Source organism: Panthera tigris, chromosome C1 (genome assembly GCF_018350195.1).
Source record: "Panthera tigris isolate Pti1 chromosome C1, P.tigris_Pti1_mat1.1, whole genome shotgun sequence".
Taxonomy (NCBI): domain Eukaryota; kingdom Metazoa; phylum Chordata; class Mammalia; order Carnivora; family Felidae; genus Panthera; species Panthera tigris.
The window spans coordinates 47,367,701-47,439,496 of record NC_056667.1 but is presented as its reverse complement, the minus strand read 5'-3'; the positions used below and the strand labels follow the sequence as shown (position 1 = coordinate 47,439,496).

At 45.3% G+C, this 71,796-nt stretch overlaps 1 protein-coding gene, 2 long non-coding RNA genes and 1 pseudogene across 5 annotated transcripts; 2 read left to right on the top strand and 2 right to left on the bottom strand.

The window, feature by feature from the left end:
* Window positions 1–23: 23 nt before the first annotated feature.
* LOC122241712 lies at window positions 24–119 on the bottom strand (annotated as a pseudogene).
* Window positions 120–17,431: 17,312 nt separating this feature from the next.
* Window positions 17,432–20,125, top strand: JUN (Jun proto-oncogene, AP-1 transcription factor subunit). Its single transcript, XM_042997384.1, has one exon. The coding sequence runs from the start codon at window positions 18,415–18,417 to the stop codon at window positions 19,417–19,419; it is 1,005 nt and encodes a 334-aa protein (XP_042853318.1). The 5' UTR covers window positions 17,432–18,414; the 3' UTR covers window positions 19,420–20,125.
* A 4,421-nt stretch (window positions 20,126–24,546) lies between these two features.
* LOC122241131 lies at window positions 24,547–62,436 on the bottom strand. 3 transcript variants are annotated; one of them, XR_006221114.1, is made up of 7 exons: window positions 62,292–62,436; window positions 35,953–36,035; window positions 34,736–34,824; window positions 33,832–33,946; window positions 27,465–27,583; window positions 26,632–26,770; window positions 24,547–24,663 (listed from the first exon to the last, which is right to left on the bottom strand). It is a non-coding gene; the product is annotated as an uncharacterized LOC122241131 (long non-coding RNA). The 3 variants fall into 3 exon arrangements; XR_006221116.1 differs by lacking the exon at window positions 62,292–62,436 and adding an exon at window positions 49,981–50,059; XR_006221115.1 differs by lacking the exon at window positions 26,632–26,770.
* Window positions 48,817–65,293, top strand: LOC107180327. Its single transcript, XR_001511100.2, has 3 exons — window positions 48,817–48,996; window positions 58,968–59,115; window positions 65,143–65,293. It is a non-coding gene; the product is annotated as an uncharacterized LOC107180327 (long non-coding RNA).
* The last annotated feature ends 6,503 nt before the right edge of the window (window positions 65,294–71,796 follow it).

Sequence of the window (71,796 nt, the reverse complement as noted above, 5' to 3'; positions counted from 1 at the left end):
ATCTATCTATTTATCTATCTATTTATAATATGGAACACTTCCCAAATTTGTGTCATCTTGTGCAGGGGGCCATGTTAATCTTCTCCGTATCACCCCAATTTTTGTGCCAAAGTGAGCACTGGAATTTGGAATGTGGCACCTAGAAACACATGTTCATTATGTTTCCTTTCTGTATTTTTGCTCAAGTGTAACCTGAGAACTAAAACAACTGGCCAACAGACAAGGCGGTGTAGAGGGAGCCACAGTCAGAGCCTGAAAAGACATAGAGTTCTAGAATCTTTGGGATATGGATGAGACCAGTGTCCCGGCTCCAGTGATTAAAAGCCACAACTGAGAGCCTCCCCATACAGTAGACACTTTAACTGACCGATGGAGAACAGAAGATCTTTTAACAAAATTGACCTAGTGCAGAGCCCGTAGAAGAAAGTCCTCGATACCTAATCATCGGTGATGGCTCTTCCCTGCCTTTCCTCTGCCCAGAATGCCCTTCCCAAACCCCCTCCTCTCCCAGTGTCAGTTTTTACACCTTTTATATTGTAGCTGCTCTTTAGAGAGGCCCTTTCTGATCATCCACTTTAAGCCCCGTTTTTCTTTTTTTTTTTTAATTATCTTTTAATGTTTATTTATTCCTGAGACAGAGAGAGACAGAGCATGAGTGGGGGAGGGGCAGAGAGAGAGGGAGACACAGAATCCGAAGCAGGCTCCAGGCTCTGAGCTGTCAGCATAGAGTCTGATGCGGGGCTCGAACTCACAAACCGCGAGATCATGACCTGAGCTGAAGTCAGTCGCTCAGCCGACTGAACCACCCAGGCGCCCCATCGTTTTTCTTCTTTAAACCCAGAAATACATAGAGAACTTCTAGGACAGTAGCTCAATTGTCCCCCAACTTCCCTGTTAGGTAACGTTCACATAGTCTACTAGCTACACCCCAGGGAAAACATAGCTCCAGGTGATATGCAATTCCCACCTTGTTTTTTTTTTTTTTTCCACTCATAACACTTCCTGCTTATTGTGATTTCATATTTATTCAGCATCTATACAGAGCAACTCTAATACTGGTATTACAGTTCATGTTTATTGGGCACTTACTGGGGCAGGTACTCATCAATTCCTTTAATATTCATAACAATCCTCTGAAAGAGGTTCTGTTACGAGCTTGTTTTACAGACGAGGAAACTGGGATTCAGAGAGGAATCTGACCGAGTTCATACAGTGCATAAAGGACAGAGCCAGCTATCAGCTACCAGACGATCTGGCTCCAGAGGTTAAGTGCTTCACCTCTAGGCGATATAGACGTACTATGAGGGCGAACTCCATGTCTTTTTTGCCCACCGGTTCATTCCTAGGACTTTGTATACTGTGTGGTGTGGGATAGGGCCTCAATCAATATTTGTGGAAAGAATGAAAAGAAGGGAGGGGTGAGGGAGCAAGGGAAGGAGGGGTGCTGAGGAGGAAGATAAGCCACTCGCCCCTTCACGCTCTTCCATGGGTAAAGTAGGGCCAGGACGCACTGAGGAGTCCCCACCTCCCTTGGAAGCCATAGAGGTGCTGGACGTAGAGCTGAATGAGACACTGTCCCTGTCCTGGCAAAGTGCCTACATCCTCATATCAAAGTGGTCCATTGGTTCCGATGCACTCCGGGGAGCTCAGGAACCCCTTCAGTGGGTCCAGGGCCCTTCCCCGCCCTATGAAAAGGGGTTCAGCTGTAATGCAATCATTCGGCTTCAGGGCCCCTGTGCGGGCCCTCAGGTCACAGCAGTGACAATGACAGAGCCCTCTCTCGAGGAGTCACAGGCTAGTGAGGAAGAGCAAGCCTGGAACCAAGGAGAGGAGGGGAGGCGGACCCGGTCAAACCATGAAGGGAGGGAAGGAGGCACAGGGGGAGAGTGCCTGGATGGATGTATTCTACCTCTGGAAGTCTCTGCTTGTTCAGCTCACGAAGCCTGGGACTGGGGCAGGCTCTTCGTAAAGAACTGTACTCCTCGCCCTCCACAGCAGTGTATGTGGGCAGCCGTGCTCTATTACATGATACTGTGACACATGTGACTTGAAGAGAAGCTAAGACTGACCACCAGAGCAACGAGAGCAGTATAACATACATGCAAGCCACCTTATTTCACGCTGGTCTTTCCCAGGATGTTAGCATTTTGCTCCACTGAGGAACGGCAGCGGAGCAGAAACCGTACCACACGGGGACATACAATTGCCTCAGAGGCATACAGAACCCGGGGTACTGGGTGTAATGCCCTTTCACCCTCCATCCTCCCGCTGGGCTGTTCGCCTACATCCTCTTTCTTAAAAGAGCTAATTGCGGGGCGCCTGGGTGGCTCAGTCGGTTAAGCGTCCGACTTCGGCTCAGGTCACGATCTCGCAGTATGTGAGTTCAAGCCCCGCGTCGGGCTCTGTGCTGACTGCTCAGAGCCTGGAGCCTGTTTCAGATTCTGTGTCTCCCTCTCTCTCTCTGACCCTCCCCCGTTCATGCTCTGTCTCTCTCTGTCTCAAAAATAAATAAATGTTAAAAAAAAATTAAAAAAAAAATAAAAGAGCTAATTGCATGGTGTGCCCCTGTGTTTAAGCATCTGCCCACACCTCCATAATTCAGCAGCCTCCTCTCTCTCCCTTATGCCTTCCATCAAACAACCTTCACCAGGTTTTTTTATGCTTATTTATTTTTGAGAGGGAGAGAGAGAGAGAGGAGAGAGAGAGAGAAACAGAGCGCAAGAGGGGAAGGGGCAGAGAAAGAAGGAGACACAGAATCTGAAGCAGGCTCCAGGCTCTGAGCTGTCAGCATAGAGCCCTATGCGGGGCTCAAACTCACAGACCGCGAGATCATGACCTGAGCTGGAGTCGGACGCTAAACAGACTGAGCCACCCAGGCGCCCCTAGCCTTCACCAGTTTTAAGGTCAAGTCATATTTGCTATAGTGTGTGTGCATGTATAGATTTCTTTAGTCAAAATTTAACAGGTCTTTTTAAAAGCATTATTATTTCTATTAGGATATTTACAGTTTTATCTTAGCATTGTGGCTACAATATAATACAGATTTTCACTGGTCGCCTCAACCTTATTTTTGCAAAAAGTTCTGTTATTTTTAACGTACAACTCTGCAGAACACAAAGCTTTTCAGGAATATACATGTCACATTATAGCAGAAATGCCTGTATCAATGCATCAAAGGCTTTCCCATTTGTTATTATGGCATTCCTTATGTAAGTTCTTTGAAGTAAGATTAAGTGGCAGATGAGGAAACTGAGGCTCAGAGATGTTAAGTGACTCATCCAAAGGCGATGAAACAATACTTGAATCCAAAAGTCTTCAAGTCCACTTACCCAGTTTTCACTGTACCCACACTTAGCACATTTCCTAGCAATATGGTAAGCAATTGATCAGTAAGTTATTCAAGGAAATATTAATACGACCAACAGATCATTCATCTATCCAACAATATAGTCCATGAAAGCCACTTTGAAAAAAAGAAAGAGGGAAAGAAGAAGGTAGCTACATTTTTTGAACTCCTACTGTAAGCCAGGAATGATATTCAATGCTTTTTGAACACACATACACACATCAAATACACATACACACATCAAGCATACACACAGAGACATACATGCTATGAGACAACTGTTTTTGTTCCATTTTATATGTGAAAAATTGATGTTCAAAAATTTAAGGAAATTGCCTGAGATTATACTACTTGGAAAGGAATGTACTGAGATTTGAACCCAAGTCTCCTTGATTCCAAAGCCCATACTTTCCAATAGATTAGTGGAGAATGCCTACCTCCTGTAGAATAAGAGAATACCTTCAGTGGTATAAGGACAAATCTGTTTATTTTAAAGACTATATATTTATTTTTAGATGATTTTACAAAGATCTAAATGCTTATGGCAAGTGATATTTGTTATCAGTTTACAACTGAAATGCATCATCTCCTATAAAAACATCTTTAAGTTTTAAGAAAGTAAATCTCTTTAAGAGAAAAGTATTAAGATCTGTAAATGAATATAGCAAAATGGAAAAAGTGATGGGTAAATCGCTGAAATTTGAGAAACACAGCTCTTAATCCTAACAAGGCCCTTAATAAAACATTTTCCTTGTGCAGTTGATTCCCCTGAGCTAGATCAGCAGACATTTTCTAAATTACCTCGAATAGAAAGGAAATGAAAATAGGCGTGATTCCTGGGCAGTGTTTTCAGGAATTTAACATGGTGCTCTTTATTTCAGTGTCTGTACCAACTGGTGTTTTCTTCGCAGGCCTCAGAGGTAGTTGGTCGAAAAAGTGCTCAAGTTCTCTTAAGACAGAGGGAGCAGTAGAAAAAGAAGACAGTATGTTTTTTAAAGGGAGTAATGGAACTTTCAGGGCCTAGTGAATACTCCCAAAGGATCAAACATACGCTTGATGTTTACGTTACCCAGAGAGAAAAGCAAAAAGCCCTGGGCCTAATCTAGACACCTGTGTTTAAATCTCATCTTAGCCACTAATTTAATGTGTCACTCAGGTAAGTGACAGCTGGGGGGCTCACTGTCCCCACTAGCCAAATGAAGGAATTTTGATTTCCAAAACTACTTTCCAGTAATGTGAGACACACCCGGTCGGGAATAACTATCACCGGCAAGAGCAGCTATCCATGTAAGTTAGAAGGCACCTGCCTGCCATGGGCACCAGAACTCTTCCTGCTCTAAGAATCTGTGATTTCATGATTTAAGTTCCTCAGACTGCAGATGACCATACAATAGCCGGAATGCACACAGAGGGCCATTAAAGTCTCTGAACTATGCTCAGACTGTCACACCACGGGCTGCACACGCCAAGCTGGTGTAAATGCCTCCCTGCCCTTCCAGGCAATGAGTACCCTGGTTAATTAAATGTCCATGTTCATATGGACTATGCCCATTATGATTGTAAATACGAGTTTGTATTTTTAAGAAATGTTTAATGCAATTTTGTAATACATTGAGCACAATTTGAACTTTCCCAGCTAAGTATTCTTTCCCTCACTTTATTGTTATTTTTAATAACTAACAAAGCAATGAATGTTGATTGTAGTAGACGACTATACCGCAAACATTCGTTATCTCCTTCCACAACCTCCATGACCTCCCAGCTCCACTGATACTGGACTTGGCCACGTGACTCGCTTCAGCTAATAGAAAGTGGGCAAAAACGATAATATAGTGGTTCTAAGCCTAGACCTTAAAAAGCTTCCTGTGGTTCTTTTTGCCCCAACCTCTGCCACGAGGAGAACAGTTCCCTGATAGATCCTGCCTCTCCAGGATGGGTTCCAGAATGAGACACATAAAGTGGAACTGCATTTGACCCCAACCCTATTTCTTCAGGGTGCACACGAACACACGCAGCTGGGCACTAAAATCAGCAGTTCCAGAAAAAGCCACCACCGCTACTCAGAAAACTCCAGGGGAGGCACGTGCAACGGAGAGAAGAGGCCACTGAAAGGGACTTTAGGAAGTGTATGCCACCTCAGCTGACCTGCAGACCCATACGCAGGAAAACTATACTTAACCTTGTACAGCACTCGGATTTTGTGGTGGTTTGTTTCATGACAAAAGCTGATTAATCCACCTATTGTGACAAGTAAAAATTTACAGAAATAATATATTTTAAAAATGAAGTGCAATCTCTTTAATCCCACCCTCAAGGAAGGTAGCTGACAATAACCATTTGATAGGTGACTTTCGACTCCTTTTTCTGGATTTTCGAAGGATTAAATGAGCAAATGCATGTAAAGAGCACTGGGCACAGGGATGCGCATATGACGTAGGCACTCATTAAGCATTAGCTGTTCTTACTAATATTTTCACGCAAATAAATATACTCAGATATAGAGTTTTTGTAATTTATGCAAAAACAAGACCATGCTACATACCTTACTCTACAACTTGCTTTCTTCGTGTAATGTGGTTTCATGGATTTTTTTCTTCAGGTCAACTCATCTTTTTAAGGGCAATTAACTCATTTTTTAAATTAGCTACATGATATTCCATGGTTTAAATGTACCATACTATATTTTACCTATTTCCACCTTGTAGATAAAGAAACTGACACAGAGCTGAGGCGTTTGTCAAAATCTTTGCTGCTCCTCCCTGTCAAGCCCTGGGACACCCTCTGGCCAATCAGAGGTGAGTGGAAGTGACAGGTGAGCAAAACTTTTAAGAGCTATCTCCTGGTGTTACCTCGCTCTCTTCCCTGTGGCGCACAGCAGCAATATTTCAGACAGGGAGCTGCTACATCCGCCTGTTTCAAAGAAAGAGCCCAGGCCTAAATCAGGAAGGAAGTGTAACATGTGCATGGAATAAACTCATTTGTTTTAAGACTCTGAGATCTGGGAGGTGATTTGTTACCAATTTAGAGAACGTTAAGACAGTGTTTTAAGACTTTCAAGTGTTTGGGTGTTCATTGTAGATATTCATCACCCACTGGTTTGGCCAAGCAGCATGCCGGTCAATCAAGATGTGGGTTGAAAGAATAATGGGAAACAATCTCTTCCCTAACATCCTTTTAAAAAATTATCAGTAGCCCTCTCCCCTTAATGACAAATCACTAGGCAAAGGACATCTAATGATGTATCGCAAAAAGCAAGTCTAATGATGTAGTCCCATAGGTTGAGGACATCCTTTTTATGTGGGGAGCCTCTTAGGTAGGTCAGGATCATGAGAACGTTGACCCATTTTCTCCACGTTGCCAACTACATACACAGAAACACGCAACAGGACACTAATGTCAGCAGTTCAAAGAAAAGCCATCATCACTACTTAGAAAACTGCAGGGAAGGCAGGTGCAAGGGAGAGAAAGCAGGCTGAATGGGACCTCAGGAAAGCTAATCCCAGCTTCACCGGATATCACCTCCAGGCCTCCATTTGCTCAGAGGAACTACCGTGAGGATCCAATGAGGACAGCAGGTGCAGTCACAACTAATAAGAAAAAAACATTTATTTCTTATTTATTACGTGTAATACATGTTGATTGCAGAAAAGTTTAAAACAAAAATAAAAACATGAGGAAGAAAATGGAAATTACCCAAATATCACAACTGTTGATAATACCTTGATGGTTAATCAGCCATATTTCCTCCTACATAAATGTGTACACATTTACTACAAGGCCTTCTGTATGCATTCATTAAGTGTGTGCCCACAATTACTACAGGTTCCTCCTATCGTGCTCATCCTCTCCATTCTTCCTTTCCAGTTTGCCTTGTGGTCCCTCCAAGTATGCACCATAATCTTGCCCTATAGACAGACATTTGTTCATTCATTCCCTTGTCCTAGAACAACTCTTCTCCACCAACTCTTCTTCTGGCTACTCCTACTCATCCTTCAAGTTTCAATTTATTCATCACCTCCTTAGAGCACAATTCTCTGGCCACTACCCTTGTCAGATGTCCCTTCTCTGTGCATCCAGAACATCCCAGCCTTCTTTCTCATAGCGTCATCATACCCAACTAGTCTTGCCTCCTTATTGTCTATTTTCCTTGCTATACCCCAACTTGTACGCAGCTACTGTAGCTTTTGTTCCCCACTGTTTACCAGTGGCCAACCCATAGTAAATGATCCAAAATAGTTGAATAAATGAGTAACACAGTTAACAAAATGTGCTACCTGTATTTCTTTGGAAAGACACCTGGCACTTCTCAACAAACATCCAGTGAAAGATTAAATATAGAAGAGGATATAACACATGGCCACATGCTTCATGAAGTTTACAAATTATATGGGGGGAAAAAAGCATTACCAATAGGAAGCATCAGTATGGAATTAAGTGTTAGGTCCTTTACTTCGGTCTCCCCCATTAATTCACTTCAAACAAGAAAGGGTAGAACAAAATCCCTAACCTCAGTTCCACATGTATTCCCTGACAGTATTCTGCAGCACCAGTTGGAATAAGAAGACACTAGCCATGTTAACATATATGCTCCCAAGCCTTGGCAGTTCAACACAAAAAGTTGATTTCCGATTCAGGCAAAGTCGGATGCAAATTTTCTGGTCAGTGGACAATCTTCCGTGTGATCATTCAGAGACCCAGGCTCCTTTCATCTGTGGCTCTGTCCTTCCTTATGTCCCTTACACTTCACCAGGAGGTAGGGAGAGATGGTTTTAGGAGACAGGCCTGTAGCTATCACACATTACATTTATCCCCTCTGTATTGGCTAAAACTCGGCCACATGGCCACACCTAATTACAAAGGAGGCCAGGAAATGTAGTTCAGTGGTACACATAGAAGGAAAAGGGGTTTGGTGGACACTTTGCAGTTTTTCTGCCACAAATATTTGTTATACATTAGAGCTCAGAGAGTATCCAGTCTCAAGTGGTCCCAGGTACAGGGAACTTTGGTTTACGAATACTGAAAACGCTTGTTGTCTTATATAAGAACGTCCATCGAATTAACATTGCACATGAGAAAACATGACCTGAGATTTTCAAATTTTGGGAATAAAAAAGGGTCAATTCCAGAATTGATAAACCATGAACGTTGGTCACCATCCCCAGAAAAATTCTAAAAGAGAATAAAGATGGTTTTTAGGAACTTTCAAAATAAAGTGACAATTACCACGAGTTACTACAAGCTCACTAGGAATGATCATAAACTAAGGCAGCATACTGTCTGCCACATAGAAGACAACAAATATGAATTGAATGAATGGCCTTCAATTCTACATTTAAGGCAACTTTCCCATTGGTAAATAACCACGACTTCAGAAATTTCTTCCTTAAATATTGCCGTGCTTTCCTTTCTAACCTCTAAACATTACCCTCGCTGTGACCTCAAAACATACCGAACAGGCCAACTCTCCTGTGGAACACCTGCACAGCTATTTGAAGCCTTCTGTCTATGCTCTCACCATCGCTTCCTTTCCCCCCAAGTTCCTTCTCCGTGGGATGTGGTTGCCAGCTTCTTGCCATTTGACTGACCTCCTCTGAGATCTGGCTGGCCAAAACTGCATTCCACAATTTCATGTCGACAATGTTCCCAATGAGGTCCAGCCAGCAACGTTCAGCAGGATTACCTCTCCCCAGCTCTGAATATCACTGGAAGTACATAAGTAGTGATGATGATGCCAAAGGGATTCCCATACTGGGAAAGGGGGCAGGCCTTGAAGAGGACTTCCACTTTATGATCTCAGAAGTTGTGTGGAAGTTTTGAGTGCCGAAGAGACATCACCATAAGGGTGATGGTGTGCACCCCAATTACCCATGCCTCTTTGACCAAAACTTATTTTTTTCATTTTGTTTATTTTTGAGAGAGAGAGAGAGAGAGAACACAAGTGGGAGAGGGGCAAAGAGTGAGGGGGACAAAGGTTCCAAAGCGGGTTCTGCACTGACAGCAGAGCACCCAGTGTGGGGCTCAAACTCACGAACCATGAGGTCATAACCTGAGCTGAGGTCGGATGCTAAACCGACTAAGCCACCCAGGTGCTCCAAAAACCTATTTTCTTAATGTTTATTTATTTCTGAGAGAGGATGTGCATATACAGGGAAGAGGCAGAGAGAGGAGACACAGAATCTGAAGCAGGCTCCAGGCTCTGAGCTGTCAGCACAGAGCCCAACAAAGAGCTTGAACCCACGGACCAAGAGCCAAAGTCAGAGGCTCAACCAACTGAGCCACCCAGGAGCCATTCCTTGACCAAAACCTAGTCCATGCATACTCTCCAATGACTCAGTAGTTCACTTACTTGTATTTCAGTTTTTATTTTCATTTCTGCCTCTTTACTCCAGTTGTGATATGAATGCACATATCCAAGCTGACAACCTGGGGAAGAAAAAGAAAAAAAGCAGGTGGAGGATGAGGAAGATAATGGAAAATTCCAAGATTGGAAAGTAGTCTCAAGCAAACAGGAATAAATTTTACAGAGAGTTGATCCAAAAGAAGGACTTCCACAGGGGCTCTGATGTGTAACCAAGATTTAATGAGCACCCTCTATGTGCCAGGAACTGTACTAAATCCTGTGGATACAGTGAAGACCAAAGGATGTACTGATCCTGCCTCTGGTGGGCAAAACAGATCTCAAAATAACAATTAATAAGGGAAATATGGAATAATAAGATAAGGTAAATTCGACTGAGAGAAAGAAATTTCCATTTCCTTGGCTTCAGCTTTCCAGGAGGGGACATTTGCTAGAGTAATTTCTCATCCACTTTCTCCATCCCTTATTTCCTCCCGATGGGGAAGGTGCGGGTTATCTGATGGCTGAAGTCTGTAGAAAGATCCAGCATGCCCACCCCAACCATTGCACTCTCTTTTCAGGACCCATTTGTCCATAGGATGTACACACTCACTGTGTGTTCGGAAGTGGCTTGCAAGTTCCCACCTTTGCCAGAGACCAACAGGTAAGTTTAATTCCAGGTAAAGCATGAGGAAACCCATTGTGGCCTTGTGGCTACGTGCCCTACAATCTATCCTATATCACAATGACACTGTGATGTCCATTCATCTGATTCCTATCTCTAACGTCCAGCTGGTTCTGAACTCAAGAGGGAAAGAAAGGGGTGTTATTTATTACACTCCTGAGTTCCCAACCGCTATTTAAAAAACAAAAAACAAAAAAACAAAAAACAAAACAATGCAGAAAACCAAAAATAAAAAAACAGTCTTATGAGGTATAAGAGGGGAATCGAATTTAGATGGGGGAAGGGTGCAGTAGGAAAGGAAGCCTTTTCAAGTGTTATTTAAGCGAACATCTAGAGGAAATAGAAATTGACCAAGGAATAGCGAAGAAGGGGGAAGGCTGATATAAAGGTTCTGAGGCAAGAAACAGTTTATCTTGCTTGAGGAACTAGAGAAGTCCAGTGTGGGAGCCATCAGGGCTGGTCACCAAATGCCTACAGCTCTCTGCCTTCCAGGCAAACAGGATTGCACTTCCTGGTCTCCTGGTGGCTGAGTGGGGCCATGAGACTAGTTCTAACCAATGAATTGTGAGAAGTGACTTGTTACATTCTCTGGCAAAGGTGCTTAACTGCCTGGCCAAGACCCTTCAAAGTTTGCTTTCCCTCTACCATGAGATCTGTAATGTTCCTGAAAGTAGGTGCTACATTAGGCTGGGTCCCAGAGAAGGCAATGTGATCAGAGAGTCCCTGCCAACCCTTGACAGATATGGAGCAGGAATAAGAAATAATTTTTTTTGGCTTAAGTCACCAAGATTTGGAATTTTATAATTGTAGTTTAACCTAGGCTACCCTGACAGATATGGTGAAACCCAGCATGGCTATAATATAGTTGGTGAGGTAACATAGGCCAGATCAGGTGAGATGTTATAGGCAAGGTAAGTAATGCTGGGTTTTCTCCCAAATGCAATAAGATACACTCAAGGAGGCTTCAGCAAGGGAGTTCCAACTTTTATGCGTTAAAACAAAGTACTGCTGTATTGACTATTAAAATGCCCCCTTAATTCCACTATAGAAAAGGCTATTTAAAAAAAAATCCATCAACAAGCATTTATTGAGCACCTTCTAACCTTCCATGTGCCAGGCACGGCACTAAGCATTGGAGATAAAAAAAATGAATTAGAAAAAATAATAATAATAAACATTAAAAAAAATAAATTCGACACAGTTCCTGGATTTGGAGTCAGGGATACAAGCAGACATCTACGAGAACACGTCATAAACATCCTCCGCTTCAGGTGTGTGCCAAGTATGGTGAGAGCTAAAGAAAATAATAACTGGCGTGCCTGGGTGGTTCAGTCGGTTAAGCATCCGACTTTGGCTCAGGTCATGATCTCACGGTTCGTGAGTTCGAGCCCTGCTTTGGGCTCTGTGCTGACAGCTCGGAGCCTAGAGCCTGCTTCAGATTCTGTCTCCCTCTCTCTCTGCCCCTCCTCTGCTCACACTCTGTCTCTATACCTCTAAAACAAATAAACATTAAAAATTAAAAAGAAAAGAAAATAATAACTATTTGAGGATAGGGTGGGAGATAGGGTAGCAGAAAGCTTCAGAGAGAGCAATAATTTGAGCGGGGTCTTGAAGGGTAAGTAGGAGTTTGCCAGGTGGCATTTTGATTAAGGATAAAATTAAATGGAAAGAAAAAAAACACCAGAGGAATTGACAATGTTTAGGGCAGCTGAGACCCTGTGTAGTTCAGGGCACGGTGGACTGTACTACTATTTGCAAACACTTGCTGCCTGGTCCCACTGACATCAGGCTTGACAATGAGAACCGCTCTCAGCAGAAGCTTTAAGTACCACGCTCTTTTCTCTTTGCCATGACAATCAGCAATGTTTCAGAAAGGGTCCTAGAGGAATGATGATATTGTGTGAGGCAGAGACACAGCCAACCCATAACCGGCATGCAGTATGAATGAAAAATATGTTTTGGTTGTCATCCAGTAAGATTTTTGTATTACTACCACAGCATAACCCATCCTGTGCAGAGGTGTGCATTTCCAGCTCTTGACTTCCAACACATAGTGGGATCGCATTTTCTTGCACCCTTTAAGCAATACATGATCGTGTGACTTGTTCTTGACCAATAATATGTACATACAAGTAATGCGTGTCATTTCTGGGAGGAAACTTCACTGCCAATGTGAATTCATCATGTTTCCTTTCCCTGTTGAGGTGATTGGGATGATTATGTAAAGCATTTATCAAGATGAAACCTTCTTCAGACTCAGTCTCTGAATGAGTACATTGAGCAGAGCCCCTCTGACCTTGAACATGTAGTATGAGCAAGAAATAAAGTGTTTTTGTTAAGCCACTGAGACTTTAGAATTGTTTGTTATGGTCACAAACATGGCCTATCCTTAATGATATAAAAATTAGCATATAGGGGCGACTGGGTGGCTCTGTATGTTAAGTGTCCGACTCTTGATCTCGGCTCAGGTCGTGATCTCCCAGTTCACAGGTTCCAGCCCTGCATTGGGCTGTGCACTGACAGCAGGGAGCCTGCTTGGGATTCTGTCTCCCCATCTCTCTCTGCCCCTCCCCCCCCTTTCTCTCTCTCAAATTAAAAAAAATAAACTTAAAAAAAATTAGCACTGAGACATACGGTAATGTAACAACAACAAAAGTAAACATTCATTTAGAAGGCAATAACCAAGAACACTGTTATCAGAAGCTTCCAGGATGGTGATCCATTTGGTGGACATATCACCTGTAATAATGGAGAAGGCATATCATGAACCTAATAAATTAAGCAAGAGATTGTAAAATTGTAAAACAAAATGTTAGCAGCCTGTGTTGGTGGCTGTTGGATACATTTGTAAACTTACTAAAAAAAAGAAATGAGCGAGCTCACCGAAGATTTGCCCAGCTTGTAAGCAGAAATGAAAGAAAGCCTGGACAATCTGTAAATTCAGAGGTATTTATAGGATTAGAAGAGGCTATTGTTTTTCAGTCTCAAGCAGTAAAATATAAAATTAAGACATGTTTTCAGCCAAAATAAATAAATAAATAAAGACCAGTTAAAATGAGCCTTGAGGTATGGATCAAGTCAAGGGTATGGCCTCAAACCTATTGTTTATAACCTCTGGATAAATTAAGATGTTACCCAGCACACGCTTTCAATTGGATGAACTGGCTCTGGAAAAGGGAGGGAAAGTATCACTCTCCCACCAAAGCCCAGTAAACCCAAAGCACACAAAACCAAGTCAGGAGAGAGTGGAGGAGAAGTGGGGGGAAGTGAATGAGAGAGAGAGCGAGAGAGAGAGAGCGAGCAGGCATGAGAGCAAGAAAGCAAAGAAATACGGCAAAACGTGGAAGCGTGTCTAGGAAAGAACTGGCTGTGGCTGTTAGCTCATGGAACGCCTGGAATCACACAGATAAGGCTGCATTTTTGTGAGAGTTGTACTGCCAAAAGTGCATCCGCCTGCATTAAAGGAGACCGGATTCGAGACTTAATATCACTCTGTACCTCCCCTAATGTTTAAAAGCGAATTTTAAAGCTTTTAGGGCTACTTTAGTTGTAGAAAAGGAAGACTTCCTCAGAGAGCAAAGCCCGGGGTCATGGAGAGCCATGGGTAGGTCAGCTACACGCAGCAGGCAGAATCAGGGTCTAATCGGGGTGCTGGTCTAATCGGGGTGCTGAACATGTCTGCTCAGAGGACTGCCTGGCGTCTACCGTGGCTTCCCATCCCTTCGCTTTCCAAACCGTGTGCCGGTTGCAGCTCTCCTAGCTCTGTCCTACTGTTACGTACTGAGGGTGCGCGGGGTAGATGCCTCGCGTTTAGAAAAAAAGAGTCACATCTGGAGCTGATACAGAGTCGACTACGAATCACCCAGAACCTGGAAAGTGAGCTTGACATACTGCGACTAGATGAGTCTTTAGGATTGTCCCCCCTTAAGGGGAAAAATGAGGAAATTCTGCCTGGGGTGGGCAGGGTAGGGGGAGACAGTAAGCCAAACATTTGGTGAACAGAAAGGAGCCTGCTAGAGTCATTGGTGTTTGTTCCGCAAATATTCCCGGCTCTCTCCCTTCCAGACACTCGGCTGGAGTCAAGTCGGACCTCACCACGTGACTTGCTCCGGCCAACGACAGCCGAGCAGAAGCGCAGTAGGTCACTTCCAGGTGGACGATTCGAGAGCCAGTGAATGGTTGGTTTGCTGCCTTCTCTCCCCCAGCCAAGATAGCAATGAGAAGCACGGGTCAAGAAGAAGCCTTCCTCAGCCCAAGTCCTCAAGTGTCCACCATGAGCAGAACTCCCCTGCAGACCCAGAGTGGGGCATGTAGCATGAGCAAGAAATAAACTTCCCTGGGGTAAGTCACTGAGATGTCAGGCTTGTTTGTTAGGGGAGCAGAGCCCAGCCTTTCCTGACTGATACTGGCAGTGACAGATGAGGCAGGAGAGCAGGATGGGACTGTGAAAGACCCCTTCTCTCAGGCAAACGCCTCTCTGAACTCTTTCCTGATCATAAAGGGGAGCCATGAAAGCTTTCAAGCAGGGGCGTTAACATGAACAAATCTGTTACTTTTTGGATGAAATAGGCTACTTCTCAACATAAGGAGAAAAGAAGCCTGCTAAACCACATAAGGCAGAGAGAAACACACAGAACCCTTAGGCAAAAGATATATAGAGAGAGACAGAGACAGAGACAGAGAGACAGAGTCAGGCGTGGTCATTTCTTCTTCCACACCATCCAAGTGCCATTTCCCCCACAGCTAGTACAAGAAAGTCTCCCAGAGCGGAGCAGATACAAGGGAATGTAACACAGACCTGAGCTCGATTTCCTGTTGTCTGTGTGACCTGAGCCAGATACTCAACCTCTCTGGGCCTAGTTCCTCACATGTTAAATCCAAATAATAATATATGCAGCTGGACACAGTTGTAAGAAGAAACAGCATATTTCAATTCCTCAGGTGAATGCCTGGCTGGTGGTAGGTGTTTAACACGTGAAATTTATTTTTGCTCCCGTTGACATACAAAATCATTGAGAACACCAGCTCCCTGATTACAAAAGAAAATGACTCAGGGCCACAGAATAGAGAACGTCTCCTCCTTGAGAAAAGTAACTGGAATTGTCATCACTGTATCCCTAACACACACACCCCCCCCCCCACCTCCATGCCCAGTGCTCACAGGAGCCGCTGGGTTTTCCTCTGCTGCCTGAGAAAATGAGAGGAGTGAAGAAAAGACTTCCCTGACATTAGTTGCTGTTGGGCCATTGAATCTGAACTCTCAGAGCCACAAATACCCTAAAGCTCTGGGCTATAAACCCAAGGCTGAATTCCCCTAAGTGCAGAAGCTGAAAAGCCAGAATTAGAAGCTACGTATGTAAATTGCTGCAGTTCCAACTTCTTGCCCCAGTCCTCAACAGGAGGCACGGGAAAGTGCTGACTTCTGCTCCTTTCGTCCCGGCTTCCTCCCCTCACTGCTCCTCACAGGAGCACACCTGCTCCTGCCAACTCACACTCCTATCCTGGCATTCCATCGAGGCTCTGGGAAACCCTGAGGCGGGGCAGGGAAGGGGGCTGTTAGGCGACCGCCTCCCGGCCTGGAGGCGATGATGCTGCACTATCTCAGCCCTGTGAGGTGGGTCTCACCGGCCCCACTTGCAGCTCTGAAGGATCCCCAGAGAAGTTCGGCGATTTGTTCACGTCACACCCTGGCAGCTCTGGCCACGAGAGAACCCACGATTCCCGAGTTCAGTATTCTTTCCGCCATACACTTTTGTCCCGAAGGGGTGCGGGGTAGGGGGAGAATAGAATAACAACCGCGGAAAAGGAACCACTTATATGTGTCTAGCGCTTCCTAGAGGCTACCCAGGATATGGGCCCACCACCCGGCCGGAGCGGCGAGATTTTAAATCCTGGTCCTATCCCTGACTCGCTCACTCGTTGCGTGACTTTTGCTGAGTGTCTCACGTTCTCGTTTTCCTGTAAGCAAATCAGGACCGGAGGGTGTGTGCGTGTGTCTGTGTGTGTGTGCGTGCGTGTGTGCGTGTGTGTAAAGTGTGTCTAAAGTGTGCTGGCATGTTGTGCGGGGGCGGGTAGTAGACGATCACCGGGGTTCCCCAAGTTTCAGATTCCCTATACGCTCGTTCACAACTGGAAGCTGAATTGCCCCCCAATTCCACCCCCTATAAAAAAAACTTCGCCATCGAAGCAAAACTGTGAACCCTCGCACCCCTTTTCCCTTGGTTTGGAGAGGGCATTAAGGGGTGCAACGCGGACTTAGCTGAGCGCCCAGTTTGGAGCAATACAAATAACTTGGTTTCTAGGCGCAGCCAGACAGCAGCGCTGTCCGTCGCTCATGAACTTGACCGGGAGACAAACTTCGGAGCGTCCTCAACGTGGGGGGCCCACTGTCTCGAGACCGCCCCTCAACTTAAGCCCACTTTCGCTCGCCCCCACAGGGGACTTAACAGAGCCACCTTAAGGGCGGTGCTCCCGCCCCCCGGAAGTGCGGGGGGGCACAGAGCCTGGCGCTCGGCCTCCAGCCCTGCACCGAGGCGAAGTGCCCGTGGAGGACAACGAGCCCCCCAAGTGGGGAAACACCTCCCTCCACCCCGCGCCCTTGGCCGCAGACACCTGGCCGGGTTCCCGAGCCTTCCGGGTGCCTGCATCTCCTGCCTTCCCGCCCGAGCCCTGAACTTGAGCCCGCTTCGGTCAGAGGCGGCGAGAGCCCGCGTCCGCCCGGCTCGCGGCAGCCACAGTCACTAGACAGTCAAACCCCAAGACGTCAGCCCACAATGCACCGGGCGGGCCGGGAAAGACGCGCCGGGGAGGGGAGAGGGAAGAGCCGGGCGCGAGTCGCGCTGGAGGGGGAGGGGGAGAGGAGGAGAAAGAAGGGCCCAACTGTAGGAGGGCAGCGGTGCATTACCTCATCCCGTGAGCCTCCGCGGGTCCAGAGAAGAATCTTCTAGGGTGGGGTCTCCATGGCGACGGGCGGGCCCGCCCCCTTGAGAGCGACGCGAGCCAATGGGAAGGCCTTGGGGTGACATCATGGGCTATTTTTAGGGGTTGACTGGTAGCAGATAAGTGTTGAGCTCGGGCTGGATAAGGGCTCAGAGTTGCACTGAGTGTGGCTGAAGCAGCGAGGCGGGAGTGGAGGTGCGCGGACTCAGGGAGACGGACAGATACAGGCAGGCAGGCAAGACGGCAGCAGAGTCCGAGCTGCAAATCTTATTTTCTTTTCCATTTTCTCACCAACTGCCCAGAGCTAGCGCCTGTGGCTCCCGGGCTGGTGTTTTGGGGAGCGTCCGGAGAGCCCCTTCTCCAGCCGCCCCCAGGAGGAGAGCCCCGCTTCCCCGGAGCTGGTGACAGCGCAGAGAGCGGCGACAGTCTGTCCGGGGAAGTCCAGAGAGCCGCTGCAGCGGCAAAGAACTTTCCTGACCAGGCGGACAGGGGACAAGTGGCCCGAGTCCCGGAGCGAACTTTTGCAAAGCTTTCCTGCGCCTGAAGCTGCCGCGGCGGCGAAGACAGGAAGGCGGCGGAGAGAGGAGACCAAGGAGGGACGTGCGCTCAGTTTCACTCGCACCGGTTGCTGAACTTGGGCGAGCGCGAGCCGCGGCTGCCCGGCGCCCCCTCCCCCTCGCAGCGGAGGAGGGGACAGTCGTCGGAGTCCGGGCGGCAGACACCCGCTGCCGGCCGGCCACCGCGGGATCGACGCTGACTGCCGCCGCCGGCAGGGCCGCTGTCGCCGGGAAGCGTGTTCGTCTGCGGGCTCCCAGGGACGGCTGCGCCAAGAGCGCTCCGTGAGCGACCGCGACTTTTCAAAGCTGAGCAGCGCGCGCGAGCTGACAAGTTAAGAGTGCTGGCGGCATCTGAACCCTGAGCGCCTGGGAGCGAGCCGGTGAGCAGGGCGCAGGGGGGAGGACAGCCGGCGGGTGCGCGCGCCCCTCGAGAAACTTTCCCTGCCCAGGGCCCCGGGAGGGGTGTCCTCCGCTCGCCAGCGCGCTGTTGCGGCCCCGAAACTTCTGCGCGCAGCCCAAACTAACCCCACGTGAAGTGACGGACTGTTCTATGACTGCAAAGATGGAAACGACCTTCTACGACGATGCCCTCAACGCCTCGTTCCTCCAGTCCGAGAGCGGTGCCTACGGCTACAGTAACCCCAAGATCCTGAAGCAGAGCATGACCCTGAACCTGGCCGACCCGGTGGGCAGCCTGAAGCCGCACCTCCGGGCCAAGAACTCGGACCTCCTCACCTCGCCCGACGTGGGGCTGCTCAAGCTGGCCTCGCCCGAGCTGGAGCGCCTGATAATCCAGTCCAGCAACGGGCACATCACCACCACGCCGACCCCCACGCAGTTCCTGTGCCCCAAGAACGTGACAGACGAGCAGGAGGGCTTCGCCGAGGGTTTCGTGCGCGCCCTGGCCGAACTGCACAGCCAGAACACGCTGCCCAGCGTCACGTCGGCGGCGCAGCCGGTCAGCGGGGCGGGCATGGTGGCTCCGGCGGTGGCTTCCGCGGCGGGCGGCAGCGGCAGCGGTGGCTTCAGCGCCAGCCTGCACAGCGAGCCGCCGGTCTACGCCAACCTCAGCAACTTCAACCCGGGCGCTCTGAGCAGCGGCGGTGGGGCGCCCTCCTACGGCGCGGCCGGCCTGGCCTTTCCCGCGCAGCCCCAGCAGCAGCAGCAGCCCCCGCAGCCGCCGCACCACCTGCCCCAGCAGATCCCCGTGCAGCACCCGCGGCTGCAGGCCCTGAAGGAGGAGCCGCAGACGGTGCCCGAGATGCCCGGGGAAACGCCGCCCCTGTCCCCCATCGACATGGAGTCGCAGGAGAGGATCAAGGCGGAGAGGAAGCGCATGAGGAACCGCATCGCTGCCTCCAAGTGCCGGAAAAGGAAGCTGGAGAGGATCGCCCGGCTGGAGGAAAAAGTGAAAACCTTGAAAGCGCAGAACTCGGAGCTGGCGTCCACGGCCAATATGCTCAGGGAACAGGTGGCACAGCTTAAACAGAAAGTCATGAACCACGTTAACAGTGGGTGCCAACTCATGCTAACGCAGCAGTTGCAAACGTTTTGAGGAGAGGCTGTTGGGGGCTGAGGGGCAACAGAGAAAAAAAAATTCACCCAGAGAGACAGACTTGAGAACTTGACAAGTTGAGAGAGAAAGAGAGAGAGAAAAGTGTCCAAGGACTAAAGCCAAGGGTATCCAAGTTGGACTGGGCGGCGTCCTGACGGCGCCCCCAGTGTGCACGAGTGGGAAGGACTTGGCGCGCCCTCCCTTGGCGTGGGGCCAGGGAGCGGCTGCCTGCGGGCTGCCCCGCTTTGCGGATGGGCTGTCCCCGCGCGAACAGAACGTTAGACTTTTCTTTAACATTGACCAAGAACTGCATGGACCTAACATTCGATCTCATTCAGTATTAAAGGGGGGAGGGGGAGGGGTTACAAACTGCAATAGAGACTGTAGATTGCTTCTGTAGTACTCCTTAAGAACACAAAGTAGGGGGGGAGGGGGTTGGGGGAGGGGAGGCGGGAGGGAGTTTGTGAGCGCGAGGCTGAGCCTGCAGATGAACTCTTTCTGGCCTGCCTTCCTTAACTGTGTATGTACATATATATATTTTTTAATTTGATGAAAGCTGATTACTGTCAATAAACAGCTTCATGCCTTTGTAAGTTATTTCATGTTTGTTTGTTTGGGTGTCCTGCCCAGTGTTGTTTGTAAATAAGAGATTTGGAGCACTCTGAGTTTACCATTTGTAATAAAGTATATAATTTTTTTATGTTTTGTTCCTGAAAATTCCAGAAAGGATATTTAAGAAAATACAATAAAATATTGAAAAAGTACCCCTCCCACAACCTCTTTTCTGCATTACCTACGGATTACCTATCTAGATGGAGTCGAAAGAGTTCAAAGAGTCAACTAAAATCACTCTCAGTGCTTCGTACTATCAGGCAGTGAAAACTGTTCTCTGCTGGACTTGAGAATAACTGTAGCTGAAGCTCTCATCAACTTATACTCTTCCCTCCCCCAACAATCCATATAGAGTTGCTTACAAAGGATAGTGTGGCCCTTCAGAAGGCTGAGGAAAGGGAGGTTGTGGTGGAGGGGAACAGACAGCCCACTGGGAAGTCAAAGAACTTAAAAGTCTGGTTCATACCGAGTGGCATGTGCTGTGACCATTTATGATGTTAGCAGAAATTTCAGAGTAGCTGCGAATTCTCAAATGAGGAACAGTGGCAGATTTTTACAAAAGATGTATCCTTCCAATTTGGAATCTTTAACAATCCCTAGATAAAAAAGATGGTCTTTGCTTATGAATATTTATAACAGCATTCTTGTCACAATAAACGTATTCAAATACCAATAACAGATCTTGAATTCCTTTCCCTTTACTACTTTTTTCTTCCCAAGCTCTACACTGAAGCTTTTCTTTTCAGTTGCTGGGGTTAACATTACTGCCAGCTAAAGTTACTGGGTAATTAAGAAGCAAAGAATTTAGGAAGAGTCAACACAGAATTTGCAATCTGGATGAAACATTCTCCCAGTTTCATTAATATTCCCCCCCCCTCCTCCTCCCCACTCCCCTACTCTCTCTGTCTCTCTGAAGTAAACACCTATACTTAGACAAATTACCACTATAGCCATTTGCCATTTGGGATTCTTCTGCAGTTTATTTCTTAATTTGTTTCTAAAATAACCAGCCTTGTTTAAGTTATTACTACAGAATCAGCCTTAAAAGATGGTAATCTATACAACATGGAAAAGATTCATACAAGAAAACATGAACACGAACACAACGATGACATGTGTAAATCAAACCTTAGCTCTGGGGAAATGGCAAGCTTAAATTCTGTCTACAGGTATAACTTAGGAGATCAACAAGGCAGTATGCAACAAGGGAACAATTTTTGCTTGGTTGCTCTTCATCCCAAGAGCTAGTATGACTATCAAGCAGCAAAAGCAATTTGATATCCAGGAATATTTCACAAACCACTAATTGAGGCAGGGCTGTCTGCTCATTAGCAGTGCTCCAGTACCCAACAGGTCTGAGAGTGCTAATATCCTGCCTGTGGCTGTAAATCCAAAGACAAAGAGTTTCTCCTTAGGAGTGTATCTAGGAGTGGAAGAGATTGGACAGATTTGTAAGCTATCAGATCCACTCCGTTGTAATAACACTTCTTTAACAAAGGGTTACTGGGAGCAGAGCCGAGTTTGCCAAAGAGTGAATTTGCCTATGTCAGCAACCCGGAAGGTGAGTTGATTTTGACCATATGTAGGAATAGTCAGCAGAGGGACAATAAAGCACTTTGGGGTGGGGCTCTATGGAAGCTAAACAAGAGCCAACTAGAAAAAATAAGCAGGCTGGGGAATTAATTACCTGCAAAGGTAGACTAAGCCCAGACAACAGAGCAGCACAGAAAAGCCACACCACTCCCCAGCTTTATTTAGATTCCAAGTGTTTAAAAAAAAAAAAAAAAAAAAGGCAGCCTGAAATTCAGGCCTCTCCCCACACTTGTTTGTTTCAACTAACATTCTAAATGTGTGTACATATATATATATGTGTGTGTGTGTGTGTGTGTATGTATATATGCGTGTGTGTGTGTGTGTGTGTGTGTGTGTATATATATATCCCTGAAATTCTAACCATTCTAACAAAAGGGGTAACAAAAAAAAAAAAAACAAAAAAAAACATTGTGGTTGAGGAAATTAACCAATGACCTTTGGAGACAGAAAAATCAGCTAATTACTTGTAGACACACAAAAGTTAATTTTATTTTGGCACTCAGTGAGTTATTATTAATGGAGATGAAGCTAGTGGCACCTAAAACCATTAATTCACTTCTGATCTGTTTTATATATGTGTATTTCCATCAGAGATTCTTAACGCTTTGTGTCCATTGGGGCAGAGGGTTCATGAACTCAATGAAAATGCCTACAAAATCGTATATATGTGTACGTGCATACACACGCTCCCTTGGGGGAAGAAATCATTAGCTTTTATTTGGTTTTCATAGAGTCCCATGACTCAAAAATGTTTAGTAATTCCTAAACTTAAGGCCTACACACTCACTATGAGAAACTTACCTTTGTGTGAGTCTGAATCCCATATGCCTTTTCACCCTTCCATGCTTCTGCTTGTGCTCATCCATCTACCCAGAATACCTTTCCATCTGGTTCAGCTGATGAATCCTACTCATTCCTCATGGCTTGGCACACAGCACCTTCTCTATGAAGCACTCCTTGCTAACTCTTATCTTCAGGTGGAACGAATATTCCCACTGAGCATTCATAACATTTTATCAAAACTTCTATGATAGACTTATCAAAGTATTATTGTGAAACTCTGTGTCTCTTGGCTAGAGCCATATCCCACTCATCTGTGGACCCCAGACTACTAGTACAGTGCCTGGTACTAGGAGATGTTTATAAAACAACAAATGTGTGATGAGTGAACAAGCAATTGAACTTAAAACCTCCTCCAAAATAATTCCAGATCTCAATTTCTTCTAGTGAAATATACCTCATCCATTTCCAGGTATGCAACTCCAGATGGATTGAAGACCCCCAGAAAATTCAAGCCCAGCCAATTTTCAGTGAACGTTCTAAAGTCCAGTTTTCAATGAGTGTTCTTAAAATCATTACACTGTTAGCATATTCTTACAGCCACACAAGGTCCATTCTCCCCTCTGCTAATGCAAGTGGGCATCTTACATAAAATGAGTCAGCCTGAAACATTAGGCGTGGAGGTGGGAATGGGCAAGGATACTATGTAACCATTAAGCAGGCACAAAAAAATAGTTCCAGATATGGCTTTATCAAAGCAACCACTTCATTGGCAATGGCAGAGAGGACTTTCTGTTTGTAACGTTAATGTATCTCAGGGGTCTCGGAGTTAGCACTTGGTATTTGCTGGATAGAGATAAGGATCATGCTAAAGTGTCTATTCCCCATGTCTTTTTATTGTCAGAGAAGATATGCATTGGTGGAACTAAGAGAAAAAGACAATGTCCTTTACTCTGTCCTACCCTTGCTTCCATGGGTCTTCTATATGGGTCAAGTGGAGTGTTGTGGAAGATGGGAACATGTTAGAATATGGGCTAGCCACAGAATGTGAAATTATTTCCTCCTAACTCTGGACTCTGGTCCCAGTTGTTTGCTTGTGGACTTCTGACATCCCAAAGAAGGGCATTCCCCCAGGCCTGGGTCTCATTGAGGCCCTATGCTGAGCATGGGGGTTCAACGATGAGCAAGACACAATCCCTGTTCTCCAGGAACTCCCAGTCTGGTGGGGAGAAGTGTAGAGATGAAGCACAAAGAGGTGCCAGATCTGGAAAGGAGGAACCGTTATCAGGATAGACTTCAGAGGAGAAGTGACATCTGAGCTGAGCCAGTGGAACTCACCAGGAAAGGAAGGTTGGAGGAGGAACTTGTGTGCAAGGGCACAGGGGCATTGGAAAACATGGCGTGTTCGGGAAGCTGTAAGCTGGAAATGAATGTATGAGAAGAAAAATGAAGGGAGATTTGAAGCAGGAAAGTTGAGGTGTCAGGTTGTGAAGTAATATCCATTCCATGCTGAGTTTGGCTGTCACCCTCTAGATGACAGAGAAATGTAGAAGAAAGCAGAGCAGGGTAATGGACTGTCAGCTTGAGAAAGATTCTTGCTGGTAACAGTTTGGATGATGCACTGGGGGAGAGGAGAGGCTGGGTAAGGAGGATAATACCAAGGACAGGATTCAGTTTAATTTAGAAGGTCCGTGGTCTTTAACGCCGCCCTGGGGTTGGGGGAGAGATGGGGAGGAGATAACGGGGGCCCAGCTCCGTTATGCCACATTTCTTCCTACACAACCTCCTGGCAAGCTAGGCCTGCGGAGGGATATCAGGAAGTTCACGCGACACCTTTGCTATTTGTCCTGAACTTAAGCTTTTCTCTTCACTGGGTCGACTTGACATCTAAAAGAAAATCCTCTTATAAAATGGTCCAGAGGCCACCTGCTTAGTGTCAGGATGCTCAAATAAACAGATGTAAAAGACAAAGACTTGTGACCTCACCACTGCAGGCAGGACCCAAGCCTGATTTTATCTTGTCCCCCATAATTGACTAAGCTCCGTGGGACTAACTGACCCAAACTATACAAACATTTCGACGCAAATGAAGAGACCAGTGTTTTTACTTACATTGGGGAATTGCATGATTAACACCTTACATTCATGCGACACTCATTTTATTCATCAAGCAGCACTAAATTTCTATTTTGTGCCAGGCACCAGGAATACGATGGAGAGTGAGATCCACAGGATGCCTCCCCTTTTGGAGTTTTTATTCTGTAAGAGACACAGGAAATCGAAATCACCACTAAATGTATGATTCTACACTTTGACAAGCACAGTGAAGAATTACTGAGCACCGTGAAAGAGAAAAACTATCCAAACTGGACCGGAGGGGTGGGGGGGGGGGGGGAAGGCCTTTCTACAGAAATACGGGAATTGACACTTCCTAGATGATGAGTTCATCAGGTGAAGAGCAGAAGAGAAGGGGCAGCAGGTGGAGGTGCAGCATGAGGGAAAGCTTGGGAATGATTTCTGGGCACCCTAGGGGTCAAGAGATGGTCGGCTTTCCTGGAGCAGAGTGAGCAAAGGAAGCTTGATGCGCAATGCGATTTGTACCAGTTCACACTCCTATCATTTCCAAAGTACTTTTGTCCCTTCCGTCTCATTTCATTTTCACCACTGCTCTGGCTACGTCGTTGTTAGAGGCCGTGTCTCGCGGACACAGTGACTGAGGCTCTCAGTGAGTCTTAAGAGCTTTTGTCAATGTCCCTCAACCACTGGCTGGTTTCAATTAGGCTTCAAGAACCCTACTCTTCTCCTATATTGTTCCAGGAACCAGATGCCCTGGTGATCCTGGGTTCCTTACCCAGAGCACGTCCCTGCTTCCACATCAAGGACCCCGAGGAACTGAATTAGTCATCAGAAGGTTCTTTGATGTGCACACCATCTGAGCAAAGGTAATCAGATAGTCCCCTGGGATATTTCATCCATGCCACAACAACGGGTAGTGAACTCTCCTTGCCCTGCTGTGAACCCCTCCTCTCTGGAGGGGCCAGAACACTTACAGTCCTGAGAAGCCCTGACAGTTTCTTGCCATGCAAACTTCTTCCATGTACATCCACTGAAGAACAGTGCCTGATGGTTGCCTCGTTATTGGATTACCAGATCATTAATTTACAGCCTTCTTAGGTTATTGCTACTCACTGGCTACCTGGACAGAATGTGTGTATTTCCTAGACCTCAGGACTGTCAGTCCATCAGCAGAAGCTGATGCCTAATCTCTTCCAGAGAGTTGATTCATCCAGGTTCATGCTCAGAGGAAGGGATTTTCCCTGACCTTATTGTAAGTCCTGGAAAAAGGTGGGCAGGAGCCTGGGCTGTTATATAATTGACCACACTAACAGTTAGGATGTTTACAGGGAACAGTAACAGAAGACACAATTTAAACAAGAGGTCCAGACATGAACCAATCCAGGACTCAATGACCTCGTTCACTGACATCATCATGGGCCTGGGGGCTATCTTTTCATGTCACCATTCGTGGTGTGTCAAAGAAGTTCCTTGTGTGGCCTCAGAATGGCTCTGGCAGTTCCTGGCATCATAGGTAAACACAATAATCACTAGCAATGCAAGGATGTTTACTTTAATCTTTCCCTTGGGGCACCTGGGTGGCTCAGTTGGTTAAGCGTCCAACTTCGGCTCAGGTCATGATCTCACGGTTTGTGGGTTCAAGCCCCACATCAGGTTCCGTGCTGACAGCTCAGAACCTGGAATCTGCTTCAGATTCTGTGTCTCTCTCTCTCTGCCCCTCCGCAGCTCAAAATCTTTCTTTCTCTGTGTCTCAAAAATGAGTAAATATTTTTAAAAATTTCTTTTTAATCTTTCTTTTTATTAGCAAGAGAAGCCTTTCCTAGAAGCTGCCCACCTCCACCCCAGTAGACTTCCCCTCACATCCTGTTGGTCAGGAGCAGGTCACATGCATATATCCTGCAAGGGAATGTGACTACCATAATTGGCCTACAGTCATGATTCACCCCTTGGGATCACCTTTTTCTAAGCACATGGGAGAGTGAACACAGAAAGTTATTTTTAAAATAAATAAAAAATCAAGGCTCTGATAGCAAGAAAGAAGTGAGAAGGAGGATGGCTTTTGGGTTGGTGGATGGTCATTAACACCCTACACAAAATATTTCCAGCTCTCCTCTTGGGTACGATGTAGGGTAGTACTTCCCCATCTCCTACCTCCTTGAAGGTGGGTGAGAGGCCATGCAACTTGTGTCAGCCAATGAAATGTGAGCAGGGGTGCCATCTGTCATACCCAGGCAGAAGCCTTAAGGGCAAGTGAGAGATTCAACATGCTTCCTTTTCCCAGCCTTGCCAACTATGGAAGCACAGAGACGGAGTGTCCATTAACCTGGGTCTTTAAATAATGACAATGTAGATCAGCGTCCCTCCCCCTGCCCAGCACATCTACAATAGACATTTAACAGGAGCAAGAACGAAGCCTTTGTTGTTTTAGGACACAGGGATTTGAGAGTTGCTTGTTTCTGTAGCATCGTTTAGCTCTTCCCAACTCCAATAGGAACCAACAGTATCTTCCACAAGTATAATAAAAACACCTGTATAATATTCATAGTAGATACCATTTACCACATTTCTACTATGTAGTAGGCACTGTGCTGGGTCTCACAAGGCAAATGAAAGGGCTGGATTTTGTAGATGGGAAAATGAAGCTTCAGGCCTTGTTCGTGTTCGTGGAGTAAGTGACTGGTGGACGCCCAAGCTGAGTTCAGGTCTTCCTGACCCTAAAGAGCTTATACCGTACACACATGTCCCTACTCCTGAGTAGTAATGCCACATGAATTTATATCCCAATTGAGCCTCACAACCTTCCTGCCACAGACACTGTTATTCTACACTTCACAGGGCTGGGAAGACACTAGAGTCTCTCCCTTTCCGCTCTTCCTCACTACCCTTCCAAATATGTGAAGAATCAAAGTATTTTACGAGTTAGAGGGGACCATGAATTTTGGAGTCAAGTATCTAGGGGTTAAATCCGGGCTCTGCAGTTATACCTGGAGGAGCATGGAGCAAGTGCCTTAACAGTGCCAAGCTTCAATCCCTTCGTTTATGAAAATGAGGCCGGCTGTGGCTACCTCAGAAGGTTACCAGGAGGATCATTTAATGTAGAGCCCTTGTATAGAGTAGGAAAGCAAGAATTAGTCATTTTTCACTGTAGACTTGTTCATTTAAGAAGAAATAATCAGGAACCCCCCACCCCGTACCCCCAGCCAGTGTGCATGCACACACACACACACACACACACACACGCCACCCTAACTGAAATGCAAACATTTCCCACTAAGATTCAACAAGGTCTCAGAGGGCTTGCTTCTTGGTCATATAAGGGCTGGCAGGTCCTCTCTACGGGCTAGAGAAAAGTTTTGTTTCCCCAGCTGCACTCACAGGGGAATGCTCTGCAGGCACGGTATTGGGAACCTGTTTGGCTTGGCTCAGAGGCCTGTCAGCACATTCAGGAAGTGAAGTCAGAGAGAGGCAGGATTTCAAACAGAGCCAGCTGCACACAAATGCCCAGGCAGTGAAATGCCTTATCTAGGCAGGGTGCCTATCAGCCCAGGTTGCCCTGGGTGCTGTCAAAGAAGCCTCTGAGAATGGCTCTGGGCCAGAAAAGGAAGGAGCAATCTCTGGCACCCAGGGGAGGGCTGTGACTTTCATAGCAAAGAAGCCAGAAAGCCTACACTGGGGTCATCTCAGCAATCCCCATGTCTTGGGCAGGGGAATGACTAAGCCCAGGCTCCCAGCGCTTGCTGGTTGGAGGGGCTCGTGTTTATCTCCCTGGAGACTTGAACTCAAGTTTCAGGAGGGGAAAAAAGGAGAGGGGGGGGAATAGCAAAAGGAGGGACTAGGTTAGAAGTGCTCGGGAGGGGAGGGAGAGAAATGGATGATGCCTGACAGCATGTGGGACCTTGAGAAGGAGCATGCTACCATTCTCCAGCTGTGCCCAGGAAACAGTGCAGCGACTAAGACCTGAACCCTAATCCCAACTTGAACATTTCTAGCTGTGAATGGGAAGATAGTTAATTTCCCTAAGCCTCGATTTCATTATCTATGAAGTAGAGATGGTAATATCTACCCACATTGGGTTGTTGCAATGATTAAAGAAGCTGATATATGTAAAAGAGCTTAGCTTAGTGCTGGCAAATCAGACGTGCATCAGTTAGAATTTTATGGTTGCAAGTAACAAAAAAATTCAGTTTAAGTAAAAAGCAATTTTATTGGAATAAATCAATGAAAAGCCATCAGCAGAAGTAGCTCTAAACCTGGCTATATACAGGGCTCACATGGTATCAGCAGGCTTTGATTTCCCTCCCTCACTCAGCTTGCTATGGGAAGTGTTAGCTTCCTGTTCAGGCTCCGTGTGATATTGTCCAGCAGACCCCACTCTCTGTCCATAAGGAAAAATAAGATGGAGATGGCACTTACTTGCCTCCTCCCCGGATGGTGTCTCATTGGTCTGATTGGGTCTCATATCCCTCCCTGAACCAATCACCATGGCTGAGGGATGGGAAGGGACATACTGAGTGGCTTAGGTGTAGGTCAACCTTCAATACTAGGGTTTTGGAGTCCCATCAAACCACAGAGTCGGAGAAGAAAGAGAGGGAGGAAGAGATCATCAAAGCAATGTCAGGACTTACAAAACAGTAGATGCTAGAGGTCAAACAGAGTCCTGATGGACTCTGGTCCATCTATTTTGTGATTACTCTTGTTACTCTCAACACATTTTACAGGCCAGGGTAGAGGGGCATCTAGTCCCCTTCAAAAGCTGGGTCAAGATTCATGATCCATTCTTGAATCTCTTACAACAAGTTGGGGGCTCCAGGTACAAGTTATCAAAGCATACTTCTCTGGATGGAAAATGTTCAGGAGGACTATATTAAACAATATAATATGTAAAAATACTCTGTAAAAAATAGCTACTTATTAATACTGGTTGCTGTTGTAATATTAACTCATCTAGGCCAATTAGAATAGAGTCAAAGATACTCGGGGCAAGACTATGAAATGTCGGGAAGCCCATCTATTCAGGTCTGTGTTTTTCTCTACTCTCCTACTCATTGAACTGTATCAGTATCGGTATCTACAATAGTATTTCCACAATTCAATTGTTGAAATAGTAAAAGTAAGAAAAAAAATCAATAGACTGTCTCCATGACTGAATTCTGAGAAGAATCCAACGTGCCATGAAATATTTTTTCTCTCCTCACAACAAATCAAAGATCTTTACATGAAAGATCTCTGAAAATTTCTAGAACTGGTTATAAGCATAAGAAGTGAATGATATATCCAGTGTTGCAAGTGTGAGATACCAAGAAAGGTTGATGAGTCTACTGTGTGGCTTAACACATTTCTAGGAGGTAATACCTGACCAATTCTTGGTGTATATGGCCAAAATCTTTCTGCCTTAAGATACTAACATGGCACTGAATGATCATCACTCTCTCAGAAGGTAATGTTACTGTATTCATCCTCACTCAATGTTTATCGAATGCCTCCCCGGTGCCAGGCACCCACTAAACACTGGAAGTGAGAAGCTATGTAAGGCATCAATCCTACTATCAAAAGCTAATGGCATTCAATATATTAATTGCTGTGACAGACATAAAAACAATGTACCTTGGGAACAAGTACCCCACCTAAGGGAGTTGAGCAATGGCTTCACTGAGAAGCCGACTTGGAATTGTATCTTAAAAGAGATGAGTGGGGGGTTGACAGAAAAATGGGGGGATAGTGTTTCAGAGAGAGGGGACATCAAGGACTAAGGCAAGCAGGACTCCAGGGCCCATTAGCCACGCATCAACTGTTCATGGACAAAATGGACAGAGTTCCTGCCTACTTATTGTCAGGTAAGGAAAAGACATATAACAGATCATTAAAAAGATGATCACAATTGCTTATGAAGCCCAGCACTTTGCAAAGTGCTGAAAGATGTGCAAGCAATATTACTGTAGATACTATGAAGGCACTTCCAGAGCATTCAGTGGAAGGGTGGGGAGATGCTTGACTCAGTCTGGTCATTAGGGAAGGCATCCCCAAGGAAGTGACCTTTAGACTGAGACCTGAAGGAAATTAGTCAGGCATATGGGAGTGGGTGGGGAGAGCATTCCTCTCTTGGGCAAAAGCATGTGTTAGAAGTAGCCAGAAGACCAGTGTGGTTAGAACGTAAGGTTCCCTCCAGGGGAATCAGAGGAGGGGATGGGAAAAGAAGGAGCCCATGGGGCAGGTGGATCCAGATGGTGTGCAGTTTAATACCACATGTCCAAATACAGTATCTTAACCCTCAGGTCTCAAACAACCAGAGAGGTTGGATGACAGTGAGCAGAGAACCCAGGCGTTTTCTAAAAGTCACACATTTCATGCTTCAGGCAGAAGATCTAATTCCTGGCTATAAGAGGCTGATCTTGACCTTAAGCTGTTTATGAAGCTCTTAAAATTGCGCCCAGGGGCACCTGGGTGGCTGAGTCGGTTAAGTGTCTGACTTTGTCTCAGGTCATAATCTCACGGTTCGAGGGTTCAAGCCCCGTGTTGGGCTCTGTGCTGTCAGCATGGAGCCTGGAGCCTGTTTCAGATTCTTTGTCTCCCTCTCTCTCTGCCCCTGCCCCCACTCTCAAAAATAAATACACTTAAAAAAAAGAGTCACATGTTTTTCAAAGAAAAAAAAAAAGAAAGATGTGCCAGGAGGAGTGGTAAATGCCTCCTGTGCTACGTTCTTTCAACCTTAACAACAGTCCTACTAGCTAGCTATCACAAGCTTGCTCCCAGGAAGTCGGACTCAGACAGGTCCCAAAAAATGGCTACGTCCTCATGACTGTAAGAATCAGGAGCAGGGTTTTGCTCTAGAATTGAGCTCTTGATCATTCTGCCTCTGAAGAAATCAAAATCTTTAGATATCTTGACAACTTCAACGGCTCAGCAATATCACCCTCCCTCCCTGAGTGGTGCTTCAACAGACAGTCCGTTTACCAGAAACCCTAATTCCTTTTCCTTCAATGTGAAAGGTGAGTGGGGGACTCCAGGGACCTTTTAATTTTCTCTTCCATCCATAGCTAGGCTTTATGCCCCTGCTGTTTTGAATTCCATTTCAAACAAAAAAATAACTAAAAACCATTCTCCGCCAAGCCATTTGGATTTAAAACAGACTGGCAGAAACCTGGAAAGAGTCAAGATTCTCCTTAATATATCAAATAGAGCAGCCAGCGCCAATCTGAGAGGCTTTGCTCCATTTTGTAGAGAACAGGCCGTATTTTGAAAATGGATGAGTAAGGTTCACTGTTGCGACTTGTTTCAAGGTCTGGAGGCCAGGCCTGGTTTTGATCTGACAGGCCTGGGTCTCCAAACGTGGGTTATTCCTTTGCAAATGCTCAGAGGGGCGGCTGGCTCCCCAGGCACAGACCTGGAGCAGTGTCCCTTTGAAGACTTCCTCCGTGGGTCTTAAGTGGGATTTGGTGCCCATTGTGGAATCAGAGTAATGAGCTCAAAACTAATGTTTTTCATTACACCAGCAAATCAGTCAGCCCCTGTGTTTGCTCAGGTGTGCAGCTGTGTGCCCCATGCCCTGATCTCTATATAAGAACAAAATAAATATTTTCAAAAGGAAGAAAGAATTGAAGATGAAGGAATGTCACAACGGGTGAGGTAGGAAACGCGAGAGAAAGGAGACTCTGGCCTCTTTAAGGTGAGCTATATTTGCTATCTACTCTCTTTACTAATTGGTCGCCCTCTAGTCTGTGAAGAAAAAAACCAATGGGCTAATGAAGCGACAAGATTCATCCAATTAATTGGGGCTCATTCGGAGACTCGAGCAGTGCCGGTAGATGGCGCCAGAGGGCAGACACAGCGCTCTCCCTTTCTGGGGTGTAAAGGACTGGAAAAAGCCCAGCCAACAAATTTGGCTGAGACCTGGGACAAATCATGGGCGTCGTCCGGCTTCAGAGGGGACCGAGTATAAACACATTTTTTTTTTTTTTTTTTTTTTTTTACAGAATAAGGAAGCATATGCACTGGAAATGTTCTTGCTCCACCAGCCGGAGGCCTGGAAGTGAGCACCAGATACTGTTTACAGGGCAGCTCCTATTTCAGAATGAAGAATGAGACTCAGCAGGTAGGGAGGCCTTGAGAAGGAGAACCGAATTTCCAAGAAGCCCACGCTGCGACAGAACTGTGGAGAGCCCGTCTCAGGAAACTCGCTGGATAAGACGATGGAGGCTTATGTTGTCAGAATAAACCCACCTGCCTCCACAGAGGGACGAGCTTGGTACTCTGGGGGAAATATGAAATGCTAGAATTGGCCAGAACTGGGTTAAGATGCTGCATGTGTGACCTTGACCAATTCTCTTTCCTTCTGAGCAACAGTTGACTCATCCTTGGAAAAGATGCAATACTTGTAAATGGGAGACGAAATTTGATTTATGGAAAATGCTTAGCACAACACTCGGTACTCAGAAGTCTCTGAAAAACTCTTCCAGCTGTGGCATAAAACCTCTTCCTATGGGAATTAGAACAGTCAGAAAGGACAATCTTCCCATTAGTGTCACCACTGCATCTGATACACGCTGATTCTCTTTGGGCTTATCACGCTATTTTGCATTCTATTTATTTACACAGGTCCTTAGACTGGGCGCTCCTTTAAAGTAAGGACTGTGTGGTAAAATTCTCCCAGCATTCCCAGAATCTATCACGCCCCTGGAACATAACATCTGTTGAATACATGAGCTTTTCTTGTGAGCAACTTGTTCCAATCCACCAAGCTAGATAATTCAGATACAGAATAATGGCCACATCTCACTTTCTTTTTCTTCACTGTGTTCGGGAAAGAAAACAGAAAATACTACAAACCTGGTGATGAAAATCAACTGTGAATGTTTTGTTTTAGCCAAGGACCAAATAGAAGCCAGATGCTAAGCAACCATTTTTAGTATTGGCCAACTCAACCAGCCAAGATTCAAAATAAATTCCAAGAAGAATTACAATACGAGATGTAATTCTATAAACTGAGTGTCACAGGTTAAGCTTTGGGCATGTGGCATTCTAGTCTATGCAGGTCAGAGAGACAGATGCTAAAGGAAAAAAACCGACCTGAATGGAAGCAAATGACAGGAAGCCAACAGAATCAGGAATGCCAGCGTGGCCAATACTGGCCAAGGAGGGAATGGGAAACCACAGAGGTTGGCTCTTGTGGTCAGATAGACTTGGTTCCTAAGTAGCCCCTTTGATTGGGGCAAGTTACTTAACTGCTGAAAGACTCAATCTCTTGGTTTATAAAATGAGGCATATTTAGTCAGGATCGGTTAACCTATGCTGCAGTAACAAATAAACTCTGAACTCTCAGTGACTTAGCAAAACAGAAGTTAATTTCTCACTCACCCATAGTCTCACCCAAAGGCGGGTTCATGGGAGCTCTTCTACATCCAGTGACTCAAGGATCCCATTTCTTTGTATCCTGTGATACCTCCATCTTATCAAGTGGCGTCCAGGGTTACTACAGCATGGAAGAGAGAATTGGAGAAGGCACACTGGCTCCAAAATGCATTAGTATAGAAGCGACATGTCATTTCTGCTCTGAGCCCATTGTTCAAAATTAGACATCGTCCCAACCTAACTGCAGGGGAAACTGAGAAATATGGAGGGGCATGGAGATATTTGGGGAGCACCATATATGTCTGCCCCACTATATATATTAAATATTTAATTGAAATAAGTTCATCAAATGGATGAAGAAATTGTGGTTTATATACACAATGGAGTACTACATGGCAATGAGAAAGAATGAAATATGGCCCTTTGTAGCAACGTGGATGGAACTGGAGAGTATGATGCTAAGTGAAATAAGCCATACAGAGAAAGACAGATACCATATGGTTTCACTCTTATGTGGATCCTGAGAAACTTAACAGAAACCCATGGAGGAGGGGAAGGAAAAAAAAAAAAAAAGAGGTTAGAGTGGGAGAGATCCAAAGCATAAGAGACTCTTAAAAACTGAGAACACACTGAGGGTTGATGGGGGGTGGGAGGGAGGGGAGGGTGGGTAATGGGTATTGAGGAGGGCACCTTTTGGGATGAGCACTGGGTGTTGTATGGAAACCAATTTGACAATAAATTTCATATATTGAAAAAAAAAAAAAGAAAGAAGTTCATCAATCAGGAGTAGACTGTGTCACATACAATAGAACAACCAAATAAAAAGTTAGAGATTTATTTCCTTTGCTATAAAAGAAGCCTAAAGAGGTGGGGCAGCTCTCCAGTCATCAGGAGCATAGGCCCCTTCTACCTTTCTGCTCCACCACTGTGTGTGGCTTCTGTCCTAAAGTCACTTCATGGTTACGAGGTGCCCTCCAGGTGCCATGGCTACATTCCAGCCTAGAGGAAGGAGAAAAAGATCAGAGCTTTAAAAAGACACGCTACCTGCTTTAAAAAGTTTTCTCTGAAGCTCACCCAGCAACTTCCATGCAGACTTCGTTGGCCACTCCTAGTCACAAGGCAGTGTGTGATGTGTAGTCTTTAACACTTGTGACTGGGAGCGTAAAGGCTGGGAAGGCAACGAACAGCCTGTGCCATAACAATAACACTCAGTTCATGGGGTTACGGTGAGCACTTCATAAAAGTGAAAAAGCTTTGAATGGGAGCTGACCATTATATGTGTCCAATAAATGTCAGATATTGTCATTACTGATTTTAGTAACCACGTCATCATTTAGGAAGCATGATCTCGGTGGCCACACCTTAAGGACCTGTCAAAAAAAAAAAAATGGAGCGAGTCTTTGGTCTTAGGAGGACTTGGAAGAGCAAGGCAGGGCATGAGAGCCCCAGACCCCGCGTTAGGGATTAGGACAGGGGAAAGCATTAGCACTCAAGAGAAGGGACCAAGGTGGAATGTCATTCTGATGGGCTGGGCCAAACCATGGGGGAGCTGCAGGTACAGGAGGGAAGAAGCCGAAGGTGGTAGCAATAGGTTTTTTCTGGGGCTGACTCTGGTTACAAGAGGTAAATAGCAGAGAGAGGAACACAGGAACTATGGTGGAAAAACAGCAAATATCACAGTGACTGCCTTGGTTGGCACCTTTAGAATCCAACGCCTCCGTACCCTCAACTCTACGTATGTACTCCCTTGCTTGCTGACCTCTCTCCACCTCTGTGAGATGATCTCACCCTTTCACTTGGTTTCTGCCACCACAAATCTCAGCCCTTCTTAATGCTACTGCTTTCTCTCAGCACCTATTTCCTGAGTGCTTATCATGGCCAAACTTGGCTTTTAGTACGAGGGATAGAGTGGGGAATAAGACAGGCAACACTCCTTGTTTTGTGAAGTCTACATAGCATGTTGGCCTTTTCCTTCCTTGGACTGGTGCCTTCTAGGTAATTCCTCAGCCTGGCCCCTGGGACTTCCTCTCTGGTATCCTGCTTACCACCTTATTGGTCTTAGTCTTAACAGCCTTATTAATCACTAAATCCCAGATATAAGAGGGACAGTTTAAATCTACATCCTACCTTCATTTCCCACTTCATTTGGCTCAGAAGCACGGCAGGGCTAAGTGTGTGGCCGGAGGCATTTGTGGCCTCATCAGGAGATTCTGGAAAAGAAAAAGCCAGAGTGACAATAGTCAGACCAGCCTATACAATTCCAAATCTTTAGGTAGAACAAATGAATAACTACTTGTGTCATTTAAGGTTCTTGGGTTGCAAGCAACAAAAACATAATCTAATTAACGGAAATAAAGATTTACTGGAAGGATATGGGGCATCATGAACAAGATTTGAAGGACTAACTGAACAGTCAGACTTCAGAAGAGACAGCTTCCAGGGCAGCTCAAGAACTTTGATATCCATGCCTCTGCTAGAAAAAATGGTCCCTGATCATATTACTGTGCTTTTTCTGTCTCTACTCAAGAGACAAATTCCTGAGAAAGAGGGAGGCTATTGTTCTGGCTTGCGTTACATTTCTACCCCTTCCCACCTGAAGCCCAATTAATAGTTTCTACCAAATCTACAAGGAATAGGAACCAGCAGTATCCCAAAGAGAAACTGGGGTGTCACTACCAAAATGGGGAATGAATGCTGGGTAGGCAAATACAAGGATGTCTACTTTCACACTCTGGGTAATTCTCCTATTCCCAAAGCTATGGCTTTAGGGACATTTCATGAAGATGCATAAGAAGGGGTCCACCTGGAAACATTTTCAGTTGCAGGGAGCAAGACTGTGGCCCGGTTATAATAAACTGGATGCTAATGTTGAGAATTTGGAGTGACATCGATAGAAGTAACAATTACTGATCATTTAATAATCCAAAAAATAAAAGATTTTATTTTTTGTATTATATGGGTTTTTAAAAGTCTGATCTATGTTTTTGTCATTGTCATATTATTGATTTTTTTTCAAGTGAGTAATGTGTCCACATGGTTCATGCACCTTCCTCCATCCTGCCTCCTGGAACACGGATGTCTCCATCTTGAACCTTCAGGCCTGCCCTTTCGGATCATGAGGACTAAAACACAGGAATGGCAGGACAATGTGCTAGAAGGAAGGTAGGTTCTGGTGACCTTATGTAACAGAGACATTATGTTAGCCCTCCTCTGTATTGTTCTCTCTCTACTTTTTTTTTTTTATTTGAGAGAGAGAAAGAGAGAGTATGAGCAGGGGAAAGGGGCAGAGAGAGAGAGAGAGAGAGAGAGAGAGAGAATCCCAAGCAGTCTCCATACATGCAGGGCCCAATACCAGGACCCTGGGATATGACCTTAGCCGAAATCAAGAGTCAGACGCTCAACTGACTGAGCCACCCAGGTGCCCCTGTATTGCTCTATATTTTTATGTAATAGAGAAATAAGCTTTTACCCGTTAAAGCCACCCCCTGTTTTGGGTTTTTCTGTTATAGCCAAGCCTAATTACAATTGCTTCTCTGAGGTTATACCTCCAATAAGTGATGGAGCCCTGATTCTAACTCAGTTCCAGAGCCTGGACTCGATGAGGCCAGAGAAGCACCCTAGGTGCAAATTGAAGGAGGCTCTCACTCTGAGAGTCATGCAAATGCTGACCGTACAGTTGTATGATGCTGAGAATAGGTGCCTCCTAACATTTTGCAGCCTGGGTGCTTCTCAGCCTCACCCTGCTCTGCTTCATCAGCTTTCAGAGCCCATGCTTTTTCACATCACACTCACAGGACAGGGCTGAAGATTGAATCAACCTAGCAATACACCATGACTGTGAGAAAGCACCTGGTCTTAGTCTGAGATTTAAGAAGTGCTTTTTCTGATATTAACTATGAGATGCAAGGTTGTAAAACTTTCTGACACCTCCATTCCACAGCACCCCTGCTATTTCAAGAGCTAGCTTTTATCATTCGCTGGCATGGGAGTAAAAAGCCCCTTCTGAAATACCTCACCCTCCCGCCCTCCCATCCGCTTTCCAGGCAGGCAGTCTTGTTTATATATCGTTTCTCCTGGATGAATCATCTGCAGCGAGGGTACAGCTTCCACTTGTCCATGAGAAACTGTTCAAAACAATCCTTTCTATTCTGCATAAAATCTCAGGAGTAACAATAGATATTCAAAATAAGACTGCTACTTCTCAGCCTCTCAAAGTCAGGGAACAAATAAAAGTAACTATGTGCCATCAAAAATCATTTTGAAAGAAAAAAACAAAACCTCCCTGTGATTGCTTCTTTTTTTTTTTTTTTTTTTTTTTTGAGCTCCCAGCCTCCACCTTCTTTATATTATGCTTCCTGCAAAAGCCTTCCAGTTCCTTTTGCTTCTGGTTTGAAGGTGTTATTTTCACATGACACTTCCTGAAATCCATGCAGAGTCATCATGGGGGGAAAGGAGAGGGCTGCTTTAGGGGCCAGAGGTCAATTGCCATTTGCATCTTAGGGCTCAGCTGGGCTTAGGTTAGGGGGAAACATAGAGTCATTTCTCAATAGTGTGATATGCAGAATTTAGGTAGTGGTGCACAAAGACCTTCCAAAGAAATACGTTTTCTGTAGATCCCTGCCAAACTCTCAGGAACAGAGACACTGTAGGTGAAGAAACAGGGGCTGGAGAAGGTCACAGAAGTGGAGAATGGAATCTGGATCATGGCTTGCGAAGAGACACTGCCCTAGAGTCTTCACATTAATTCTCACAGCCCCCCCTTCAAGGAAAGCGTTTTCATCTCCACCTTACAGGTAGAAAACACAAAGTTCAGAGAGCTTAAATAACTTGCCCAAGATCACACAGCAAAGACATAGCAAGTGGGGATCCAAATCCAGGTTGACCCGACTCAATACCTCTGCTCTCTCAGGTGCGGTTTGCTGCCTGCAAAAGCTCAATCTATTTCTTATTAGAGGGAAGATCAGCAAGGTGTGGTTAAGTCAGGAAACCGAGGATCTAGTCCCAGCCTGGGGACATGGGAAAGAGGATTCCTTTCCCTCTGGGCCGCCGTGTTCTTACTTCTAGGACAAGAAAGTAGAACTGGATGGTCTTCGGCTGCTTCTCCTCCCTGACAATCTAGGTTTCCATATCTACTCCCATCAAAGGCATCTAACAAAAGCATAAAAATAACAGGAAGGGTGAGCCACAGGCAGGATCCCTCCCTGTGGGTCAGGAGTCCAGGAAAGGCCAGAGACAGACACTGCAGGATAAATAAACTGAACTTGGTGTTCTTTGCACTCTCCCATTTTTTCATCAACCTTTCCAGCCCCTGCCTCCACCATCCGGGTACTCTGCTCCTGGCCTTACCACCTCCAGCCCGCCCCCACTTCTGGCACCCCATGTGGGCTTGCCTGGATTCCTGGGGTCCTGAGTTAAAAGGCCTAATTCCTTTTTTATCTAGCCAACTGGATGGTTCCTTTTTGCAAATTATCAGAAGGTGCTTCTCCAACTCGGGTGGGCATAGCCCTGAATCAGGATGTATGACTTGACAAGCAGTGCACAGATTGCCTTTTAGCTCCTGCCTTCCCCACTCAGCCAGATGCCCTGTGCAGTGCACAACTTACACAACTGTATGTGGCAGCCCTGGGATGAGGCCAAATATAGTACTCCATTCATCCAATTACACATGGCAGAGAGGAACCTAGGCAGTATCTTCACCATTTTCTCACCTTCCCCTCCCACGTTCTACTCACCATACTACTGATTTAGTCCCCTCCCTGTGCTTCCAGATTCATCTCACACTGTCTTCCTTTTAGCTCTTTCCCCCTCCCCAGCTCCTCAGGAAAAGTAGCACAGGCACACACTCTTCTCTCTACCTGGAGCACTGGTCCCTCCCTCTTTGCCTATTAACTCCTAGTCACACTTCAAGTGCGTCCAAGGTCAAGCACTGCACCTCAGCAAGGCCTTCCCCGATCCCCCTGAGTGGCCAGCTGCCCGTATAAGTCCCTCAAGACAAGGAAGGGCCTTCTTTCCTGTGTGGCACTCATCAGAGTTACCGTTCTGTACGTATCTGTGAGATCGTGTGACACTGTTTCTCTCCCTCCATCCGGCTAAGTGGGGAAGGCAGGAGCTAAAAGTCAATCTGTGCTCTGCTTGTCAAGCCATATATCCTGATTCAGGGCTGTGCCCACCCAAGTTGGAAAAGCACCAGGCATCACATGGTCCCTGAGCTCATTGCCATATTCCTGGCCCCTCAGCATGGTGTTAGGCACAGAGTATCTACCAGATAAGTATGTGTCCAATGAATGCAGGTTTGTCTGACTTGGGGAAGCCACCATTTAGCAATGATCACTTTTGAAAGCCCCCCAAGTGACCTACTAGTTTAACATCCCCAAACTGGGGGCATAAAAGAAAGAAGAACAAATCATAGAAAATAACAATTGGCAAACCACTCCTCCGTAACTGGCCAACTCCGAAGGCATCTTCTATGAGGCATTGTGCTTAACGGGTTCCTGGCAAATGTTTGTTGAACCAGTGAATAAAATCCCATCATTCAAGGTGCAGATTAGATGCTACACCTGCTAGAAAGACTCAGAAGTAATCTCTCTGTCCTGTACAGATTCAAAGCATTTCGTCATTCCTTCTTTGGTGATAGTTTTGATCTTGTGTTGAGTTATTTGGGGATCTGGGTGCCCCCTCCAAAAAAATCCGGGTATATGTCTCATCTCATAGAGCACTTTGTAATTGCCCAATTGAATCCTACTCTGATCTTCCATTCCTCAACACCTAGCACAGTGTCTATCGTGTTCAAATAAGGTTTGGCAAAGGAGCAAATGCAGAAATGGATGATAAATCATGCCTGCTTAGCCCTCTCTCTCTCTCTCTCTCTCTCTCTCTCTCTCTCTTAGGGATACAGACTGTTAGTTTGAGTGTATTTCTGACTTTCCTGATACTATATTCTCTTCAAAAAAAGCTGAGGGAGATGATTACTTAGGATTCTTTCAAGTACTTTAAATTAATTAATTCTTTATCATTTATTAAGGCTCCATTGTGGGGAGCCAGGTTTTTGTATCCCTCTGCCCAGTTAAGCATTTTCAGTCTGGATGATATCAACAGCTTTCTAGTTCAAATCAGAGAACTTCCAGTACCAGATACGTGCCCCACGCATGCCAGAGGTTCAAAATCCAGCTTGGGGGATCTCAGTACCCACCTTAAAATCATCTAGGTATATGCCCTCTAGGTATATGCTATTTAATAACTATTCCATAATCTATGCCATCTAGGTATATGCTATTTAATAACTACCAACACTTTCCTTGAGTTTCTTGTTTGTATCAATTGAAAACATGCGTTAATACATATAAAATCTACCCCTCTCATTAGGTCTCTGGTTGAAAGACAATTTAGGTAATGTGTCAGGACGGTGGGAGTCTCAACTCTTCTCTAACCATGAGCTACCCTTAGGATTCAAATATGTGTACTGAACTATCCCTAAGAGTTGCTGAGTTTTAGGGCGGAGGAGACCTTAGAGGTTATTTGACCTAAATGCCCATTTTACAAATGGCAAAACTTAAGTCCTAGGAGAGGAAGGGAGCAGCCAGGTGGGTCATGGAGTTGAAATGCACACTAAGCTTTGGAAGTCTTCAGAGTTGAAATACTTATTGGATCTCCTGGGATGTGAAAGGCTTTTTAAATACTTTATCACTGGTTATCTCAATAACACCTCAGGAAAGATGCATTGCCCACATTTCATAGGTGAGGAAACTGAGCTCAGAAAGCTGAAATAATTTGTTTCAGTGTCTACTGTCTGCTAGATCTTCCAGATAACAAAGCCGGGGTCGAAACCCCTGTCTGTCTGAATCTGAAGATGGAGATTCTCCCACCACACCAGAGTGGTAAAGGTCACTGGAGATTTGTGAAGAGCACACTGCTACCGAGCGATGGGTCTGAGGCCAAGAGAGTGCAAATTCCAGACTAGAGAATTCCAGAGCAGAGATGTCACGTGTTCCTGTGCCCCCAGGCCTCCCATACAACCCCACTAGCATCCTGAATAAGAGACCAATACCTCTGCAAAGGTATTTACTGTGCATACAGATCACCTGGAAATCTTTTAAAAGTGCAGATTCTGATTGAATAGGTCTTGGGAGGGCCTGAAATTCTGCAGATTCTCAGGTGATGCAAATACTCCTAGTTTTGGACCACACTCTGCGTAGCAAGGCTGCTGAAGATAACTCAGTCTTCAGCAGCTCCATCCAGCTGTCACGCAGCACAATTCATAAGGATGACGGAGGGTAGCCGTGGGTGAGTAGTTGGAGGAGGTAGAAGGCTGTGTAGATAGCATTCATTGAACGTCTTATTATGTGCTGGCATAACACTAAGCACTGTATTGGACAATCATATTTAATCCCCACTATAACGCTCCTCGTAGCTCTCTGTGTTCACATTCTACGGATGAGGAAACAGACGCAGAATTTAGGCAACTTCTCCAAATCACATGGTTCCGTCTGATTCCAAAACTCATGCTCTTAACCACAATGCCAACTTCCTCCACAATGAGTGTCTGCCTCCTTTGCGCTCAGTGATTCGGAATGGCGTTTTCAAGGGGGAAGAAGTCTCTGGGCAGATATTGATTAGCTGATAAGCACATCCCGAACTTAACATCAAGATGCTAGTGAAGATCTTAGACCAGATGTTGGTCAACTTGCCAGAGGAACGTGCAAAGGATTCATTCACACCAAGACAGAAATAAGTATAAATCGCTTGAGTGAAAAATTAGAAATAATTTGCACGCTCCACATGAGGAAAGGTTAAATAAAACATGGCATATTAGGCAACAGGCATACTAATTAAGCGATGGGTATACTTATTTTAGTAATAAATCTCCTAGAATAGCATGACCTGAATTGTGTTAGAAAAGACCTGTGTGTGTGTGTTCACACATACGAAGAGATTGGAATGAGGTATTCCAAGAAATTAATATAAGTAACCTTTGGATGGTATTATTGTTCATTTTTTCTTTTCTTTTCTTTTTATATTTATCTGTACTTCTCATTTTTCTATAACAGGGGTGAGTCATTTGTACAACTTTTCAAAGAAAAAATAAATATGCAAGAGAAGCTGGGAAAAGCTTTTTGAAAAGGGGCAATGAAGGTAGACATGAATTACCAGATATTAAAACACATTATAAATCTGTAAATATTATAACAATTTAAAATTGAGAAATAATAGACTGACAAATCAGTGGAAGAGAATAAAGTAAACTGCTCATAAGATTTGGATACATAAATAATTTACTTTTTCTCTTTACGTGAGAAAGCTTTTCGAAAAATAATACAAAACTATTGCCTGGCTCCCCAAACACTATATATGCAGCCAATGGACCATTGACTAAGTGGGGGGAAAATATTTCCAATATGTATACAAATAAACAGGACTAGTTTTCTTAAAATATAAAGGGTTCTTATAACTCAGTAGAAAAACTGGCAAAGAACATAAACAGCTATTCAAAAAAGGCGAGGGTGTGATGAGCAAGAGAATGGATCCTGGCTACAGTAGCTTTTAGAAAGGGGGAACTGTTTTTTTTTTGTTTTTTTTTTTTACCATGGTCCACACTGGTCATTAGAGTCTTTATGTAACTATAGAGGTAGACATTCCAATCAAACTAGAACAGGAACAATTTCATGAGTCACACCTGACCACTGAGAGGTTCATCAGTAGCTTAGTGAGAGAGGGATCAGAAATTAATACCAGTATCCTATTGTGCACAATTCACAGTTGTTGTTGTGCATGTAATTTTTTTTTTTTTTTGCACATAATTAGGCTTAAGCTAACTGCAGAATAAAGCAAAGAAGAAAGGGAAGTGACATGGCATAAAGAATGAAAAGATGTAGCTAAAGGGGCTTCAATCCCAGCTCTTCCTCTGGCTGTGCGTGTCCTTGGACACCTCACTAAACCTTCCTTTCCTCATCTGTAAAATAGACTCAAGAAATCCTATTCACAGCGTTTCTCTGTGGGAAAAAGAAGATCGCCTATGTAAAGCACTTCGCACCCTTAGCGGGTGCTCAATAAATAGTAGCTATTATTACCTACCAGAATTATTATTACCACCCATGCAAGGGCAGGAACAGGGCCGGGTGCTGTGCCTCCCCCCTCTTCAGCCCAGCACTGAGCCTATAGAGCAGAAGCCTGTGATTAGTGGGTAGGGGAGGGCAGCACGGCATTGTGGCTGCATGGATACAGCGTGACATTATCTGCACCAGCACTGACTCCCATGCGGGGAACCTCTCAGGACCTCTGATTCCTCCTGCAGGATGCATGCAGTAGGGATCAAACTAAAGGAGAAGTTGTTTGGGGAAACACTCTCTGAGCTGTAAAGCTGTGAGCCTCAGCCCTGCCCTCCCTAGTTCACAGATCTCAGTACTTTAAACAAGCTTAGCCGGCAAAGTTTACCTCCAAGTCACCTCATTTACCCATCCAGCAGGGCTTAGAAGAGGTTGCCGGATGAGGAATCTGCTAACTTAGCCAGGACCAAGCAGCTCCCAGCCTAGTGCAGGACACCAAGATCCAGTTGACTGGAAAACTATGGGAAACCGTAGAGTGCCCCCTTAAACTGCCATCATTGCCCAGACACATGCCACATAACCTACACCTTCACTGCCAGACAGACCGGGACCCGACATCCATAATAGCTGACATTTACGGAGGGCTGTCTGTGTTTGAGCCTAATGCTAAGTATTTCTTTGACCTGCATTATCTCAACGAATCCTCGCAGATCTATGAGGTAAGTACTCTCACATCTTACGTACAGATGGGGAAATAGAGGTTTAGGGACGATTCAAGTACAGAAGTTAAGTAATTTATGGTTATAGGCCAGAGCCTTGCACCCAAGTCTGCCTGACTATGATCTTGGTCATTATGCCCCTTCTCTAAGAATAATTTCGCAGATGCCCCCAAGAAGTGAAGTGACCTACCCAAGATCACACAGCTAGTAGGTACCAAAACTGGGATTCAGATCTACAGCTCTCCAAGTCCGAAGTCAGGCACTCCCCATGATGCCATGCCGTGTTTCCCAGGCACATAAGCCTAGTTTCTAAGTGTCCCTTCCCCAAGTCTAGAGCCTCCTGTTGTCCCAGCCTATTGGTTGATAGCCTGGAAGCATGCCTGACTTTTCTGAGCTCCCTCCCCTGGTGGCTGGTTCTGGAGTCTGTTCCCGCTGGTGAGACAGATCTCCCCCAAAGAGGACAAATCCCAGCTTGGTTCCAGAGAATACAAACAGGAGTTCCCACTCCAGGCACGTCTACCTTTGAGAATGAGAAGCAAACTAACCCAGCCTCTCGGTTGCTGCCCTGGGTCTCTGGAGTCGACCTGCTCCGAAGCTGACTTGGAAGGGGTCAAGAGGTCAGTCCTCCATCCCGCCTTCTCCCACTCTTGTCCTACCGCTCAGGCAGGTATGTGAGGGACCCACCATGCCTTGTGCTCAAACCTGACCCATGACAACTGTGCACTGTTATTATTATTTTTTTTTTTACGACGTTTGTTCATTTCCAAGTGTAAGAGCAACACGCTCATTGTGGTATCCCCCACTGCTCTGACAAGCCTGCCCTCCCCACACCAATGCCGCAGAAGCATTGCGGGGGGCCGGAACTGCAGGTGAAGTATAGGAACGGGCGGGAAGCACAAATTGAAATTCCCTCCAAGGTGTTCAAAGGCCGCCACAACTGGGGCAGTTTGCACATAAAGGCTCCCATTCAAACCTAGGGCTTCAGTCGAGGAAAAGCAGACTAAGAAATAGACTGTTTAAACACTTCAAACCATTTCCTCAGAAAGGCTTTCCGCCTCTCGTCGGAGGAGCGAATCATCTTCCTGTGTGAAGTGTTCAAACTCGCTTCCGGTGAGTAATGAGGGGGGCATTCAGGCCTGGAGGCAGCCAGCGTGCACGTGGCGGAGCGCACAGCACTACACAGCTTCCTCTTCGGAAAACAGAGGTGCTGCCTCTCAGGCCCCATCGCCCCTGGCTTTTCTCCAGGCCGCCAAACAGCCGGAGGCTCGGAGGGGCATCTTCTGACGGCATCCGCTGGCTCTCTCTCTCCAGCGTATCCGTGATGTCTGTGACTCACAGCAGGCTCACACCGGAAGCCACTTCCCCGTGCCGGCTCTGTTGGCTGAGATCCTTGCCAGCCCCGAGAAAGGTCCGTGGCGCTGGAAGGCAGCAATCGTGCACCTGGAAAGCAGTAAGGACCCAGCCTTCCCTCGGGCTGCGGCAGCGCAAAGAGCAGAATCACTAGCCAGCACAAAGTGCCCGCTCTGGTCAACGGGCTTGTTGTCTATTTGGTGGGCTGGAAAGCACATGCCATGGCTATGGCGGAGACTGAGAACACAAGCCATGCTACGTGTTAGCTAGGCCAAAGTGGCGCTTCAAAAGGGGAAAGGAAGCAAGGAAAGGAACCCATTGCTCCGAAAGCAGATCAGGCAGGACAATGAGAGACTCAGTGTGTCAGAAACTCCCATCCCACCTCCAGTTGGGGTTAATCATGATGCCTTCCAGGGAACCCCATAGAAATAGCCAGCAAGGGGGACGTGGGAGGTGTTGCCCTTTACACAGACTGAACTTCAGAGGGGTTAAGTTGCCACAGATCATGGCAGTAGTCAGTGGTCCAGCGGCATTTTAACCCACATCTGTCAGACTTCCACACTCTTAGCTACTTAACGATTCACTTCCTTGGGGCACCTGGGTGGCTTAGCTGGTTAAGCGTCCGACTTCGGCTCAGGTCATGATCTCACAGTTCGTGAGTTCGAGCCCTGCTTCGAGCTCTGTGCTGACAGCTCAGAGCCTGGAGCCTGCTTCGGGTTCTGTGCCTCCCTCTCTCTCTGCCCCTCCCACACACGCATGCTCTCTCTCGCTCTCTCTCAAAATAATAAACATTAATTTTTTTTATTTTTTAAATCCATTTCTTTCTGACAGATTTTTATTGAAAACCACATGGCTTAGAGCCAGAGACCCTTATGAGGTGTTGAATGGAGGAACAAAAGAGAAAGAGGGTAGGAGTCCTAGATGTGATGCTTTCTAACTATGTGACCTTGAGCAAGTCCCCGATAACCTCCATCCCCATAATGTTCAACTCTGTGATTGTTCTAAGAAGTTGTTCAGGGGAGGCTCTTTGGTGCCCATTTCCCTTATTGACCCTAAGAAATATAGTTTCCTCATTCATTCATTTGTTATTTATTTATACCTTCACTCTGTAAACATGTATTGACTACTCAGTAACAAGCATGGGGGCAGAGGGATAAGTAAGACCCAGTCCCTGCCATCAAAGTAGTCATGATCTGGTGGAGAAGAAAGGCCTCCAAAGGTAGTCACACTGTAGTGAGATTGATGGGCGTCACAGGGAGAAAAAGGTACAGCGGTAGGAACACAGAAACAAGAACAACTAATTCTGCCCAGACGGCTGGGGAAAATTATAGGGAAGGTGACAGCTGAGCCAGACTCCGAAGAAGGGTTGACTAAAATGAGTGTGCTTCATGCCCTCTCTTGTCTAGGCACAGTCTTTACCTTAACCTCAAGAAATGCTGATGCCGCCATCTTGAATAAATGGGCAAATGGGTGGAAGGCTGATGAGGGGGCTAACAACACAGGCTTGGGATCCAGGCAGTCCTGGGCTTTAACTGGAGCTCTGCCACATACTAGCTATGCTGTAAGCCCAAGTCTCTATCATGGCAACTTTTTGAACCACTCCTTTTTGGCAGCTTTCTTTGACATACCTTTCTGAACCTGCCTTTTCTCAGTTAAAGGCCCTTCTGTAGATATATGAAATGCCTACCACTGCCAGGTAGTTGCTAGGTACTGGCGGGAGATGCAGAGGTGAGAGGGACACAATCCTTGCTCCCCAGAAGCACAAACATTTTGGGAGGTATGGACACTGATGACCATCTGTTGGGCATAGGGGAACACACACCATGATGGTACCCTCCTGCAGGACTATGGCAGCCCAGGGATGTTTAACGCTCAAGGCTCCATCCTTAAACCATGGCTTCTTTCTGAAGTTACATTTAGGGTCCCCCAGGCCTACACGGCACTATTGGGTGATTGATTATAAAAGTTAGAGCTGAAGTGGAATTTCAAGATCATTTTACAGGTGGGAAAACTGAGGCCCAGAGAAGTGAAAGGCCTGGGTCAGAAGGGACAGAAACTGGTTCTGGACCCAGACCTCTGGTCTTCTGTGTCTTGCTAATTTTCGGCAGTGATGAGATACCCAAATCATCCCCCTCGTTTTATCCTGCCACCTGCAGTCACTCTGTAGTCTCATTCAGCTAGGTATAATACTACAGGACAGGGACTCAGTAAATATAAAATTTCTCAGTGAAACGTTTGAAATTAGAGAAATCATTTTTTTTTTTTTTTTTTGCACTGCTTTCCATAAATTTCTCTGGTTAAGGACCTTTATTTATCTCGCCGAAGTACCAAGTCTCAGCTTAAAATCTGCTACAGATGAATCTCTTTTGTGAAACATGGTGGTTGGAAAACGTCCTGGTATGGGACTTAGGAGGCCCAGATTCTAGGATCAGCTTTGCCAATTGGTTGCCTTGGGGCCTCAGACAGATCACTGCCCTCTCAGGACCTCCAGCGTCCCCTCAGCTGTAAAGACGGCTGACCCCACTAGAAATTCCATGAGATCTGAGACTTTGTCTCCTGTGGTCTCTCTGGGGCCTGCAGCTACATATGGTACACAGTAGGAACTCAACACATGCTTCTTTTACAAGCTAAATATCTTCAAAGTCACCAGCAGTCAGTGACTAGGAGTCCATACAATCATTTCCAAAATCTGAAGTTCGTCTCCGTTCATTTTTTCCCCTCTCTCTCATTAGGAGGCCTGATTACCTCCCCACCTCCCCGTCTCTTAGCAACAACATGGAAGGGTTGACTGTTCTGAAGCACTTCTCAAGTTGCGTGACCTGGCAGCTGTGAATTATTCTGTGTACTCTAATATTATCGTTTCGGCACTGCTCCCCCTCTGCTGTCACTCCCCGGGCCTCCTGCTCAAAACCGCCCGCTCAGCGCCTCGCCTCACTTATTGCTGAAAACACACCCTGATTCCGCCTACCTTCACCAAGCTTATGTGTGCAATTGTTCAGGACACTGGAAAACTGGACCGAGCGGCGTATTTTAACAGGAGCACAAGAGCGCAGTGAGCTAAGGTAAATACTTTGCAGTTCTCACAAATCCCATATCTGAAGCCCGTAAACATTTCTAGGGTCTTCCGTTTGTCACTTTATTGTGCAACGGATTGGGAAAAAAAAAATCAGCAAATAATAATCACTGCCATTTATTGAACACCTGCTATGTGTCAAGTAACTTCACACGCTCTACCCTGCTTTACCTTCCCGACAATCCGGGGAGCACCCACTTTTACGGATGAGGGAACTGAGGCTCAGAAAGGTCCGTGAACTTCTCAGGGCCACACAGCTCATAAATGCTGCTGCCGACACTGGATCTGGGTCTGCTATCTGATCATAACTTGTTTTCTGTTGCTCTCTTATAGAGAGCTGACTAAAGGTTGGGCCTGCTGAGGAGATGCCTGGCAATTATGAGGCCAAAGAAAGTTCAATTTGGAACGCTCCTTCCAGCCCGTTCAATCTAGCCCTGACATTTTATAGATAATAAACTGAAGCCCAGAGAGTTTAAGAGGGTCACCCAAGTTCACCCGTCTTAGAAGTAGCATGAGCCAGCCTTATCTCTACCAAATTCTAGGCTTTTCCTCTGTGAGCGGCGGCATAACACCTGTGTAAGAGGCTGTGTCTCTGACAACTAAATGAGATAATATCCTCAAAATGCTCAGCCAGGCCGGGCCCTGCAAATGGTAGCTGCTGCCGCTCACTCTGATCCTCTGTGAACCTCAGTCTCCCTGTCTGTAAATAGGGCTGGCAAGGGCCCTGAACTCCTATCTTTGCTAAGAAATTCCACTGAGCTTTGGCATGTGGGAGAGCCTTGTGTCTGCTTCACAAACACCAGCCGGACGATTCCGCATGTTCTTGTATGATTTCCCTGGGCGGGGGGCGGGGTGGGGGGCACATTAGAATAAGGTCGGTGGCGCCTGCCCCTGGCCTCTTATGATTATGGATGATTACGAAACAGCAGAAAGAAAACACACAGGAAAAATATTAGAACTTGCTTCCACTTACACGTTTTTACTTTCTCAGCCTCCTTCTCTTCTCGGCACTGCTTAGACTTCACTGAGCCATGGGCAAGGAAGGCTGTCAGCTGGAAGGTGACAGAGAAACTAGTCCTGGGTGGGCCAGGCTTGATTAGAAGTCAGGCCCACCAGGTAGAGGGCACATAACGTGTGAGAGGCAGCTGAACCCTACGTGTCATGAGCCTGGATTGCCGTGGGCTCCCCCAACATGCATGAGCCTGGATTGCACGCGAGGTGGTGAGGGCCAGCAGGGGCCAGGGCAATTCCATTCTTGGTTGACCAGAGCTTCTATCACATCCTCTTCCCTCTCTACCCTCTCTCTAGGTCCCCTTTTCAGGATGGAAACAACTCCCTTGTGTCTTTGACCTTGCTTCCTCTAGACTCCAGCTTGTCACCCTGCTTGTTAAAGGCTGCACCAACGGGAGGAGTGAGTGGGGGTTGAGGAAGTAGAGACAGGTTGTGCAGACAAATACTGCAAGGAGTTTGCCTAGGGGAAGATGGAAAGAGAAGAAAAGCACTGGGGGGAGAGCTGGGATTTAAGCTGTGTGTGTGTGTGTGTGTGTGTGTGTGTGTGTGTGTGTGTGTAGTCAAGCTTGCTCTAAGGAAGTGATTGAAGCCCATTTAAATGCTTCTGGGGAGAAGCCAGTGGAAAGAAAAGGCTAAAAGGAGAGGGGCTGGTGGCACCTGGGTGGCTCAGTTGGTTAAGCAACCAACTCTTGCTTTTGGCTCAGGTCATGATCTCAAGGTTCATGAGTTCGAGCCGCACTGCCAGCTGTGGAGCCTGCTTGAGATTCCTTCTCTCTCCCTCTCTCTCTACCCCTGCCCCCCTCACACTGTCTCTGTCTCTTTCAAAATAAATACATAAACTAAAAAAAAAAAAAAAAAAAAAAAAAAAAAGGGAACAGGGGCCAGATCAATAGCAGAATAGCAGAAGGTCTCTGAGAAAGTGAGAGGGGAGGGGGCCTGGAGTTCAGGGACAGCAGTTAGCCTCACTCGGGAGGAGGGACCTCTCTGTCTTTTGTGGCAGGAAGGGAGGAGGGTGATGAGGAGCAAAGGTAAGAATGCCAGTGTGCTCAGACACTCGCAGACAGGCCGGCTCCCAGAGTTCAGGGCTGTCTTTTTTCCCTCCTGGCGCAGCTGTGGCCTCGTGCCAGGTGCTGCCCCCCGTGCTCCACACACCTGAACTGCCATCCTCACCACAACCTGCAAGGCAGACACTTCCCAAACCCCCATTTTATAGATGAGCACACCAAATCTCAGAAAGCGTGTGAAATTGCCTAAGGCTGCACAACCAGTATTATTAATAAAAAGAAATAGTGCTGACACCAATACAGTCCTAAGTCTGTGTCAGTCTTTATTCTAAGTACTTTCTATTCATTAACCTATTGAACCCCATGAGGTAGGTGCTGTTACTCTCCTGACCTCACAGATGAAGAAACTGGATAATTAGATTATTTGCCCAAGGACAAACACCTTTGAAAAGCACTGGAGGGGCGCCTGGGTGGCTCAGTCGGTTAAGCGTCCGACTTCGGCTCAGGTCATGATCTCGCGGTCCGTGAGTTCGAGCCCCCCATCGGGCTCTGTGCTGACAGCTCAGAGCCTGGAGCCTGTTTCGGATTCTGTGTCTCCCTCTCTCTCTGACCCTCCCCTGTTCATGCTCTGTCTCTCTCTGTCTCAAAAATAAATAAACATTAAAAAAAATTTTTTTTTGGAAAGCACTGGAACCCAGGCTGTCTGCCTCCCTCCCAGGCGAGTATTCAGAACCATCATGTCAGGTTGCTTGTGGGAAACAGAGTAATGGAGATCCAACTCATTTGTCTGATTCCAAAGGCCATTCTTTGCTCATCATCTCAAGGGATGAGGCCACGGAATGGCAAATCAGCTTTTAGAGTTGAATAAGCTATACCAAGATCTAGGTAGGGCATCTAAGAACAAAAACAAGTATCCCCCCAAAGACTTCTTCCATTTTCTCTTTGGCTGAAACTGGGCGACAGGGCTCTCCTAAATTCCCTAACGGCTGGGGTGTTTCTATGGTGGAAGCAGGCAAGTGGGGAAGGTTAAACATGCTATAAACGTAACCACTCAACAGAGCCGGCCACATCCATGCAAGGCGGTAAGTGCTGTACTGACGCCTTCATGTGTTCAGTAAATCACTTAGGGACCACCAGTTCTGGTGGGCGCTGTGCCAGCACGGGCATCCCGGAGGGAAAGCCCGTGGGTCTTGCTCTTTAAGGAGCTCACAGACTGGTACTTGCAACAAACACGTAAGCAGACGAGTCCGTCGCCGTGGGTGACAGCGGGGTGCCTACAAAGGGTGATGGGAACAGAGTGGGGTGCTGTGTCCGTCTAGGGGAGGAACTGAGGCACAAGCTTCACAGAGGAACCGTCACTTTTAAGGAAAGAACTTGGCCGGATGAACAAGCAAAGTGAGGGCATGTGACCCAGGCAGGCAGGACACATGTGCAAAGTCAGAGAAAGCATGGACAAACACGGCAGGTTCTGGGGACCTATTAATAGTTCGGTATGGCTGCAGCAGAGATGGCAGCTTTGGGGGGCGGGAGACACAGCTGGAGAGGTAAGCAGGGGCCAGATCGTGTCGTGATGGGAGCTGTGCTCCGTGTGCATGAATTTAACCTCCAATCCTCACTACCACCCTGGGAGGATGCCCAGTTACTGCAGTTTCCCCAGTTCACAGTGCTCACAGGCACCGTTCACAGCTCGGGCGGCTTGCCGCTGAGGTGCCTGGGAAGGTGCCTGGCGGTGCCACGGGCCGTGCCAGGTGCACGCTGCAAAACAAACGCTGATTGCTTTTTTTTTTTTTGCTTTTTTGCTTTTATTCCCAGAAGCGACAAACTCCCCTTCCGGTTTTTTTCGGTTAGCAAAAAACGAGTACTCATGTAAGGTCTTTCACGAAAGCAAAGTGGCACAACACGAACTTTGGGAAAGCAAGGGATACCCGTATTTCCAATTTACAGATAAGAAAATGGAGGCTTGGAAGAATTAACACGCCCTCTATCCGGAGCTGATAAGAAGCAGATCTGAGGTTTGAACCCAGGCTGGCCCAAGGCCAAAGTCTACACTCTTTCCACTCTGCCATAATGACTGCCTCAGCCGGGCCTCTAAAGCTATCGCTCCCTATTATGTAACCAAAAAAATAAAAAGCCTTTCTTTCTATGGTGGCAGTGGCGATGTCATTCCAGAAACTAAGATTTGTTCCCTTTATAAATGAGGGGTCAGTGCATTTTTTCCCCCTGCTCATTATAAAGGCCTGCTTCCTACCAGAATGAATAATGAGGTTGTAGCCGTCTGCATTCAGCCATAGGAAGACGCATAATTGTATTTCTTCCATGATGGAAGAACCAGCTGTGGCACTAATAAAAATGACTGCTTTTCAATTCTTTCAACAGAGTAAATAAAACTCCCTTGTGATTAACAGCAAATTGGTTTCCTACAGAGTTGTCAAATCCGAAGGGGTGCAGGGACGGGGGTGGGAGAGAAGATGGGGGTGAGAGCCTGGTTAGTGGTTCTACTCCAGCAGCGTGCTTTCTCAGAGGATGCGTTCCTAAGGTGCTCTGGGTAGGAGAGATATTTTTAACTCCTTTCAGGAAATTCCCAAGTCTGGCAAAATAACATTCCAGTATCCTGGCGTGGGGACAAAAGAGAAAAGGGGTCTCACTTATTAACAACTGCAGTCCCTGAGGCTTTCAAATTTGGGGCTCAAATTCTTTCCCAATTCATGTCCTCTACGAATATTTATTAAGTGCTTACTAGTGGTTTATTCATTAATGGACTATTTAGTGAGTTTCTACTCTATTCTGACACAGAGCTGTGCCTTGAGGAAGGAGCTCATAGTCTAACAGGAAGAGAGAGAGAGAGAGAGAGAGAGAGAGAGAGAGAGAGAGAGAGAGATGGTTTGGTGCAATTTCTGTGATAAGATCTGTATACTGGAAATAAAAGTTGTGAATTTTTAGAGCTTTTTTGCTCTCTCAACAAATAGGATAGAAAAGCTGTTTTGCCCCCAGCTTTAAGCCAAAAGAGTTACAAACCAAGGTCAATAAAAGATCAATCACAAATGAAGATAATGTAGTTTGAAATGATAACAGGGGGAAATGTGATTCTGAAATTTGCAAAATACTGGTGGATCAGACAGGGTCCCCGTAGGAAACAGGTGGGATGCCCAAATTAGGATAATTCAAGGAGAGTTTACTTACAAAGGAATCCTTTGTGTACAAGCATGTGGGCAGGATGTAGGGGACTCACAGGGGCAATGAAGGGACCCAGAACTAGCAGCAGTGGTCCTGTGACCACCCCAGGTCCAAAAGAATAGGGGAGAGTATCTTTCCAGGCTAAAGAAACCTGGAAGAGAAGAGTTACATGGGGAAGATCACTTTGAAAGGTGTAGTGGCGGACAGCTGAAGTTCATAGCCAGGGTGACCATACAGGGAAAGTGTCAGAGAAATAAATGCCTAATCTCACTCCCCTCCGGCCCAAGACTTTTTCCATCTTGGGGGTCAGGGAAGGCTTCCTGTAGTGGAGATGGTATCCTAGCTAGATCTTGACAGATGAATGGGAGTTAGGTGGTGAAGGGAGGGGGAAAGTCTTCAGGCAGAAAAAATAGAGCATTAGAAAGAAGGTGGGAGGTGGACTGAAAACAGATCCTGGGGGACCTTTATGATATAGATAGAAGTTTGGCTTTTGTAGCCCGGGAATTGGGGAGCCACTGAATGATTTTTAGGCAAGCGAGTAGCATGACTATAAGTGCACTGATGAAAATCCCATTGTGAAGCATAGGAGATGGGTCAGAGAGGGGTGTGGCTTGGGGAAGAAGAGATGAGCCGGCACAGTAAGTAGCAGATAAAGGGGGGAAGCCTGGACAGTAGTCGTGGAGATGGAGAGAAGAGACAGTTTTGAAATAGTTGAAAGAAGTCGAAATGATGGCTGATGGAACGGGGGAAGGGTGTGCAGGAGAGAGAGGCATCAAGGCTGATTCTCAGCATTCCCACTAGGGTGTCAGTGGACCACACCATCTGCTGGGACTTAGAAGGGAAAGAGGCAAAATGGGCTTGGGGGATGAAACAAGAAGGGTCTGCTCTGAGGCATACTGAGTTCGACGTGCATGCAAGACATCTAGGTGGAGATGCCCGCTGCGACCCGGGTACGACTCTCAAGCTCAGGAGGGGGAGACACAGCCGGCCGGAGAAAGGGGCACAGGACACCTGAGCATGCCCGAGCTTAGGCCATGCTAGCGCACAGGAAGAGCGTGGACAGAGGGAGAGGGCTTCCCGGCTGGGGGACCTGCACACCCTCATCTGCAGGCCGGAGATGTGGGGGCCTCCTTCCCTGGGGTGTTGTGAGTGTTAAGAGAAGAGATCTATGTGAAAGTGCCTGGTACATAGCAGATACTAAAAATACTTGCAGAAGCAGAGAAAAGGCACAAATGCTAAGAAAGTTGACTTTACACTGCATTCAGAAAAGAAAACAGCAGCTGCTTTCCACTTAATGAACACCGCAGTATTATCTCTGCGGCTGTTTCCTTACACATCTGTTTCTTGCTACTTGGGCTGAAAGGAGATGGGAACTACAGCCCACAGTTGTTTGTGCTTCCCATTCCCCTATGTACTCGTAAGACAGTTAGGGCATAATAGGTATCCACTAAATATATAAATATGACTGATTGATTGTCTGGGGGAGGGAAAAAATGAGAAGGACTCGTAGCTGGAGATAGTCCCAATTACCCTAGCACTTCTCTAAAACTGACAAACTACTCGCTCTCTGGGTCCCGTCCCTCCCCCACCCCCCATGGGAGAGACGTGATTAATGTCCTTTCTCTCTTGGAGAGTGGTGGTCCAAAGATTAATGAAGTCAGAATCCCTTGGAGATACTTGAGTAAGAAATGGGCCGTATTGTTGTCTCATTTTAATTAATTTGAAAATTATCCTATATTGTTCAAATGGCAACTGACTCATCAAAAGTGGGTGTTTGGAAGTGATAAATGGAAAGTCTGAGGATTTTCTCATTAATTAATTTGGCTGTGAAAATAAGCACTGGCCCACATTCCCAGTGAAATAAAAACAGACCAAAAGGTAACCAAGAAGCCAGGCTAATGTAGAATGGCATAAATTCTGCCCTCAGGCATAGACTCACACTTTGGGCAGCCAAGTAATAATTTTATATAGGTAATATGTAATATGTGATTTTCTGTATTTTCCCAATTTTCTACAATGGGCACATGTTACCTCACAATAAAAACTTAATTTTAAAAAAATTAAAAGAGGTGCCTGGGTCAGTTAAGCATCCAACTCTTGATTTCGGCTCAGGTCATGATCTCACTGTTCATGAGTTCAAGCCCCACATTGGGCTCAGTGTTGGCAGCGTGGAACCTGCTTGGGCTTCTTTCTCTCTCTCCCTCTGTCTCTGCACCCCCCCATCTTGTGCTCTCTTTCTCTCTCTCAAAATAAATAAACATAAAAAAGATTAAAAAAATTAAAAGAATACATATTTATCATACATATATATTATACGCAATAAATATAGCATATAAAAAATATAATAATATAGAGTAAATACTATTTTTATTTTTATCTATATTTTGAGACTTTTTAACTAATATTCCATAAGATTATTTGTCCCCTTATTTCATTACCATGTAAAGCAGGAGTCTTTACTTGTAAGCAACAGAAACTGCATCTGGTTAACACATACCAGAGAGGAGTTTTTTTGGCAAATACAAGGGAATTCAAAATTTCAAAAGCAAAGTGGGGAAACAGGGTTAGAAAGACAGGAAGAGGAAGTAAGCTGCTCCAGGGATTTTGCAGGAACTACACAGCGGCTTGTCCAAGAGCCCCTGTGGCAACCAGGGGCTCATACCACTCACATGCTCAATCAGGAAGGGAAGTTCTGGTCAACCCAACAAGGGCCATGTTTCCACTATGGCTAGAGAGGAGTAGGGCGCCTTGCCAACTGTCCAATAGCCAGACTGTATCCAAAGGACTTTCACCATTCACTTAACTGAATTTTATTTTTTTAATGTTTATTTATTTATTTTGGGGAAGGAGAGGCAGAGAGGGAGACGGAGAATCCCAAGCGGGCTCCATGCTTGGTGGGGAGACCAATGCAGAGCTCTATCCCATAACCCGTGAGATCATGCTCTGAGCCGAAATCAAGGGTCCCATGCTCAACCAACTGAGCCACCTATGTGCCCCTTCACCCAAGTGAATTTTAATCCTAGTCCCATAGGAGATAGTATGGACGTTGAACAAACAAAAATAGATGCCCACCACATGAGGTAATTGTTTCCCCCTCACCCAATGTTTTTCTAGGTGTAATTTACATATGAGCATTAATATTGCAAATCAACCTCTGATCCATTGCTGAACAGCTCTGAGTGTTTGAAAATTATTCCCTGAGTATTGATTCCACTTCTGTTTCCTTATATCAAAAGAGGGGTCCGGATGGTGGTGGGACTGGAAACAACTGGAACTGTTAGAGGATCAGTTGAGAAAGCTGGGGGAGGGGGCAGCTTGGAGGTTAGAAGGAGACTCAGGTGAATGAGCTGTCATCACCATGTTTCCAAAGGGCTATTTACCATGTAGCAAAAGAATGAGAATTTTAAAACAATGGATGGAAGTTCAAGGGAGGCAAATGTTGTCTCAACAAATGGTAGAACTTTTTAAGAATTAAAACTGCCCTGCTCTGGAAAGTAGGAAGCCCCCATTTCAAGGGGTGATCAACTAGGAATTCTAACATGGAATGGGGTTGGGTTATTTGATCTCTAAGGGATTCTTTGAACCCTGATAGTCTATGGTCCTATGATCCTTTGTTATTTGCAAACCGAGTAAGTGTCCTGCTGAAGGGCTCCTTGCCTTTCACAGCTATTCAGTCATATCCATGCCTTAGGCTCAGCTTCTCTGTTTCACCTGGTTTGCTTGCAAACCTGTGTTTGTGGAAGAATTCCCCAGGCACCACTCTCTGCTGGAGAATGTTGGAATTTCTTCAACCAGCTTGGTAGGCAGAGAAGAGAGGAAGGGCACCAGCAACAGATCAGGAGTAAGAATTCTTAGGTTTAAACCTCAGCTTTGCCACTTACATACTGTGGATTCTTAGGCAAGTCAATGGGCTTTGTGGTTCTCATTTTATTCATATGTAAGGAGTGGATGGAGGGAACAGTAATAATAGTAATAACCTTCTTTACAGAGTTTTTTTTTTAACGTAACACCTGGATTTTGTAGTCTTAATGGTGCGCTAGATTATTTACATGCATTATTTTGTTTACCTAATTCATTTATTTAATCCTTCCAATGATCCCATGCTGTATAGATTCCATAATTCCCATTTCACTGATAAGAAAACTGAGGTTTAGGGGGTTTAAGCCATTTTCCTAAAAGATGGAGCTAAAATTAAAATCAACTGATCTAACTCCATAGGCTGAGTACTTTATCATGCCAGACCACAGTTGTAAGAATTACATGAGCAAGCACATATCATACTGAATGTAATAGACAATCTGGAACATGATAGGGACTCAGTAAATACTAGTTTTCAACTCACCATCCTTGTAACTTAATCTTCTAAAAACTCCAGCTAAAATTCATCTTTTTCTTAAAAATTTTTAATGTTTATTTATTTTTGAGGGGGGTGGGGGAGGGGCAGAGAGAGAGGGAGACACCGAATCTGAAGCAGGCTCCAGGCTCTGAGCTGTCAGCACAGAGCCTGATGTGAGGCTCGAACTCATGAACCATAAGATATGACCTGAGCCAAAGTCGGACGCTTAATCGACTGAGCCACCCAGGTGCCCCTCGAGCTAAAATTCAGCTTTAAATGTTGTGCCTCTGTGCTGCCTTAGCACTCTGGCTGGTCACAAGATGATGGCAGCAGCTTCAAGTGTCAAATCAAGATAACACAAGGTGCCTTTCTTGTTCTTTTTCAAGAGCAAGAAAAACACTTCCTAGAAGCCTCTTGTCACATCTTATCTAACAGGTGTGGGTCCACAGTCTCATCCTGAAACCAATCATTGTTAAAGGAGGATGATTGAATAACCCTTAGGCCAACCAGGCCTACCCCTGGAGCTGGTCGGCTTCCAAAATCAGCCTTCTTCTTGGAGAGGAAAAGGAGGTCATGGATGCCGGTAAGCTACCAACTGTCTCCTCTACACTCTTGTTATTCTGATGAGGAAAAGAAGGCTCGGAGGGGTGTAATTAATCTACCCAGAGTCCAAGGGCAGGGGCAGGACTGGAGGTAGGGAAGTGCATACCGAGGGTGGTTCTTAGGTAAGGAAGAGGGCTGGAGCTGTGGCAAGGTATGGAGAGGATCTAGGACTGTGGTCCTCACCTGTGCTGCACATTGCAGTGACACGAGCCACTTTACATAGCACTGATGACTGGATCCCATCTCTAGGGATTCTGACTCACTTGGTCTGGGAGGCAGCCTGGGCCTCAAAAGCACCCCGAGAAATTTTAATGTGCAGCCAAGATGAGAACCACTGGTTTAGGAAGAAAGCTAATGGAATGTGGAGGGCTTGAGGTCAAAGGCATAGAGTCTGCACGGAGTAACAGAGATCCTGTCTCCCCTGTTCCTCCTCAATAACTGTTGCCATTTACTGAGGACTCCCCACATTCCAGGCAGGGCTATGCCCTTAACACTTCTGTCTAGTAGGCAGTCAATAATTGAAGGGATCACAGATGCTCTACTCACAGAATGAATAATTTTCATGCAAACTACACAAGGTAATAGTGCTTCCATTTTAAGATGAGGAAACAAAGACCAGACATTTTGAGGAGCTAAGTCTTTTTGGTTCTGTGCTCTCCAAGTCCTGTCCCCTCCACTCCTGATTTCTTCAGGAGTCTGAGAAGCAAAACTGAGTGTCCCCTCTCTCTTTTTGCCCTCCAAAGCCTCACCTTGCATCTTACACTGTCTGGAACCTTCTTGTGGTCCCACCTACCTACTGGGGAGCACCAGCCTTCTGAGAGAGGAGGAAAGGGTTGAAGCTTGCATGGGCAAGCGTCAAGACCAATCTTCATTTTTGAGAAGCCCTATTGGGAGGCCTGGTATCTAGCCTGGTCTTGGCACCTCCTTGTGGTATGACCTTGAGCAAGGGCCTTCGTGTTTCTGGGCTTTGTTTTTCCCATTGGTAGCATGAAGAAGTTGGACCAGAATCTGAAGGTTGCAAACTCAAGTACTTTTCGGTCTAGGTAGATGATGTACACCCACGGGACAGGCTGGTAGGGACTATAGGGAAGGAGCAAAAATATGCCCTGTCCAAAAGGGTGGAATTTGTTGCATTCCAGCCAATTGTCACTGTGGTGGCCTGTGGGCTCAGGGTTATGAGAGCTTCTGATTCATTTTCAAAGAAATGCTAAGAAGTCTTTATTTTATATTCAATCTCCTGCTTAAACTAATGTTAGTCTGATAATAATACTAATAATGATGATAATATAATGTAGGGGAAAAAACATGAATGTGGACTGAATTTAGCCCACGTGCTATTTCTTTGTGATCTGTGAGCTAAATGGTCTCTAAGGATTAATCACATTCTGTGATTTCTAAATGAGGGAAACTGACCCAATATGAAACACAAACATTGGCACTCATGCACTAACTAAAAATTCTCTTTGGGAAGTACATTCAAATGGCATCTTTCCTATTTTTCATTCCTAGCACTTTGCTGTGCATTTATTTCTGGGGTCTCAGGGAAATTGTATCCCTCTGCAAAATCCGATGATCTTGTATGAAAGAAGACCACTGGCTTTATAGAGAAACAGTGCCCTCTGCTGGAAGAGTAATGCAGAAAGATGCCTTTGGGTCTGAGATCATTTAACACTTGGGAAGAGTGGATTTGTTTGTTTTCACTTGAAATAGATGTAATGAAGAATAATAAATAAAATATAAATGCATATTTATGGATGGCTTGATGTATGTTAGGCATAAATTTGACTTTCATGTATCCATTTGGGAGTAATTACTCTTAATCTACAAAAAGGCCAGGATTCGAGAAAGGAAGAAAACATTTGTTACATCAACTGACAGCAATCTGGAATGCTCAGGCAAGGAAAGGAAATTGGAGTCTAGGTCTCAAGACTGTGTGCTGGAAAATCAGAGCCCTATAATAATGTGTTGCAAATCTGTATGTTTTAATAGTTACTTTCACTGCATCCTTTTAATAAATCCTTCCAATAACACACAAAGGCAGGTATTATTATTTTCATTTGACAGATAAGGCAAATGAAGCACAGACTCTGAGGGACCAGCTCGAGGTTTCTTGGCAATTAAATGGTAGAGACAAGGTTAAGCAAGTTGCTTAGCCTTCCTAAGCCTCAATCCCCCTACTGCATGAATTGCAAATATGTGTGTGAGGCACTTAACACAATGCTTAGCCTGGAGTGAGCCTGGTACCCAACATTAGTTAGAATCACTCTAATGGTTAGAGTCCAGGTCTTTCACACTACATTGCAGAGTATCTTGAATGTTCAAAGTAGGGACACAGTGCTGCTGGGATTTACAACCATGGCCTTGAACCATGGGCTTAAATCTGGGCTATGATTTAGCCCAGATTTTTTAAAAAAAATAAGTGGCTTTGTCAACAGCTATTAAGATCTTGAGCTGCATCATAAAGATAGGTTATTCCAAATGAGGAAAGTTACAGTTCCTGTGACTTATGCACCACTCAAACCATCCTAGAACTACTGTGTGGATTGCTGATTCTACATTTGAATAGAGCATTGCCATGTTGGATGGTATCCAAAAGAAAGTGGAGTCGGGTCCAGGAACCACCTCACAGGAGTCCTGTTGAAGGAACTGGGGATATTTGGCCTGGAGAAGACAAGATTCCCGGACCATATTCATTCATTCACTCATTCACTTGTTCATTCATTCTATGTTTACTGAGTGCTTGCTCTGTGTCACATGCTGCATGCAGACACAGCCAGCAGCCAAACAGACATAATTTCTGGTCTCATGAACCCAAATCTACAGAGGATTTGCATGGAGTAATAGAGGGTATCATATGAAGAATAAGCCTTATTTTGGGTGAACCAGGATTATGGCCAGAAGAAGAATACATTTTGGCCGAACTCTTTAATTGCCTGCAGGCAAGGGAGCAGGGATGGCTGGCTCAAATGTGTGACCTCATTACTGCTAGGTGTATTTTAAGTCTAGGAGACTATTGGGGAGGTTTTAGAGGAGATTCAAGATGGGGCCAGTTTCGGGCAGGGTCTAGTGGCTTTAGTTCCCTACAACCCCAGGCACCACAGATATAGCAACATTGCCCAGGCTGCTCTGGGAAGGCCCTCAGGAGCTGCCACTTACCTTATGGGGGAGAAAAACAAGGACCCAAAGTTTCTTGGTCTTTGGCTTCCTGTCTTGAGCCTCCATGTTCTTAATTCTTCAGTGATACCGTGGACCTTTCTCTCCCCATCACAGAGAATTCTTCTGAACGGTGTCCCTTGGCAGAAAATAAGGGGATAGGCAGCAACATTCTTTAGTAGAGGATGCAGATTTTTCAAAAGCCCATTATATATATATATATATATATATATATATATATATATGTAAAATTCATTTCCATTGTAGCTAATTCTGAAGCAAAATATAAGTAACAAGAGTAAGTGGGAAAAAGTCACCCAAAGATAACCATGGCTAAGAGTATTTCCTTCCGTTTTTTTTCCCTTCTGTTTAGGATTTTATTTTATTTTTTTAAGTACATATGATCCCACTAAATCTTGCCTTTTCTCTTAGGATTATTCAAAACAAATCTGTCGTTAAAATTATTATAAGCTTCATTACAATCATATACTGACTTCTATAATTATATACTTCTATAATATTATTATTTCATAATATTATGTCAAGTAAATACACCATAGTTTACTTATTCATTCTCCCATCATTGGCCATTTCCAGTCTTTGATACTATTTGGTGCAATATAGAAGTCCATATGTGATACTACTGTGGGGGAATAAATGAGGAAATGGTGTGCTCTGTGGGGAGGAAGGAGGGTGGCATTGGGTGGGGAATAGGGACGCTGATAAAAAAGGGGAACAGAGGAAGTGACATAAACTTAAGGACCCACAGATGTTCCCTGGGTAGACAAGTGAGGAAAACACATTTGCAGCCAGGCCATGCCATGACTGAGTCTGCAGGGGTCAGCCCCAGAGTCTCACTACCCGAGACCAGCTGGGTGACCGTAGATAAGTAACTTCTCCGAGCCTCATTTTTCCTACCTGTACATCACAGCATGGCTGAAGGAATTACTTTAAATTGGTAGATCTGAGGACTAAATTGAGATAACATGTGCAAAGTGCTTCATGCCATGCCTGATTCTCAGCATGTGCCCAACAGAGGCCAGCTGTGCCAGATTGTCTCTTGGCAACTCAGGACCATTTTTGCCCTTCTAAGTTCTCCTTATAACATGGGGGTTGGAAGCTTAGCAACTCTGTCTTATAAAATTCCTACTCTCAGATTGTGTTAGTTTGCTCTGGCTGCCATAACAGAGTACCACAGGCTGGGTGGCTTAAACAGCAGAAATGTATTTTCTCACAGTCCTGGAAGCTGGAAGTCTGAAATCAAGGTAGCAGCAGAGTTGGCATCTTCTGAGGCCTCTCTCCTTGGCTCGTGGGATGGCCACCTTCTCGCTGGGTCTTCACATGGTCTTCCCTTTGTGTGTCTGTGTCCTGATCTCTTCTTATAAAAGGACAATCATACTGGATTGTTACACCCATGAGATCTTATTTTACATTCACTACCTCTTTAAAGGCCCTATTTCCAAATATACACACATTCTGAGATACTGGGTATTAATACCTCTGCATGGGAATGGGAGGGGTTGGCACAGTTTAGTCCATAACACAGAGTCTGGATTAGAGGCATACTTGCAAAATTTAAAAGGCCGAAGAGAAGCAAAAGCCATTGTCTAGCCAGGAATCCTCTTGAAAATCACCCACTTTGCTGCAATTCCTATACATCCTGCTTCCCTGAACACTGGCAGTGGTTTTCCTAACCTTTTTCCCTGGAATCTTCTAACGGCTTTGTAGGCATCTAACTTCCTATGTAAAATTAATTCCTGTTTGAGATATCTACAGTGATTTCGTATTCTGACTGCATCCTGAAGGCTACCATAGCTGTTGTTTTAAATGGTGAGGGATGGTTGGTGAGTAGAGTTTCAAGGGACCCATTAAACAGAACAGGGTAGCAAGACACAAATGAATAGATCCTGGAGAAATCAAGGATAGGATACTTGGAATTTATCCTAGGGTCTAGGACATTATAGACTTTTCCCACTAAAACATCCCTAATGGCAGAAAAGGATAAACTTGGACTCCCATGGGTTCTGACAGCAGCTCCTACAAGAAAAATTCTTTGAATGTTTTAAACTCACCCAAAGTTTTCATCTTGATCTATATTAATCTATAGTGTTTTCATGTAAAATACTATTTGTAATTATTGGCCATCAAGTAAAATGAACACTCTAGAGTAATGCTGTTTATCCTATGGTTTTGAGCACTGTCTGGACCCAGTCACAAACCACAATTCGAGAAGCAGAGCTCGAGGCAATATGGAAACACTGAATGGTTTTGAGGAACAAAGTAAAATAAGGCAATTGCTTTTCTGAATGATCTCTGTGCTGCTGTGTGGAGGATGGAAGGAGACAAGCATGTAGGCAGGGCAATCTGTTAGAAGGCTATTGGAATACGGAGTCCCTGGGTGGCTCAGTCGATTAAGTGCCCAACTCTTTTTTTTTTTTTAATGTTTATTTTTGAGAGAGAGAGAGAGACAGATTGTGAGTGGGGATGGTCAAAGACAGAGGGAGACACAGAATCTGAAGTGGGCTCCAGTCTCTGAGTTGTCAGCACAGAACCCGATGCGGGGCTTGAACTCAGAAACAGTGAGATCAGACCTGAGCTGAAGTCAGATGCTCAACCAACTGAGCCACCCAGGTGCCCCAGGCGCCCAACTCTTGATTTCGGCTCAGGTCATGATCTCACAGTTCATGTGATCAAGCCTTGTGTTGGGCTTCATGCTGAGAACACAGAGCCTGCTGGGGATTCTTTCTCTCTCTCTCTCTCTCTCTCTCTCTCTCTCTCTCTCTCTCTCTCTTTCTCTCTCTCTGCCCCTCCCACTCACCTCTCTGTCTCTCTTTCAAAATAAATAAATAAACAGAAGAAGAAGAGGAAGAAGAAGAAGAAGAAGAAGAAGAAGAAGAAGAAGAAGAAGGAGGAGGCGGCGGCTATTGAAATAATCCAGGTAAAAATTGATGAGACATAGGGGTTCCTGGGTGGCTCAGTTGGTTAAGCATCCAACTCTTGATTTCAGCTCAGGTCATGATCTCACAGTTCTTCATGAGTTCGAGCCCCACATCCACACTGTCAGCGCGGAGCCTGCTAGGGATTCTCTCTCCCTTTCTCTCTCTCTCTCTCTCTCTCTCTCTCTGCCCCTCTCTTGCTCACTCTCTCAAAGTAAATCAATAAACTTAAAAAATGAATTGATGAGACTTTGAAGTAAGACCCTGGCAGTGAGAATGGAGCCAGTACAGGTGATTAAGAGACCTTGAGTGGTTACTTTCATCTCTGGGCTTCAGCAGAATAAACAAGTTGAACCACCCAAGAACCAAGATCCTTCTCAGCCCAAAGGTATTGTGATTTCTTTCTGCTTATATTTATTTTATGTGCTTGCCTTTAATCTATTATAAATATTCATGGTTTATTTCACTCAAAGACCAGCTTCATTCAAAGAAGACTTTTGCTGCTACTTTGCCTATGAGATAACATTTTATAGACTTGTTTGTTTAAAAGGAGAAGAAATTCTAGATATAAGGAGCAGTGATATTCTGACAAAGGTTTCTAGTTATTTCCAATTCTAATTTAATTCTAATTCTAATGTTACCTGGCATATAGGAGACACTCAATACACATGTTTTGAATTACCAAATGAATGAATTAATGGAAAGTAACATATTTCAATGGATTCAAACCCTTATTTTTTTTTTTTATGTTTTTATTTGTTTTTGAGAGAGAGAATGGGGGAGGGCAGAGTGAGAGAGGCAGACAGAGGATCTGACAGCACAGAGCCCAATGCGGGGCTCAAACTCACAAACCACGAGATTACGACCTGAACAGAAGTCACTTAACTGACTGAGCCACCCAGGTGCTTCTCAAACACTTCAGAGAGCAAGTCCTCCCTTACATTATCTGTGTAACCTTACATCGTCTTGGCACTTCAGCCCATAACTCCAGGGTCTTGTTCATATATGATCTGTGCCCTCGGTTTACAAGGCCCTTTGCCTCTTAATCCATCTGGAAAAGTGCCTTTTCATGCATCACAACTCAGGTTAAACACCACATTGTCAGAGAAGAGCAAAGCTATGTAAGACAAACACAGGCATTTAGAGTCACACAGACCTGGGTTCAAATCCAGACTCTCACACATATAGTGGAAGGGTGTCCCAAGAGTCTTCTCATACACTTTTGATCTATTAGATGGTAAGTAAAACAAGAAAGAAAAATTATGTCGCCAAACCCAGGTGTCATTTTCCATGGGGGGGGAAGCATATCTCTGCAGGCAATTCAACCTGGTAACAGCACCAAGCCGCATGTTCAACTTTGCTGGACGTCTCAAACTGCTGCCCATGTGGCAACATGTCATAGGTTGGATAGCAAATATATCTGATGACACAAAATCTCAGCTATAATGGATGAGCCAGCACTTTAACTCCATCCAATTTCTGGATTTTGTCTAGGTCAAACATGTTCGCCAAGCTTGTGTATCACTGTGCTGGAGGGATCCATACTTAGGGTTGACCAAAGCTGGGCAGTGAGGTTCAGAAAACTTGCAACCAACTGAACCAACTGAAAAGATGGACCTCTCATCATTCCACAAGTCCTACACCTTCTCCCTGTGCCTGAGTCAGCCTTGGCTGATGCACCAAATGTGGCTTGTGAAGCATCTCACCCATTGTCAATCTCTTGGCCTTGGCATTCACAGATGTGTTCAGCCACCACCTTTACTCTCAAGCCTGTTTTCCAGAAGAAACCCAGAAATACTTGAATTTCATTTTCATCATGATATATCTGGAGGACTAAACAACATAAAATGTGCTCAAAGGGCAGATAATATGGACACCTTGAAACAAACTTCAAAATGATACTAAACCTGCTTAGATACCATTGACTCAAAATAAGTTTTGACACACGCCAGATTTCAGTCCTTAGGCAAGCCTCCTAATATCCCTAGGCTTCGGTTTCCTCACTATAAATTGTGAGTGATAATTTCCATTGCGAGACCTCAGTGGAGTGTATTAACATACCTAGCATATAGTAGATACCCAGTAAACAATGTCTACAATTATGTATCTCAAAGTTCTACCTTTCACGGAATATACTTTCTTCTTTGGTACCATGTACACAGAGTGTCCTCACCTACTTAGCGGGCAAAATAAAACCAAATTCACAGGATTTTTAGGGCTAACTTAGATAGGACACATAAAATTATAAGCTCATCACAATTCCCATTTGCATTATCCTAAAATGCAACATGCTTCCATTAGACTTCTAATTGCTCCCAAAGTGTTTATTATGTGTCTATATTGTTCATACAGCTACACATTCTTTTAGTTTCTCGTGTGTATTTTGAAAAAGGATGGTTGAGTGATATGTGTTGAGAATTTACCATGAGCCAGGCCCGCAAAGGGTGTTTTTGATCCACTGTCTTGTTGGTTCTTCCCTAGCCTCTGTAAGGAGGATGTTGGATCCCAACACAAGGTGGGCGTACTGATGCTATGAAGGTCAAAGTCCTCAGACCAGTGTGATGCCATGTTCTCTGCATCACTCTGTAGCTTAAGTGAGGCAAAAGCAGGCATTCAATAAATGTGGAAGAATTCTCCAGGTGATGAGGCACCTGTGCCAATGCTGAATGCTCGCTAAGGCTCAGCACTTGAGAGCAAGCACTCTAGAGCCAAAATGCCTTGTTTCTTTCACTTTTCCAGCTATCTGACTTTTGATAGGTTCTTAACCACTCCATGCCTCAGTTTAAATCAATTGCAAAGTAGAAATCATAATTGCATCTACCTCACATTATTGTTTGTTTTAAGAACAAAATATAATAGTGTATGTTGATTATTTCATACAGTGCCTGGCATACAGTAAGTGCTCAATAAATGTCTCCCTTAAATATTCAGTCTCAGAGCCTCTGAATGGCACCACTGGAGACACTCAGGAAGCTGCCCCTTGAGCTGTGGCAGGCCCAGGCCTCAGGAGCCTGCAGAAACGTGGATGCTGTTGCCAATGGGAAGTGAAGCCCATCTCCAGCTATAATGGCTTCACAGCTGACAAAGGGACACTGTTCATTTCCTTCAAAAGTTGTTTTGCTCTCTTTCCAAGGCTTTAGGGCAACTGCTGCTTCAATAGGAAGCTCTCTCAAGTAGTGAGTCAACAGACACTCATCCTAGGAGGTGATTCACACACCAGAGTGTGTGGTCCACAAATGGTGTGGGGGTGGTACCTCTTGGGGAGAGACTGACGTGCCCCTAAATGAGTTGTTTGTGATCGCAGGCTGCTCACCAAGCAGACATGGGAACAGATGCGCTAATTAAGTACTTGTCATGTCCCTCCGCACTCCTTCAGGAGGGGTGCAAATGGTCCTCGAAAAGATGCTGAACTTGGAGATAAGAAGTGTCATTGCCCCCCATCCCCCAGGCCTCTTCAAAATGAGGGCCAGTTAAGAGTCAGACAGAATGAGGAACTGGAGGCTTGCATGGTTTCAAGACTTGCACTGTTTGTGTGGAGATAAAATGAGAGAATTCCTGAAAAGCTGGAGCTGAGGGCAATTTCAACGGGGTGACAGTCTTGTCCCTAAATTTTTACTCAATGATAAAAATTTTATCAAGATAAAAAAGTAATTAACCTATTATTTATCCATTTCTTCCAACGGACTGCGCATGTTCTAGAGGTACTATAAATCTTATTCTGTATCCATTACAGCCAAGAGGGTTGCATGGACAGTGCCAAAATGCTTGGATCTGAAGCAGAGCACTGGGAAATTCCTAAATCTCTCAGTGCCTCAGCTTCCTAACCTATAATATGGGTACTCTGAATAATACCTACCTGATAGGGTTGTGAACATTAATTGATCTAATACAGTGCTACTCAAAATGGGATCCACCCACCAGAGCTCATCTACAAACTTTCTTGTCCTCTGTCAGTTACGTACAAAAAGTAATAGTAACTGGGGTGCCTGGATGGCTCAGTCCGTTAAGCGTCTGACTCTTGTTTTCTGCTCAGGGCATGATTTCACGGTTCATGGGATCGATACCCACATCAGGCTCTGCACTTGGGATTCTCTGTCTCCCTCTCTCTCTGCCCCTCCCCTGTGTGTGCTCTCTTTCTCTCTCTCTCTCTCTCCCTCTCTCTTTCAAAATAAACATTTAAAAAAGTAAGAGTTGGGTCACCTGGGTGGCTCAGTCAGTTAACCATCCAACTTTGGCTCGGGTCATGATCTCATGGTCTGTGGGTTCGAGTCCCACGTGGGGCTCTGTGCTGACAGCTCGGAGCCTGGAGCCTGCTTCAGATTCTGTGTCTCCCTCTCTCTCTCTCTGCCCCTCCCCCGCTCACGCTCTGTCTCTGTCTCTCTCTCTCCTCAAAAAGAAATAAACATTAAAAAAAAAAAAAAAAAGTAAGAGTAACCTTTTGGGAACCTTTATCCCAACTGCCCATTACAGCAACTGTTTTATTATATTTTACAAAAGTATCAGTTTGAAGTAGATAAAACATTTTTTTAAAAAATACTGGCCCTTCATCACAGTTTGAGAACAACTAATGGTGTACATCTTAAAATGTAGATGTGTCGCAGTATCTACTTTTTAATTTTTTTATGTTTATTTATTTTTGAGAGAGAGAGACAGAGCATGAGCAGGGGAGGGACAGAGAGAGGGAGACAGGCATTTAAGGTACCCTCAGTTTTCTCTTCCATAAAGTGAGAGATTCAAAACAAATGTACGTATGATAGTGTAGTGTAGCAGAAGGAGCAGAAATTTTGGAAATAGGCGTAACTGTGTTTGGTCTTTCACTCCGCTGCCTACTGCTTGAGAGTCACTTTCTGGGCCTCAGCTTCCTCACTAGCAAAACGGGGATAGTACCACTGAACTTTGTTGGGTCTTTGTGAGAATGAGCAGTGATACTTGCAGTGTGCCCTTGACCTAGAGTATTTCAATAATTGTTAGCTTCCATCTCCCTGCCCTCCTGTTGCCAGGAAGGAACTTCTGAGAAGTAAAAATTAAAGATGGTCACAAATGTTTTGCTATTCTCCTCACTGAGAGGTTTGGAATCTAGATCCCCCTCCCCTTGAATCTGAGCTGGGCTTAGTCACTTGCTTGACCACAGCATGTAGCAGAAGTCATGTTCTAGGACCTACAAAGCTAGGTCATAGGAAACCTTGCAGTTTTCACCTGGGCTTCTTGGAAATCTTGCAGTGGAGGAAGCCATCTGCCATGTAAGTTTCTGATTTCTCTGTTCTCCATGCTTCGAGGAGCCCAAGCTAGAGAAGGCAGTGGAGGAGAGATGCCCAGCTAGTTCCCAGCTGGCCCATGTGCCAGACATGAATGAAGAAGTCTTCTGATGAGTCCAATGCCAGCCATTATCTCTGACAATAGCCACGTGAAAGACTCTAAGCAAGAACCACCCAGTTAAGGCCGTCAACAGGCAGAACTATAAGAAAAAATACTGTATTGTTGTTTTAGCCACTGCATTATGGGATGGTTTGCTAAGCAGCAGTAGATAGCCCAAAACATTCTGCTGGAGTACAACTCCTGGTCTTTCCGCCCATTCCTAACTTATGAGTGGTTGCTGGTTTGCCAATAATTTAAACTGCATTAGTCCACAATCTTGTACTGGCCAGGAGTAAAGTGTTTAAGGTTGCTCTTCTCACATGGCCTGCCCTTGTTTCCCATTCTGTGATCTATGAGCATTCTCTTCCGTCTCCTCTGTGATTTGAGTGCCCGTTCGGGGGTGGGTGGGGAGGAGGCTGCTTGCCTCACTGATCTTGCCTGTCTATGACTGGGTAGGTAAGTGAGTGGAAGCCAATTTGGCTTCATGCTGAGGTTACTTTCTCCAGTCTCGATCTGGTATTTTGACCTCCTTCTCTTTGACTCAACTGGGTTAGAACCACTAGTGGGGAGCATTGGGACTGGCACTTCAGAGAGACCCCCAATGTCCCTTATAGCTCTGACATTCTGTAGGGCAAATAGTTAGGTATGGAGCAGCTTCCTACTTCCCCTGTACCCTTTGCCTACATTGCTAATAATGTGTTTAACTTCCTCAAACTTCCAAACAAGCTAAAGCAATTATAATCATGGTTAGTAAGTTTCTGGTTTTCTCTTGACACTTTTGATGGTTTGCTTATATTAGTTCCCACAAAGATCATGACAAAAACTTTCTACCAAAGCCAAGCTGATAAACAGAGCCCTGGAGACTGCCATCACATCCTGTACATGACTCAAATATGACTTCTAATTTCCTCAGCCCCTGGGAAGATGACAGTGTGCATCCACTTTATTAAATTCTGTTGGGCCTTCAATATTTATTTATTTATTTTTAGTGATTGTTGTATTGCTTCCAATCATTCTTGTTGCTCAGGACACAGAAGGAGAATGGAAATTCTGTTAAGGTTGCAAATATGGTGGTTTTCTGCCTTCTCTCCACGACAATGGTAAGTCATATTCGTCCATCCATCCATCCAGTCATTCATTCAGCATGTCTTTATTGGGAGGTTTCTCTGAACCGAGTCAGGTGCTGAGCCCTGGACATATAACTGTAAGTGAGATCC

What these genes read in the sequence shown, in the direction of transcription:
- JUN (XM_042997384.1), top strand. Translation starts at nt 18,415, where the DNA reads ATGACTGCAAAGATGGAAACGACCTTCTACGACGATGCCCTCAACGCC.